This window comes from Bos javanicus, chromosome 16 (genome assembly GCF_032452875.1).
Source record: "Bos javanicus breed banteng chromosome 16, ARS-OSU_banteng_1.0, whole genome shotgun sequence".
In the NCBI taxonomy this organism is placed as follows: domain Eukaryota; kingdom Metazoa; phylum Chordata; class Mammalia; order Artiodactyla; family Bovidae; genus Bos; species Bos javanicus.
This window is the reverse complement of record NC_083883.1, coordinates 5,893,344-5,965,432: the sequence shown is the minus strand read 5'-3', so window position 1 is coordinate 5,965,432 and position 72,089 is coordinate 5,893,344. Positions and strand designations below refer to the sequence as shown.

The following is a 72,089-nucleotide window of genomic DNA, read 5'->3' as shown; positions in this document are numbered from 1 at the left end:
AGAATCGAGCCTCAGGAGTCCCCCTGGAAATTCTCGAGCATCTACCCTCAAAACCAGAGTCTGCCTACTTTACTGCTTTGTGCTCTCACCTACACCTCTGACTTAACGGGGGGCTGTCCCCCACCACCTCTCTGAAAAAGAGTTAACTTACAGCTCCAGTTAATAAAGTTCCTGGGCGTGACAAGAGTGTTTCAACCTACAAACTCCTTTGGAAGTCCTCTAGCCTGCCTGAACAGGTTCTTCCGGCCACATGTGATTGTTCACAGCCTCCCAACCGTGAGAGGCATGAGATGTTCTAAATTGTCTAACTACAGATTCCTTTGAGCAGTTAAAAGATTGATTAGAAATTGTATTGGTGAAGGGTTTTTCATTTGTTGGGCCAATGTTTGCTGCTAAGTTTCTATATCCCTTACCTACTGTGTCCCTGGCAGTGTATTGATTAATATAATTGGTGTATAGGAATGTAAGTAGTAGCTTTAATGTTTGTAACCTTGGACCCTTGAGTTAATTCTTTTCTTGTTATAGCCCACCACACCTTTGCCCTATAGGAATGCAACTTTATCTAATGCTTTTGGAGGATGGTACCTGACTTTAGAATAATCACCTTTAAAGAAAAATAAGTTTTCTGAAGAAAGGGTCATAAAATGTTAACAGGCCTCCTGGCCAGAAGATGATGTAAATCACCTAAACTTTTGCATATGATAAGTTTGCAGGAAGAAAGCCTGGTTTACTGCTGACTCTACCCCTTCCCCCTTTATCCTCTATGCATAACTTAAGGTATAAAAACTACTTTGGAAAATAAAGTGCGGGCCTTGTTCAGCGAAGCTTGGTCTCCCCATGTCGTTCTTTCTCTCACCTTCTGGCTGAATTCCCATCTGGAGCATGGAGGCTTGTCAAGCCTACTAATTATGCCTGGGCTTCTAAGATCTGACCAGGGAGGCCTTAGCGTCTCCTCTCCTTCGGCAGAATAGGAGGACACCTGTGGCCTATGTAGGTGACGCAAATTCCTTGTGTTGGAATTTTATTAGCTTTCCATGTAAACCAAGTTATTCAGCCTCTTTTCTTCACTAAATTTCTTCACTGAGCTATCCCTATTTAACCACTCTTTATATCTTTAATTCTATTGTATCCTGATCGCCAAAGCTGTCTCCCCTTCGAATTCCCTGGATCCACCGGGGCTGGATCCTGGTATGTGGTAGTTTGAGCATTCTTTGTCATTGCCTTTCTTTGGGATTGGAATGAAAACTGACCTTTTCCAGTCCTGTGGCCACTGCTGAGTTTTCCAAATTTGCTGGCATATTGAGTGCAGCACTTTCACAGCATCGTCCTTTAGGATTTGAAATAGCTCTATTGGAATTCCACCACCTCCACTAGCTTTGTTTGTAGTGAGGCTCCCTAAGGCCCACTTGACTTCACATTGCAGGATGTCTGTCTCTAGGTGAGTGATCACACCTTCGTTTGTTATCAGGGTCATTCAGATCTTTTTTCTACAGTTCTTCTGTGTATTCTTGCCACCTCTTCTTAATATCTTTTGCTTCTGTTATGTCCATACCATTTCTGTTCTTTATTGTGCCCACTTTGCATGAAGTGTTCTGTTGGTATCTCTAATTTTCTTGAAGAGACCTCTAGTCTTTCCCATTATATTATTGTCCTTTATTTCTTTGCATTGACCACTGAGGAAGGCTTTCTCATCTCATCTTGCTATTCTTTGGAATTCTGCATTCAGATGGGTATATCTTTCCTTTTCTTCTTTGCCTTTAGTGTCTCTTCTTTTCTCAGCTATTTGTAAGGCCTCCTCAGGCAACTTTTTGCATTTACCTTCCCCAGTAGTTGTTAGCAATTTAGTAGCCACTGAATTATATGCCACCGCTTTCCAATAGTGAGTGGATCCTATATATTTAGCTGATCCATCAGTGAACAATGCATACAATTTTTCCTGTATAGTTCAAGTGTCAAAGCACTTTCCCCATTTTACAAGGGACACAGTTATCACTAGTTTAAGTATAACCTCTTGCTTGAGTCGTTCAGTTGAAATTTCAGAAATCTTTTCATATAAGGCAGTGAACTCATATGGCCATGGTTTGGCTTAGTGCTGAATATACCATTTCAATTTTATTATGCTGGACTCCTAGGTTTGCCTAATCCTGTAGATGCTGGAAAATTTTGTACCCATTGCATGATTGGCACTTGAGGCCTTAATATTACAGTATGATCTATAGTAAATTGTTCCATATCAATCAAAGCCCAATAATAAGCCAATTACTGTTTTTCAAAGGTAGTGTAATTTCTTCTGGCCTCTGGAAATTTCCCTACTCCAGAAGCCCAAAGGTATTCTTTTGCCTTGCTGCTTTTGCCATAAACATATATAATTTTGCCAATTAACATATATAATTGTATGTTCCTTGGTTGTAGCTCATGAGGTAACTAATTTCTATCCAAAGAGAGAGAAACTATCTGGGTAGTGAATCCTAGTCAACATAGATCTCAATTAACAAAACTAGAATTTTTATTCAGTGAAGCATAAAAAATGTTTTGTGAGGGTGTTAACCTTGCTACCAGGGAAGGTTTTATCTCTTCAACTTAAAAAATGAGGTTTGGATAGCAGCTGCTATCCAAAAGTCTACAAGCAATAAATGCTGGAGAGGGTGTGGAGAAAAGGGAATTCTCTTACACTGTTGGTGGGAATGCAAACTAGTACAGCCACTATGGAGAACAGTGTGGAGATTCCTTAAAAAACTGGAAATAGAACTGCCTTATGACCCAGCAATCCCACTACTGGGCATACACACCAAGGAAACCAGAATTGAAAGAGACATGTGTACCCAATATTCATCGCAGCATTGTTTATAATATCCAGGACATGGAAGCAACCTAGATGTCTGTCGGCAGATGAATAGATGAGAAAGCTGTGGTACATATGCACAGTGGAGTATTATGCAGCCATTAAAAAGAATACATTTGAATCAGTTCTAATGAGGTGGATGAAACTGGAGCCTATTATACAGAATGAAGCAAGCCAGAAAGAAAAACACCAATACAGTATACTAACGCATATATATGGAATTTAGAAAGATGGTAACAATAACCCTGTATGCGAGATAGCAAAAGAGACACAGATGTATAGAACAGTCTTTTGGACTCTGTGGGAGAGGGAGGGGGGGATGATATGGGAGAATGGCATTGAAACATGTATAATATCATATATGAAATGAATCACCAGTCCAGGTTCGATGCATGATACAAGATGCTTGGGGCTGCACTGGGATGACCCAGAGGGATGGTACAGGGAGGGAGGTGGGAGGGGGGGTTCAGGATGGGGAACACATGAACACCCATGACGGATTCATGTTGATGTATAGCAAAACCAGTACAATATTGTAAAGTAATTAGCCCCCAATTAAAATAAATAAATTTATATTAAAAAAATTTTTTAATGAGGTTTGTCAGAGATCTGGGAAAAGCCAAGCAGCCATCCTGGACTTCCCATAACCCTAGCTGTGTGATTTACAGCTATTATTTACCCATTTTAAATTCCTTGATTTAGGAGTAGACTGTTGCCATATCTTATGGACCATCAGGATAGTGGAAGTCTGACAATGAGTGGTTAATTTTTTGTGGAAGCAGAACAAGCTTTATCTATGTGTGCCACAATCTTCATAGATCATTGTGAAATAATATTTACTTTACCAAAGTAACAAAAGATTCTAAAAACAAATGTAAATTACTTAAAGGTGAAGAAATATGCATAGTCTGTTATCAAAAGCCACATTCCAAGAAAACGTTGTTCTCTTAACAAAGAGAGAAAGCCAAATTCCAGTCTGATACCAGCTTACTGTTGATAACAGAATTTTATTTATCTAGTTAAATTTTAATTTAATCTTAAAAAGTCTTTTCTATAAATCTTGAAGAGGCAGATTTTTTTGTTAAGGCATTAGAATGAAACCATAGCTCTCTATAATGACAAAAAGGTTTAAGAAGGCATGTTTAAAGTCTGATGACAATGCAATTGACAAAGTAACTTGGTTACTGCTGTGACATGTAATACTTTAAGATAGTAACTGGAATTATGACTGATAATATTTTACCAGGACGTATCAGATCTTCATGAATTCTATATAATTTCCAGAATGTCCATATTAGTACCATTTACCATGCAATGCAACCTGAGAAGATTTATTACTTATTAACAATACTTCCCATGTACCTTTAACCTATCAAATGAACCTAATTAGCTTTATATTTTTCTTTGGGACGCCTCAGGAGCCCTCTGAAGCATCTCAAAGATAGCTAGAGGTCAAAAGAATTTCATTCGAATTTGATTTTAGGAAGTTGGTCAAAAATATTAAAGGTTTTAGAAAACTCAGTCAGATAAGACCATAGGTCACTATGAAACAATAGTTATTCACTCAGCCAAAGTAATAATAACATGTTTCAAAAGCAAATATAGGTCACTTAAGACATTGTTAGTTGTTGGTTTAGTCACTAAGTCATGTCTGACCCCAAGAACAGTAGCCTGCAAGATTCCTCTGTCAATGGGATTTCCCAGGCAAGAATACTGGAGTGGGTTGCCATTTCCTTCTCCAGGGGACCTTCCCAACCCAGGGATTGAACCCTTGTCTCCTGCATTGGCAGGTGTTTTCTTCACCGCTGAGTCACCAGGAAGGCCCCTTTTAAGAGGTAAAGAAACTTAAAATGTGTTATCAACATCCCAAGAAAAACTTGTACGATGCATAAAACTCTTTTCTCAGAGTCCACTTTTCACAAAACTTTCTTATCACTTTTTATATTCATTATTTTATGTTCCCACTCAAAAATAGACACTTATAAGTAAGACCTACTTCCTTTTCTCTTAACTAAATGCAATTTTATTCCTCATACTTTCTTTACTAAAGTATTCCTACTTCCCTTAAGCAACAATGAACTGTCCTTTATATTAGCATTCTGTAGATTGGTGAACATAAATACCAGTGATGATTTTTAAAATGTTTGCTTTCTTATAGAGAACATCTCAGGATGGTACCAAACATTCACTGACAGGTTTAATGTAAGAGGAAGCCAGTGTTCAGCAATTAGCTTCCGTATCTTATATGGGAGTGGCTTAGCTATTTAATAAACTTCCATCACTCAATTTAGCACAGCCCTAGCAATTTAAGTTACCAACATTTGCAGAAACTATTTTAGGCAGACATTCCTAAAGCATAATTATTCTTAATAGATATCTAAAAGCTCTTAGATGTTTGGATGTTTAGAAGAATTGATGCTTTTTGACTGTGGTGTTGAAGAAGATGCTTGAGAGTCCCTTGGATTGCAAGGAGATCAAACAGTCAATCTTAAAGGAAATCAGTCCTGAATATTCATTGGAAGGACTGATACTGAAGCTGAAACTCCAATAATTTGACCACCTGATGCAAAGAACAGACTCACTGGAAAAGCCCTAATGCCAGCAAAGATTGAAGGCAGGAGGAGAAGGTGACAACAGAAAACAAGATGATTGGACAGCATTACCAACTCAGTGGGCATGAGTCTGAGCAAGCTCTGGTAGATGGTGATGGACAGGGAGGCCTGGTGTGCTGCAGTACATGGGGTCTCAAAGAGTCAGACATGACTGAGTGACTGAACTGAACTGAAAAGCTCTTACTTACATTTTCTTTCCTTAAAAGATAATATTGAGTTACTTTCTAAAGTGGACTCAATACCTGGCTCAAATGTGGAATATGCTGTTGCCAGAAACCAAATAGCCCTAGAAATTTTTGAGCCTCCCTTCTTGCCTGGTAAGTTGTAAATTTCATTATATTTTGTTTAGCCTTAGGTAAAATCTCTCTATGTCCTTTAGCCCATTTTATTCCCCAAAGCTTTACAGTTTGGGCAGGTCTCTGGATTTTGGAGAGATTGATCTCCCATCCCAAGAGTTGGGGTTCCAATCTACCTCTGCTTTAGCTATTGCCAATGATTTTTCTTTCAGTTTTTTTTTTTTTTTTTCTTTTTGCTAACCTTGCCAAACTGCTTTCCATATTTAACTTGTGCAATCTTTACAGAGAGGCCTTTTTGGCTACTGACTGATGGAGACTCAGTCAGCTAAAATGCAATTTTGACTTTGTAATATGGACAATCATCCTTGCAAGTCACATAACTCTTCCTCTAATTTTAATTTATCTTCAACCAATTTTAATTTGGTTTCATATATCTTACATTAGGCAGAGAAGAGGATCCAGCCACTTGGACCCAGCAAGCTACAGTCTTGTCCTTTCTCAATTGGCATAAGCCACAACCATTCCATATAACTTAAGGTTTGGCCCACTTTAATTTGGGGTCCCAGTTCTCACACAATCCAGTGATATGTCCCTTTCAGTAGCTAACGAGCAGTAAGGCAAACCTTCTCATCTGGGAATAAAAACTTGGTTAGTCTTAACTTCTTTCTTTTTACAGAGTGGCATTTTATTAACAAATCCTGCTCATAGCACCAATTTATGTTTTGCTGAAGTTTTTACTTTCATTTTAGATTTGAAGAATTTATTAACCAAAAAAAAAAAAAATCACAAACAAAATAAATAAATTCAACATTTAATAGAGGATTCTTTAACTTAACTTCAATATACAAACACTAAAAGAAAAGAAAAATAGAAACAATAAAAAAAGAGTAACAAAACAAACATCAACAGATTGGGCTGACTAATATCCAGACTTAAACAACACCCTGGAAAGTCCCTTGTTAACAGTAATCTGGAGTTTGAGTTTGGAAAAGATCCAAGTTGGTGTGTCTACTTCATGAGTGAGACTTCAAATTACAGTTTCAGGGATTCCCACTTATAATCCCAGGCTGCAAACAGATATCATCATCAGTTTGCATGCAAAAATGCAGCTCTGGTTTTACTTTAACATTTTTACAATGGTGTAAAATTTGGTTTATCTTGTGAGTCATAGGATTTCACTAAACCCTGGGTGCAGTTGGCCAGACCTCCAGGGGCTCAAGAATTCCAAGACCCACTCCCTTTCTTATCTAAAGTGTTGCCTGACTATCTGTCCTAGTGAACAGGCACTGCTGAATCTGCAGTGTCCAGGTAGGTCAGAAACAAGATCAGAGGCCTGTTCTCCTGCTTATGAAACCCAAACAAGGTTCCCTCCATTTTAATCCCCCTAACTGTTCCGACTCATGAAAATGATATATCATTTGTTTAGATGTATAATTTCTTTCAGCAAAGTTTTATAGTTTTATTCATAGAGTTCTTTCACATTTTTGCAAAATGTATCTCTCAATACTTCATGTTTTGGATGCTACTGGAAATGGAATTGTTTTTAAATTTTCTTTTTCTGATTATTCATTACTGGTACATGAATTATAAAATTATAATTGTCTATATATTAACACTGTATCCTGTGACCTTACTAAATTCACTTATTCTAGTAAACTCTTTTCTATATACATAATCATACCATTTGCTCATGAAGACAACTTTGCTTCTATCTTTCCAATTCATTGACTTTCACTTCTTTTTATTGCCTTATGGCACTGGTTAAAACTTCATATAAAATACTGAATAGAAGTAGTAGATATCCATGCTTTCTTCCTTTCCTTAGGTAGAAAGCAGAAAGTAGGTTTGTTAAAGATGCTCTTAATTAGGTTAACAAATTTCCCTTTTCTTAGTTTTCTGAGAGATTTTATCATGAATTGACGTTGGACTTTTTCAAAATTCTTCTGCACCCATTGAACTGATCATTTTTTTTTTCATTAATATGGTGAATTATACTGATTGATTTTTGGATATTAAATCAACATTTTACTACTGGGATAAAACTGATTTGATTAAGATGCACCATATTCTTTATGTATTGTTAGGTTTGTTTTGTTAAAATTTTGTTAAGGCTATTTGTGTCTATTTTCATGAGGGATCTTGGTTCATAATTTTCTTTTCTGATGTCTTTGGCCTCATAAAATGAGTTTAGGAATAGTCTCTCTTCCTCTATTTTCTAAAATAATTTGTGTAACATTGGTCTAATTTCTTCCTTAAATGTTAGAATTTACCAGTGAAACCATCTGGGCCTAGAGTTTTCTTTTTTGGAAAGATTTCTAATTGAATTTTTTTTTAAACATAGGGCTATTCAAGTTATGTATTCTTATTGGGTCAGACTTTATATAATTTGTGTTTTCAACTAATTTATTCATTGTACCTAATTTTTTTTTGTTGAACTTATTGGTATAATGTTTAATTTATTGGCATGAAATGAGTATTATCTTATTTTTCTTTTAATGACCAGGCTCTATAGTGAGTGATACATTCTGATACTATGATACTGGTAACTCTTGTCTTCTCCTTTTATTCTTTATCAGTCAAAATGGAATTTTCTCAGTTGTACTGCTTAAGATTTAACTTTTGATTTCATTGTTTTTTCCCTATTACTTTTTGCTATTCTATCTCAAAGATTTTTGCACTTTATTATTTGCAGGGGGCAGGGAGCAGTATTTGATTTTCATGACCTAGACACTCTGGAAAGAGTACAGGCTAACTATTTTGTATAATGTTCCTTGAACTGCTTTTCTCTGATGCTTTCTCATAAATTGATCTAGATTTTTAAAAGGATTTAAAAGCATTTTTAAAAGGACTACCATGCAAATGATACTGAGCTCTTCTCAAGGTGATTTGTCAGGAGCAACTTCATGTTACTTGTCCTATTGTTGGTAATGTTACCTTTGATCAGTTGATTAACGTGGTGTCTGTCAGGTTTCTCTTTCAATCCAGGCTTTTATCCACAACAACTGTCCTGGAATAATTTTGGACAAGACCACCAATAGCCTGTGTATTGTAAACCCAAAAGTTGACTATTAGTCTTTCTTTTGCTTTCTTTGGTTCCCTAGCATATGTTCTCCAACTAATGACTCCCAAACATATCGAGCCTGAACACCTCCTCCAAGCTCCAGATTTGTATTTTTTACTATTCATACTCCAGAAAGAATGAAGGGATGGAGCCAAAGCAAAAACAATACTCAGCTGTGGATGTGACTGGTGATAGAAGCAAGGTCCAATGCTGTAAAGAGCAATATTGCATAGGAACCTGGAATGTCAGGTCCATGAATCAAGGCAAATTGGAAGTGGTCAAACAAGAGATGGCAAGAGTGAATGTTGACAGTCTAGGATCAGCAAACTAAAATGGACTGGAATGTGTGATTTTAACTCAGATGACCATTATATCTACTACTGCAGGCAGGAATTCCTCAGAAGAAATGGAGTAGCCATCATAGTCAACAAAAGAGTCCGAAATGCAGTACTTGGATGCAATCTCAAAAACAACAGAATGATCTCTGTTCGTTTCCAAGGCAAACCATTCAATATCACAGTAATCCAAGTCTATGCCCCAACCAGTAACACTGAAGAAGCTGAAGTTGAACGGTTCTATGAAGACCTACAAGATCTTTTAGAACTAACACCCCCCAAAAAATGTCCTTTTCATTATAGGGGACTGGAATGCAAAAGTAGGAAGTCAAGAAACACCTGGAGTAACAGGCAAATTTCGCCTTGGAATACAGAATGAAGCAGGGCAAAGACTAACAGAGTTTTGCCAAGAAAATACACTGGTCATAGCAAACACCCTCTTCCAACAACACAAGAGAAGACTCTACACATGGACATTACCAGATGGTTAATATCGAAATCAGATTGATTATATTCTTTGCAGCCAAAGATTGACAAGCTCTATACAGTCAACAAAAACAAGACCAGGAGCTGACTGTGGCTCAGATCATGAACTCCTTATTGCCAAATTCAGACTGAAATTGAAGAAAGTAGGGAAAACCACTAGACCATTCAGATATGACCTAAATCAAATCCCTGATGATTATACAGTGGAAATGAGAAACAGATTTAAGGGCCTAGATCTGATAGATAGACTGCCTGATGAACTATGGAATGAGGTTTGTGACACTGTACAGGAGACAGGGATCAAGACCATCCCCATGGAAAAGAAATGCAAAAAAGCAAAATGGCTGTCTAGGGAGGCCTTACAAATAGCTGTGAAAAGAAGAGGAGCAAAAAGCAAAGGAGAAAAGGAAAGATAAAAGCATCTGAATGCAGAGTTCCAAAGAATAGCAAGAAGAGATAAGAAAGCAATGCAAAGACTTTCTCAGCGATCAATAGAGGAAAACAACAGAATGGGAAAGACTAGAGATCTCTTCAAGATAATTAGAGATACCAAGGGAACATTTCATGCAAAGATGAGCTCGATAAAGGACAGAAATGGTATGGACCTAACAGAAGCAGAAGATATCAAGAAGAGGTGGCAAGAATACACAGAAGAACTGTACAAAAAAGATCTTCACGACCCAAACAATCACGATGGTGTGATCACTGACCTAGAGCCAGACATCCTGAAATGTGAAGTCAAGTGGGCCTTAGAAAGCATCACTATGGGGAAAAAAAAAAAGAAAGAAAGAAAGGAAGCATCACTACGAACAAAGCTAGTGGAGGTGATGGAATTCCAGTTGAGCTATTCCAAATCCTGAAAGATGATTCTGTGCAAGTGCTGCACTCAGTATGCCAGCAAATTTGGAAAACTCAGCAGTGGCCACGGGACTAGAAAAGGTCACTTTTCATTCTGATCCCAAAGAAAGGCAATGCCAAAGATTGCTCAAACTACTGCACAATTGCACTCATCTCACATGCTAGTAAAGTATTATTCAAAATTCTCCAAGCCAGGCATCAGCAATATGTGAACTGTGAACTTCCTGATGTTCAAGCTGGCTTTAGAAAAGGCAGAGGAACCAGAGATCAAATTGCCAACATCTGCTGGATCATGGAAAAAGCAAGAGAGTTCCAGAAATACATCTATTTCTGCTTTATTGATTATGCCAAAGCCTTTGACTGTGTGGATCCCAATAAACTGTGGAAAATTCTGAAAGAGATGGGAATACCAGATCGCCTGACCTGACTCAAGAATCTGTATGCAGGTCAGGAAGCAACAGTTAGAACTGGACATGGAACAACAGACTGGTTCCAAATAGGAAAAGGAGTACGTCAAGGCTGTATATTGTCACCCTGCTTTTTTAACTTATATGCAGAGTACATCATAAGAAACGCTGGCCTGGAATAAACACAAACTGGAATCAAGATTGCTGGGAGAAATATCAATAACCTCAGATATGCTGATGACACCACCCTTATGGCAGAAAGTGAAGAGGAACTAAAAAGCCTCTTGATGAAGGTGAAAGTGCAGAGTGAAAAAGTTGGCTTAAAGCTCAACATTCAGAAAACGAAGATCATGGCATCCGGTCCCATCACTTCATGGCAAATAGATGGGGAAACAGTAGAAACAGTGTCAGGCTTTATTTTTCTGGGCTCCAAAATCACTGCAGATGGTGATTGCAGCCATGAAATTAAAAGACGCTTACTCCTTGGAAGGAAAGTTACAACCAACCTAGATAGCATATTCAAAAGCAGAGACATTACTTTGCCAACAAAGATCCGTCTAGTCAAGGCTATGGCTTTTCCTGTGGTTATGTATGGATATGAGAGTTGGACTGAAGAAGGCTGAGCACCGAAGAATTGATGGTTTTGAACTGTGGTGTTGGAGAAGACTCTTGAGAGTCCCTTGGACTGCAAGGAGATCCAACCAGTCCATTCTGAAGGAGATCAGCCCTGGGATTTCTTTGGAAGGAATTACGCTAAAGCTGAAACTCCAGCACTTGGCCACTTCATGCGAAGAGTTGACTCATTGGAAAAGACTCTGATGCTGGGAGGGATTGGGGGCAGGAGGAGAAGGGGACAACAGAGGATGAGATGGCTGGATGGCATCACTGACCCGATGGACACGAGTCTCAGTGAACTCCGGGAGTTGGTGATGGACAGGGAGGCCTGGCGTGCTGAAATTCATGGGGTCGCAAAGAGTAGGACACGACTGAGTGACTGAACTGGACTATTCATACACGTCCACTTTGATGTCTGAAAGGCATCTCAAACTTACCATGTATAAAAACAAACTCCTAATCTGTTACAAAAATCTTTCCTTGCTCAGTAAGTGGCAACCTTCCTTTCTTTTGCTCAGGTTAATAATCTTGGTGTCATCCTTGACTCCTTTTTTTTGTTTTTTTTTTTCAACTGCACACCTAATCCTTTAAGAAATTCTGCTAACCTTAACTTCAAAATATCCAACTTCAAAAGGTTCACTTCCTGCCCCTACCTCCCCACCCCAGAAACCATCAGGATGCTTGGATTGGAAACTTTTAGATTGGTGAGCAACATCTGTCTTCTTTGCTGTTTACAAGGATCTTCTCTCTTCCTGGTTCTGATTCTACCTTCCTTCACACAACTTAGTCTATGATGCAAACACAGAATTTCAGAGAAAAAAACAAAACAAGGAAGAAAACTGTTTTTAAGCTTCTTTACATTTTCTGCTTCCATGTTGTTCCCTGTGGCAAGGAAGATTGAAATTTGGCTAGCTGTTTGAAATTGGGAGAGGAAAAACTACAGGTAAAAAAGTTAACATTTTAGTTAACTACCTAATCAGAGTAAAAAGAATAATTATTTTTTAAAGAATATATGGGAGACCTTAGATGGAAGTAGTGGCAAGGGGAAGCAAGGAAAACACCACGACCTCTGAACACTGAAGCATCTGCAATCTGAAGATAAACCAGCCACCACTGCAGTGGGCTGCAAAGGACTCACCAACCTTAGGGAAGAGGCAGTTTTTAACTTAGGCAAGGGGGTGAAGGGAACACTCAAAGTGGGTGTGTGGAAAATAAGGCATGTCTACTTTGGGCATTGACTAAAAAACAGTGCCAAGGTGTGATAAGACAAAAATAATTAATGTTCAAATGTTCCAAGAAATTTGATAACAATTGTGGGTTAAATACTATAAAACACAACTTTCTTGTGGTGAGCAAGTATAATTTCCTACAACAAATAAGCACCAGTCTCAAGAGTAAAAGCAATAATACAATCTTGGCAATTAAAGTATAATATTATAGAAGAGCTTACCTTGGGAAAATATAAAACTATTCACCTTCATGATTACAGGATACAAATTATAAGTCATACAGGAAAATCCCATTATACTTAACATACTTATTTCTATTATTATTTTCTTCGTGTAACTTGTTGTTAGATATTTTTCAGCTTATACCTTTATCTAAGTAATAAGATGTAAAGACTAACTCAGTATAATTTATTGTCAAAGTTTAATGTTTCCCAGTATCTAAAACTCTTGCTACAAACTTGTGACCATTGATTCCAACTTTTAATTTAATCACATCAAAATAAACTAGCCAGAATTTATTATTTTACACTAAACATATGACACACCATAGTCCTCTCTCTAAGCCTTTCCTACTTTGAGCTTGCTACACTGTTTGCAGTCCCCAATCCTGCCATGTGAATCTCATCTATTTGTCCTTTCTCAGTTTGCACAGTCTTGAATGATCCCAGCCCACCACCTAGCAAAAATAGCTTAGGCACTCCTTATCTTCTGTACAAGTGTAACACTTATAACTTTACATTCTTTCTCTCAATAAGTGTATGGTTTTGGTCTTCTTTTAAGTAGATAAGTCGGTAGATACTGCACAGTCATTTGGTAGCTGCAGCACCTCGCACATGATAACCTGCATGGAGTAGGCTCTTAGGTATTTTTCTGAGTAACTAAATCAGCATTATCCTTGCTACTACCCCAGGAAGCACAGACTGTCACAGCAGGTAGAGTAGGTTCTCCTATTTAACAAATGAATGAATTAGTAGATAGACATTGGCCTATTTGCAGAACTTCTAAGGAAGTTAAAAGAATTTCCTAATACTAGAAACTATTAGGAAATTACCATTAATCTTGTTAGTTGTGATGATGTGGCTAGTTAGGGAAAAAGTCCTCATTGTTGGAAATACATATTTAAATATTTATAGTGAAATGTCATGATGCTTATGGAATTTATTTTAAAACACTTTAACAACAAATAGATGGGGAAACAATGAAAACAGTAACAAACTTTATTTTCTGGGCTCCAAAATCACTGCAGAAGGTGATTGCAGCCATGAAATTAAAAGACGCTTATTCCTTGGAAGGAAAGTTATGACCAGCCTAGACAGCATATTGAAAAGTAGAGACATTACTTTGGTCAACAAAGGACCATCTAGTCAAGGCTATTGTTTTTCCAGTGGTCATGTATGGATGTGAGAGTTAGACTATAAAGAAAGCTGAGCACAGAAGAATTGATGCTTTTGAATTGTGGTGTTGGAGAAGACTCTTAAGAGTCCCTTGGACTGTAGGAGATCCAACCAGTCCATCCAAAAGGAGATCAGTCCTGGGTTTTCATTGGAAGGACTGATGTTGAAGCTAAAACTCCAATACTTTGGCAACCTCATGCAAAGAGCTGACTCATTTGAAAAGACCCTGATGCTGGGAAAGATTGAGGGCAGGAGGAGAAGGGGACAATAGAGGATGAGATGGTTGGATGGCATCACCAACTCAGTGGACATGGGTTTGGGTGAACTCCAGGAGTTGATGATGAACAGGGAGGCTTGGCGTGCTGCGGTTCATGGGGTCACAAAGAGTCAGACACGACTGAGCGACTGAACTGAACTGAACAACAAAGTCAATGAAGCAATGTGACAATATAATTATTGTGAAATTTATTTATGTATATATTCTAGTCTATTCCAACACTTAACATGTAAGTGGCAAGATGACAAGAACATATTAAGAATCTGGAAACTGATGTGATTGCCTTTAGTTAAATCAACAACAAGTAACACATTAAAAGTGATTCTCACTAGGCCAAAGGGCAGCATTCTAAACTCCTATGAAAGGCAGGAAGGGGCTCCCTTATTTATAAATAATTTACACAAGAAAATAAATGTCAAATAATACATGAGACAAAAATGTGGTTATTTCTACTTAGGGAAAATAAATTTTGCTTTACATATCTCCTTGAACTTTTTCTGATATACATGTAAAACATAAATAAATATAAATTAAACTTAATATTACAAAAGAATAAGATTTACAATTTGAATATGAATATCTCACTTCAGAAATATAGCATCTTTTCTTATACTAATATTACAATATCTCTACAGAGTTTTAAAGACATTAAGTCAATCTAAGACAACTTTCACTCTTTCATGGGGGCATTTTTTTAAATAGAAAAAATTGTTCTAACTATCTTACAAATAAGGGGCTAATTCACTATCTGCAATTAATGAAAAAGGAAGAATTATTCCTTCATTATGTATTCTTCCTTTGTCACCAACTAACCCAAGAAACTCAACACTCTTGGATCATCATCATGTTTTTCCTTTAAAAAAATTTGCCAACTAATTCAGGCTCATTTTAGTAGAATAAGAAAAGTAGAAAATGCCCTTTAGTCAAGGAAAATTATTGTATAATGTGTTTTATCTTTTTGACAGTTTTCCTTATAAGAGACTGGTTCATTTGTTTTCAATATCCAATTGTTTTAATTTTTTTGTCTTTTATAAATAAAAATAACATTACATATTTGATGAAAAAAAATTCTTTTTTTTCTTCTTTCTCACATTCTAAACATGAACAAATCTCTCCACTTTCCCACACTTTTATGAAAGTAATCACTCTTAATCTTATGAATTGTTCTATTTTCAAGGGTCTTAGGAGTGTTGAGAATGTGATTCCAGGACAGATTCATCTTTCCTTGCTTCGTGGACATTCCTATGCATCTTAAAAACAAGATAATATGCAAAACACTTTCTTCTCAACTTCTTTGGCTCAGTTAGCCATGGTTTCTAGCATTATAAGCAAAATTGTCAATGTTATACACATATGTCCTGAAAGTAAGAAAAAAAAAAGTTAAAACCAAAATTACTTACTGGTTATATATATTCATTTTTTAATTACTATGTGATAAATCATGAACTAGAATAGTTGGTTAATTTGAGGTACAAAAAAAATGCAAAGTTAGTAAGTTATAGAGCATGGACAATCCCACCCAGTATAGTTCCCTGGTGGCTCAGTGGTAAAGAATCTGCCTGCAGTGCAGGAGACCTGGGTTTGATCCCTGGGTTGGAAAGATCCCCTGGAGAACAGCATGGCAACCCAGTCCAGTATTCTTGCCTGGAGAATTTCATGGGCAGAGGAGCCTGGTGGGCTACAGTCCATAGGATTGCAGAGTTGGACACGACTGAAGCAATTAGGCGGCAGCAGCAGCAGATATGAAAGTGTGTTAGTCACTCAGTCATATCCATCTCTTTGTGACCCCATGGACTATAGTCTGCCAGGCTCCTCTGTCCATGTAATTTTCCAGGCAAGAATACTGGAGTGGGTAGCCATTCCCTTCTCCAGGGGTTCTTCCCAACTCAGGGATCAAACCCAGGTCTCCTGTATTGCAGGTGGATTCTTTAAGCAACACCAACTAAAATACGACACTTGAGTTTTTATTTTCTTGTGATTAATTTCCAAGTTAAATTCAACTAAGATACTTTCAGATTAAAAATCAATGAAAAGTCCCTAGAATAGAAGAAAGTTTAATCAAAAGAAGAAGATACCTAGAAAGTTTCACACATACATATTAAGTCAGTTTTGTTTGATAATTTTGACTCAACATAATAGAGATAAGATCTATAAACATGACTTATAAAAGACTCTTTAAAATAGATTTTATATTTCTTAAATATTACAAATGGGAGAAACAAATACAGTATGAGCCAACCATCTCATGACGCACGTAGTCACAATGAAAACATTCCCATTTGTAAGCCCTAATGTATCAATCTTTTGCTTTTTCCAGATTATTTGCAGGATTGTGAACATCCAAACATTTCAATCAACTGAGTAAAAAACACAGAATGAGATAATAGGTAAATTGCTGAAGAGTGGAAGGCTGAAGACATGTCACATTAACAAAGATCAATGTGTTAGTCAATCATTCAACAAAGAAAAACAATTCTAACAATAATAGAGGTTTAAACCTCTATTGTCCTTTAATAGTCACAGATAGATACCAAGCCAGTTGTGTTAATGGACATTTTCCAAGACACAGAAATGTAATTTTACTGAACCATATACCTTTTGTAAATTACCAGAGGTCTTACTTCTGCAGCATCACCAGTTACAGTGAATCATGAAACTTAAGTGCTGTGGTGTTCTCATGTGTGTAGTAAGAGCTGAATAGTAGAGAAGGAAAATAGTGATTGGATTATGAAAGTTTAAAGCTCAATTAAAAAGCAACATGGGCATTTGTTTATAATCACATTCTTTTTATAAGCTAAAATGTATCATATATACCAACACTTCTAAAAGATGTAAATAAATCCTTGGACAGGCAAACACAAAAGATCAACAGGTAAGGTACGAGACACCTTCACACGTACTTGCTCTTTCCCCTGTCTCGTTGAAAATTAAATTTTATTAAATCAGCATAAAATTGAGAGAATAACAAAGAATGTATAAAGTTAGCTCTTACTCTCAACAGCTTATACTTTCAAAATAAGGCAAGTGGAGTGTTTTTAAGTGGACATTAAAAAAAAAAGGCAAATTCTTTCTTAGGGGTTTGCATGAATTTTCTCTCATTCAGAAATACAAAAATTAGGTTTACAGCAAAATCCCAATAAAACATAAATATTCCCTCCTTCTACATTTCAGCACTTTTCGTTCTATTAAAAATATCATGGTCAATTATTTTACCAAAATATCTGAAGAAACTGATGATAGCCAAGAGAAAGCCCCCAGAAAACTCATTCCATTCCTTCCCCCTCAACCTAACAAGCCCTGGAATATTGGCTTGAGAATTATATTGATAATGCTCCAATTCAAAAGCAGAACTGGACTAAATGTAAGGAAGTACAGAAAATACATGCTTTATTCTTTTTTCCAAAATAGTCTTGAGGAGGCATCTGTATCAACTTAACTCACTTTATATGACTTAGAATTCTGTTATTTATACTGAGCTATAAAGCACATTCTTTAAAAGTTTCAGAAAAATCTGAAGAAGAAGTCATATTTTACTACATTTGCTCTTAAAACATCTATTTTATCGACAGTAAGCAAATATCTATAAAACCTGCCAAAAAAAACAGGACCTAGTGGCCAAATGCTTTTAGCAAAAGACTGAACTGCTTAATGATTTAAAGAATGTTTTCATACTTTAGCTTATAATAGGCTTAAATAATATTGTTCACTTAAAGACAAGGGAAAGAGCCATGAAGGCTAAAAAGGAGATACATCATCCAAAGAATTGAAAAGGCAATTGAGTAACAGCATTAAAATATAATTGTTCTTAAGCAATGAAAAAATAGACAGGCTTTAGGGCACTTCAGAAAGAATTCAGTTTCTGTGAACTCCACAGTTAGTTTTCTGAATGATAAAATCTACGAAACAGAAGGTCAATTTAAATAGTACTCTGTTTACAGGATATATCAGAGCCAACCGTGACTTGATATTTAACACATGTATATTCAATGCAGATCAGACGTTTCAAGTACTGATTTTTTTTTCTTTCTGTGTTGTTTTATCACCTGAGTGCTTACTGTGTGCCAAGTAAGATCCTAACCCCTTTACAGGTGGTGATTCATTTTATCCTACAAATCAGATACTACAATCCCATGAAGTGGGTACTATTATTTCCCCCATTTTACAAATGGGAAAACTGAGGCATAGAGAGGTGAAGCTCCTCACAGTCAAATGGCATGTAAACAGTAGACCCTGAATTGGAATCAAGCAGCTAGGGTCTGGAACCTGCCCTCTTAACCACTGGGCTGACTTTGGCTAGACTGGCATCTATTAATAAATCCGATTTATTCATAGGCCTAATCATATGCAATTTAGCAATACATTAGAGTTTCTTTTTCTAGACATTTTCACTTCTGTACAACACACAGATACTCATAAATTTTACTATGTAGAGAAAAAAGATGAGTTGATCAACAGGTTGTGATGAGATTTTGGCTTTCAAATCACTTAATGTTCTTGTATATACTGAGATAACTAAATTTTTTTAAAAAGACAGGCTATTCATCAAAGATAGTAAATACAGACAAAAGGAATAAAGATATAGCATGTCAAAAGATACAATTAAGCTTAGAAAGTTATCTACTGTTATAGTGTCAAGTTTTACTGGAAAAAAGGTAAGAACAAATTTTTAAAAATCATCAGAATTTTTGCTCACCCTGATTTTCCACCGTCCCAGAAAATTTTGACTAGAATTATGATACCAATTATTACAGTAACGGCAACACATCCTTGAGGGGGAAAAAATGGTAAGTTAACCAATATAGAAATGAGCAATTACATATACAGTGTAATTCACAATGACAAACATACTGATTATCAGGTAAGTTAAAGAAAAAACAGGAGACTTGAATTATATTTTGCTTGTTTGCTTATGTCACAAGTTTGACAGTAAGATCTACATGTTCTTTATCCTGTTTTATTTCAAGGGAAAATGAAATATTTAAAATGAAGATCACAATGCTCAAATAAAATCTTACAGATTCGAGAGGATTCTAAAATGTTTCAACCCCACCATGCTTAATTTTAAATTATTTGATCACTGATTATTTAAACATTGTCTGTACTATGTACCATTTCAGCACTAGAAGATGTCTTGGAGTTCACATTCATTTTGTAGATAATTAAATTGAGTCTGAGAAAGGTGAAGCTTCCACATGCGGTTAATGGCAAGGCCATTTACTCAGTTCATAGTAAAGGTAACAGAGATGTAGGCCTTTCTCCATCATAGGAAAGGCATCAGTATCTGGGCATGGAGAGTAAAACGACAGAAATGCTTTCCAGTGTTTAGTCTATTGCAGATAAAATTTCATTTAGGGAAACTGGTATTTACTTTCAATATTAAATGCACTATTTTGAGTGGAACAACAACAAATAATTGATGAAATAATGTAATCAACAGTAAAAAAAAAAAAAAATTTTATACCTTGATTTTTACACATAAACTTTCTTCTTAAAACCAGTCACTGCCCTTTCTCCTCACCACCTGAGTATCCCTTTTCCTCCCTACTGCTGCTGCTGCTGCTGCTGCTGCTGCGTCTACATCCTCCCAAATCCTTGAACTCTATTTTATTGATCTGTACTACAAAGTATAATGATACTAGAAAAGCAACTGAAGCTAATGTGACTAACAAGTGTGTCCAGTTTCAAATCAGCAAAATACGATAAATGTCGCATAATTGAGCTGCCACGTGGATACATAATTTTAAAAACAGCTGTTTCTACCACAGAATTTACAGTATTTTACCCAATTTCTTTAATTGATTCCTTAGCACCATAGCATTAGTTTGAAAGATTACACTAATAAAATAAGTCATGGCTCCTTTAAAATTTGGGGTTTCTTTTTGTTTTACCACTTCCCATTAATCCCACCATTTTCAAATGTTGCAGAAAAATCCCATTTTCAATTTGAATGATAAATGAAGATGGAAAAATTTTAAAGTGATCCCAAATGTTTGGATGACAAAAGTGGGAATATTCTTAGAACACTGGTCAGCACATATATGTGATTCTAAAAGAAAGTGTGAACATTTATGTTTTAACAGAAAACCAATGCAAACTACAGAAATATGAGAAGTATGCTGCTGCTGCTGCTGCTAAGTCACTTCAGTCGTGTCCGACTCTGTGCAACCCCACAGACGGCAGCCCACCAGGCTCCACCATCCCTGGGATTCTCCAGGCAAGAACACTGGAGTGGGGTGCCATCACCTTCTCCGTGAGAGAAGTATAATTCTAAATAAATAATTTCTCAATTAATAATTAATGAGAATACTATTTTGCAAATTAAAACAAAGAAAACTTTATAAAGGCAATAGTTTATGATCTAAAATTCACCCAAAGGTGAATCAGTACTAATTTAAGACTAAAACAATTTAGGCCAACTTGGTTAGACAGCATTACTGACTAAATAAAGGTGAACTTGAGCAAACCAAACTTCAGGAGATAGTGGACAGGGAAGCCTGGCGTGCTACAGTCCATGGAACAGCAAAGAGTAGGAGCGACTGAACAACAACAACAACCTGAGATAAATGAAACTATAATATTATAAATGAAGTTAAGATTATGATTCCAGTGTCATTAAGGAGCATTTGGGTAGGAAAATCACAGAATTTTAGAAATGTTTTTCTCTAAGTAAAAGGAGTATTTTAGTAATGTTCCCCACTAGGTAGAAATATATTTACCTAGTCCTTAAAACAGTGCAGAGCAGTTTGTCACATATTAGCACATTATCTCCAATAACTGGCATGGTACTTGTCAATAGTAAAAATCCATGATTTTAACTGTTCATAATCTTCTCCATAAAAATACCTGAGATTACTCAAACTAAATTTGTATTAGATGGGTATTACATTAATAGAGTATTATCTCCATTCCTGAACAACCCAAATCAGAATGAAGCTGCCTCCTTTCCTGAAGAAATGTGGATTCATCCAAGTCATTTCAAAAGGTCTCACTTACACACATGCCATAAAGTGGAAATGCACTCTCTGTACTGTGAAAAACTAAGAAAGCTGTGAATAGGTTTTGTTCTTCCTTATAATCCTATTTAACATAAAAGCATAAGTAAATAAGCATGTGATATTTAAAAGAAAAAGTACTTTAGATACTTCACTGAGCATTCTCTTAATTTTTTTTTCTTTACTATTACTAATTCCTACAAGCAGCTTATGAGTGTCACAACATAGGATTTCAGCAATGAAGGGAAAAAAAGCAACACTTATAAAGAATCAGGACTAAATTGTTAAATTTGAGTTGTACAGATCTAGGAAAAGAATTTTTCTACCCTTTCAAGCACTGAGTGCTAAAGAAACTAATCATCTCCCTCTATTCAAGTGCCTAATAGCAGTGTGACCTTGGGCAAGTTAAGAATCTTGCACAGCCACAGTTCCTCTCAGCTACAAGGTGGGATACAGCTACATTACAGGACTGCTGTGAGAAGTAAATGAAATAATACACAGGCATGTTTCAATGCAGTCCTTACCACCGACTCAAGATGCACATGTCACTCTAATAAAGGGCTATCTGATTCTTTGGTGTGGCCAGAGGGAACGATAAAATTGTCAGAAATCCATCTCAGAAGGATAATAGTGAAAAATAATAAAGAATTATTAAAGCTGAGATTTACCCAATTTTTAGCACTATACCAATAGTTTTCACAACCCATATTTCATTAAGCTTCCAAGACTTTAAATAAGAATCATGATCACCATCTCATAAATGAAAAAATTGAGACTCAGAGAGATTAAGTAAACCACTTGGGTTGAGTAATTATTAAATGGAAAAAAAAAAGTCCAAAACAAGATTGAAACCAAGATCTGACTGACTCCAAAGCACAAGTCATCCTTCTGTAAAATACTGTCATCAAAAACAAACAGAAAACCCCACAACTATATACAGCATGTATTCTCAGTGGGGTTGGTATCATCCCTAAAGGGGAAAAAGTTTGTTTTTGTTTTTTTTACTTTTTACATATAAAGTACAGATGTGCATACAGTACACAAATAGATTTATATTATATCTATAATATTAATATTTTATAGGGATGATTAGGAAAAAATGCCTTACAAGATCCTTGAGGGGGAGAGGGTAATAAAAAAAAAAAAAACATTGTTTTTGGAAAATACACTAATACACAGCAGAGAATAACTTTAAAAATCACCTTGCAGGGATATCACTGGAGGTCCAGTGGTTAAGAATATGCCTTCCAATGCAGGGGATGCAGATTTGATCCCTAGACAGGGAACTAAATGTCCCACATGCTTTGGGGCAACTAGGCCTCAATCAGACAGCCCATGGACAGCAAACTATAAAGCCCTTGCACCACAAAGATCTCACATGTGGCAACTGAGACCCAAGACAGTCAAAAATAAATAAATAAAATGTTTTAAAGAAAATCACAAGGCAGGCTTCACTTACACAGCAGATCAAGTTCTGAGATGAGCAGTCAGTGTCTATTTCTTGGCAAAATTAAACAGGAAAAAATTCAAAGTTTTTGCATTCAAATGCAAAGTTCTAGTATCATTTGTGTCACTCATGTGCATTGCAGTGGAATCAATAAAAGCAATTTCCTTGTTGTAGAGGTTATCTTTAAAATGAGAAAAGTGACCTCATTCACAGAATACATTTTAAGAAGTAAAGATAATTTTCAGGTTTATGTTTTATAAGTTTAAGATCCCAAAGAAAAATATTACCATATGTCTGATATAAGAGGGAAGGAATTCCTCTTTATTTTTGAGCACAGGTTGGAATTACAACTAACCCTAAGGGAAAGTTTCTGGAAAATCACACAATATATACTTAAAGAATTTCAGGGAAAATAATAAGCACCTCAAATCTTCACTGAATGCCATTGAGCTGGTAAGAAAAAGTGTATCTATTAAATTTTAACTTCATCTATTAAAAATGTCATTAAGCCATTAGATCATGAGATTTTTCACTTAGAATACATTTATTTTTATTTAAAATATAGAATGGACAAAATGAATTGCAACTGTTGGAATCTTTCAAAATAAATCTTTTAGCTTAAAAAAGTTTTGCCTAAAACACAAAAACTATAATAAGTAACAATGAAAATAATAAAAGCAAGTACTACTTTCAGTTTCATAGTCACATGGCTAATTCATGCATGCATAAGATGAGCTTTCAGCTTATAAACACATAAATCAAAGTGTTTTTTACAAATTTTTATGTGTATTTTCCATTAGACATTACTTATCAATATGCCAATTTAGCTGTATAGCTTCTTAACAGACATTTCTCTTACCATCTTATTATTCTTGTTAATACATAACATCAGATGATATATTTACAAACAAAAAAGGACTGGACCAAATGATAGAAGAAACTGCAACAGGTATGTTTTTGGTCTCATGCCTACAGCAACAGAGCATTTTCTGGAGAAACTTTACTTTAAACCACTGACAGGGAAGGGAAAGGGAAGAAGATATAGCCAAAAGTAACATTCTTTGTTTTACTTGGGACAGGACAAATCTAGAAATAGTCAATGAGTAGTTTCCATTTAATTATAAAACACTTGAAGATAGCAACTGTATTGATAACTCTCTCCTCTTGTGATTCTTAGGCACTAAAATGAGATGCAGTGAGCCACTAGGCATGCAATAATACTTGATTGATTGGCCAAATGACTTGAAGTTCTCCTAAAATTACCCTGGAACAAGAACATAGTGGGAAATGTTCTTAACATAGTGAGTACTCTAACATACTGAGTACCTAATGGTGCCCACAAACATGTCGATAAGATGCCTTTACCTGTTTTCTCTTTGGCACCCACACATACTGTATTCTGATAGTATCCCTAAGACAGTATCACCAACTCAATGGACATGAATTTGACCAAACTCTGGGAGATAGTGGAGGACAGAGGAGCTTGACATGCTACAGTCCATGGGATCACAAAGAGTTGGTCACGACTTAGTGACTGAACAGCAACAACAAAGACAGTAAAAAAACAATATTCTTTTCCAGGAATTATATATCCGAATGCGATGACAAATTCTGCGAACTCTCAGAGAGTCACACTTACCCGATGCAACGGTGCTAGCAACTAAAGAAGGAAAAAAGGAAAGAATTACAAAAGTAAAACTGTTTTAAAGTCATTGATTTGCTAGCAATTTAATAAATATATAAGTTTATCAATCAACTGTACTTAAAAAGAAACAATTATAAATAAATTAATGAAAGCAATCATATTACTAACAATCAAGTAACACACATTAGTATCTCTCTCTATTAAATAAGGGCTTCCCTGGTAGCTCAGATGGTAAAGTGTCTGCCTACAATGCAGGAGACCCAGGTGCAATCCCTGGGTTGGGAAGATCCCCTGGAGAAGGAAATGGCAACCCCCTCCAGTACTCTTGCCTGCAAAATCCCATGGACTGAGGATCCTGGTAGGCTACAGTCCATGGTGTCACAAAGAGTTGGACATGACTGTTCACTTTCTTTCTTTTTTTTCTATTAAACAAAGTCAGTCAACAATAGAAACATAAAATGTGATTAAAGGGTTATTGAATAGTGAAAAAAATACTATGTAAATTTGGTTATATGACTTTATGGCAAGTCAAGGTTACTGTAAGGACTAACAATGACAAATGGAAGGTGCATGGTACATGCACTATGGATTACACTCAGTAGTAGCTACTACTATTTTTTCAATAAAAGCAGAAAAGGCATACAATATTTAAAGGATAAATTAATTGTATATAAGAGAGAAATTTGATCCCAAATATTCACTGTATTTTTATCATAATTTATCAATTTAAAATAATTGAAAAGTTTGTTAAATTTGTTAAATTATCATATTCATGAAGAAAAAAGTATTTCAACACAGTTAGCTGTATAACAAATTTATACTAAGTGAACTTGTTTCTCTTCACCTTGCCCTATTAAACCTATATATTCAACCTAAAATTTTTAGGGCCAGAGATGTTGTAAAATTTTAAGAAGTCAGTAACCACATATAAATGTTAAAATTAATGAACTGAATCTAATTGGATCAATATAAGCCACAAAGCAATGTTGAGTGCAAAAAGTCAAGTTAGGTAATGAAACATATGACATACTGTTTACGCAAATTATAAAAAAAAAAAAAACATGCAAAGCTATAATATGTACTACTTATGGTGACATACGTGTAGCATAAGAATAAAAGCACAGAGAGGGAGCTTGCACAATGAGATACCATCTCACATCGGTCAGAATGGCCAAGATCAAAAAGTTTACATACAATAAATGCTGGAGAGGACGTAGAGAAAAGGGAACCATTCTAAACTGTTGGTGGGAATGTAAACTGGTACACCCACTATGGAGAACAGTATGGAGAGTCCTTAAAAAACTTAGTGTTGCTGTGTGTGTGTGCTTAGTCAGTCAGTCGTGCCCCACTCTTTGCAAACCCATGGACTCCCACCAGGCTGCTCTGTCCACGGGGACTCTCCAGACAAGATTACTGGCACGGGTTGCCATGCCCTTCTCCAAGTAATCTTCCCAACCCAGGGATCGAACCCAGGTCTCCTGCACTGTAGGCAGATTCTTTACCACCTGAACCACCAGGGAAGCCCAAGAATACTGGAGTAGGTAGCCTAGCCCTTCTCCAGGGGATCTTCCTGACCCAGAAATCAAACCAGGGTCTCCTGCATTGCAGGCAGATTCTTTACCAGCTGAGCTACCAAGATAGTCCAGTTGCCACATGATCTAATACTCTTGAATATAGATCCAGAAAAGACAAAAATTCTAATATGAAAAGATATATGCACCCCAATGTTCACTGCAGCACTGTTCACAATAGACAAGACACGGAGGCAGCCTAAATGTCCATCAACAGAGAAATGGGTAAGGAAGATGCAGTACATATATACAATGGAGTATCACTCAGCCATAGAAAGAATGAAACAATACCATGTGCAGCAACATAGATTGTCACACTGAGTGAAGTAAGTCAGACAAAGACAAACATCATGTGATATCATGTATTATGAAATCTAAAAAGAAAAAAATGATACAAATGAATTTAGTTACAAAACAGAAACAGACTCACAGACTCAGAACACAAAATTTATGGTTACCAATGGGAAAAGGTTGGAGGGAGAGATAAATTAGAAGGTTGGGATTTATAGATATAAGCTGAGTCACTTTGCTGTATGAAAGAAAATTTTTTTAAATAAGCAGGAAAAAAAAGCAGGCAGGAATTGAGGTTCCCTTTTTTTAAAAGGGAACTAATTGGAGTGAGATTTTATGTATTTGACCTTTTACCTAAAGGAATAAAGAAACATACAAAGGAAATTTCCACAATAATATCTGTAATGTTTTAAGTTCTTAAAGATTCTGGGTAATGGCCAAATGAGCTTGAGCATGGAAATTTATGAAATTTGTACAATGTACTGAAAAAACAACAATGATAACTATTTGAAGACATGGAAGAACAAACTAACTCAGGCAGAAATAAATCAAAGCTGAGAGAGCTCAGGCAGCAGATGAGCTGCAGGGAGTGCGATTTGCCTGCGCACAGCAGGGAGAAATCCCTAGGCCACTTGGCACAGAGAGCAGAAAGCCACAGTTTCACTGGCTGGAGAAGTCAGGGAACAGAGTTCAGAATCACAGAGCATCTGGAAGGTGAGCGGCTGATGCTGCTCTATTTCTTGACATATGTGGTAGTTCATTGATATTTGCTTTAGAAAAGTTATTAAGCCTTATATGTATATTTTGTACAATTTTCTGTGTGTTGATATCAATGAAAAGTTAAAATAATTTTAAAAATTACCTCTTGGCTTAGTCGTATTGAGATTTAAAAAAAAGATAAAAACAAACGGATAAAAACAACCAAAAATCCACATATCTCTATTAAAGAACAAGAGTGTCTATAAAAATGACTATTCATTAAGCAAGTTGTAAAATAAGAAGACATCCTGGTAGTCTGAAAAAGCATTAATTAGATGGGTTTCATTCACTCAGTAGGTTTTCCTGAAATCTAAAGCATATGTTACTCTGCTTTCATAAAAACTATGAAAAGTCATTTAAAGAGTTAACCTGAAAGCTTTCAAAGAACTCTGTGTTTTTAATTACTTAGAAGACACTATTAAGGTACTTAACCAAATCAGCAACTCTAGGGAATCTGGAGAGGTCCTTCAGCATGCTTGAGGGATGAGTCTCTGTCATTGAATCAGACCTAGAAATCAACCTAAAGGATTATACACACTTGGTTCTTTGAGGGATCATGAGGAATTCAGTGGCTCCCTAAAGCTAACAAGAAAAGCAGCATTTTTTTACTGACGTTAATTTAGAATTGCTTTTATGACACCACAACCTTTTTCTATATCATTGCAAAAATATTTCTTTCTTAAAGGTATGCTCTAGCACAATCCAAAGTTAGCCTCTGAAGAAAGTCAGAACATTGCTATGAAGAAACTCTGCCTACAATAAACCAGAGACTACTTAATTTTTTAACCCTGATGAATTTGAAATTTCTACCATGGCACATAAAATCTATATGTGGAAACCTGGACTGAGTCAACTGACCTGAAGGAGCGCTTCCTCTTCCTTGAGGTGTGCCTGTTGCATGAAAACGTGGGGTTGTCCTGGGAACAGCTGTACTTTTTGCTGCTGTAACACGAGCAGAGGTCAATCTTTGTGTTATACGGAGACCCTTAGTCGTATGTACAGAAGTGGACTTTTGTGTAGTTTTAAGATTCTGTATAAGTAAAGATTTTGCTGGGGTGAATCTTTGGGTTGTTGGTGTGGTTGCAGAAGCATTTGCCATGAGGAGATTCTGAGCTGCTGTAGAGACAGTGTTTGATATTGGGGAATTCCAGGCTGTTGTGGCAGAACCATTTGCTGTGGAAGGTTTCTGAGGAGGTGATGGGACCTTTGTAGCTGGAACATTTACAGTGGTGTATGTCTGAGAAACTAGTGGGGGCTTTGTAGCTGAAGAATTTATTGTGATGAATTTCTCAGGAGTTGGTGGGGTTTCTTTAGCTGGAACATTTACAGTGGTGGGTTTCTGAGGAGTTGGTGGGGTTTCTGTAGCTGAAACATTGACAGTAGTGGGTTTCTGAGGAGTTGGTGGGGTTTCTGTAGCTGAAACATTCACTGTGGTGGGTTTCTGAGGAGTTGATAGGACTTTGGTACCTGGAACATTTACTTCAGTGGATTTTGGAACTGTTGGTGTGACATCAGTTTCTGTAGAAGAAAAATTTTATAATAAAAATAGGTAAATAATGCTGTCCAAGTTAAGATTTAGGAACCAATTGTTTGCTCTGACTCTTCTCTTTCCCCACAAAAATCTATGACTTTTAGGAAACCAAGTATTCTCATGTCTTTCCCAAGGAACTGAAACGCTATATATTATCTTTGCTTTGAAATAAGTTGCACCTATAGGCAACTAAAGTGGATCTACACCAAAGTAATATTGAGATTCCTAAAACTGTTTTCTATTGGAAAAAGGAAATCAAAGTCAGAACTGGCAGTGATCTCATTCTTAATACCCCTCAAATAAAGAGTTTTTCTCATAAAGTGTCCTCTTTCCCTCATGCCAAGACCAAAGAAGAACAGGATGCAACCTTGAAGCAACAAAGATAAGCACAACAGAGTCACTTTTTCCAAAGTGGTCAGGACATGTTAGTGACCTTGGGAACTTGTTTTGTTTCACTTCTCTTTTAAAGCAATAAATTCAATCAGACTACAGTAAATCCCTTTTCTCCTCTTGTGTTGGTTACCAACCTTAAACAGAAAAAAGTTTAGTTCCTCTTTGGATTTTAGGTGAGATAACAAATATCTGAAGTGCAGATTATTCTGAGAGTCACCAATCTAACATTAAAATTTTAGGTCTGTTTGACTTTGGGTTGCTGATCCAATCTCCCTCATAAGGCAGTACTGAGTAGTGTGTAAGCCTGTTTGACCAGATATTAGAGATTGCTGTCCACTTCTCTAAGCTTCAGTTTTCTCATCTGTAAAATGAATGAGTTTCCAAAAAGTTTTACTAATGAGGTGCCTGGAGATAGTTTTATTTTTATTCTGCTTAGAGTCCTGAAAGTTTTTGGAATCTCTTGGTTGAAAAATTTCATCACTTTGGGAAATTTTTCAGTCATTATCTCTTAGTATATTTCTTATGCTTCTCTCCCTCTCTCTCTTTCTCTCCTCTATTTTTTTAATCATAATTAGAACAGTCATATCTCAAAAGTCTCTTAAATTTGGTCTGTATTTTACTTTCATTTTTCTCCTTGTTCTTCAGTTTTAAATAACCTTTCTTCCAGTTCCCAATACCATCTCCTGCTATGTCCGAATTGCTGTTAAACCTGTCTACTGTACTGCTCAGATACTATATTTTCCCATTGAGGAATGTCTATTTTACTCCATTTTATAGACTCCAAATCTCTGTTGAAGTTCTCTATCTTTTCCATTAGTATCTTGAATATATTAATCACTTAAAATCCTTGTCTGCTAACTCAATTATCTAGATTTTTCTTATTTGCTTTTCATTTCTCCTAATTTGGTTATAATTTCTTGCATCTCTCCATATCTAATAATTTTTTATTGTATGCAATACATTGTATAAAATTCAGATGATATGATCTTCCAAAGGGAGGGTATCCTTTTCTGATAGGCAGATTGGTTTGCGGTGATCACATCCTCAGCCTATGAGGACTGAGCTGGGTTACAGTTTCCATATGACTCAGTCTACTTTTGCTGCTTGGAAGTGCATCTTTTTTCCTCAGCCCTGAGAGACTGTGGGAGATCCAAGTCTATTCTTCAGCAGTGCCCTCTCTCTCCACAAAGCTTCAAAATGAGCTTAAATGTTGTAAGAAGGACACTGACTGTATGTTTGATACAAGCCTGTTTTTGTGATGGGTTTGTTGTCCAAATACCATAAGCTTCAGGAAGATCTCATTTTGTACTTTGGCAGCTTGGGGTCTAGCTCCCCAGTCTCACCTGCATTCCTAGAAATCAGCAAATGGCTCTTAGGAAAAACTGGGTCAGCATTTGAGGATTTCCATTTTCCAGTGTGTTATCCTAGCTAACCACAACTGCTGAGATCAATGGTCTTTTATCTGGTTCAAGATGGATCCTCAGGCTAGGTGCACATCAGAATCATTTGCCTTCATTCAGAATTTTAGTTCATTCAGCCCTAGTTATTCCCCTGAGGGAACAATTTTTGCCTTTAAAATATGGTTTAAAAAAATCTACCCAGGTTTTGTAGTTATTGTCATGCCAGCATTGGCCTGCCATGACATCCTTGAGCATTACCATAGAGTTGTAAATTCTAAATAGCTGATTATTTAATAAAATAGGGGAGATAAATATGAATTGATCATATGGCTAAAATCTAAAATATCAAAATTTACTCACTTTAAATGAATTCAAACCATTAAATGAAATTTACACCTATCACATCTTTACATCATAATAACCATTATCATTAATGGTACAGAGAACAAATGTGCAATATTACTAGGACAGTAAATTGGTACAGTTTCTTTTGAAACAATATTGGTAACATCTATCAAAAGTTTAAATGTATATATCTTTGATATTGTAATTACACTTCAAGGAATTTATTGCAAATAATGTATTTGCACAGATACAAGGAACACAATAATATTTACTGTAGAACTTTTTTTAAAATATTTTTTTAAAAAACTATAACAGATACTAAATTCCCTTCAATAGGAGACTGGTTAAGTAAATAATGTATCCATATCATTAATATGATTTTTAAAAGAAATATGTGTATGTATATTTATTTCTTAGAATAAAATACAAAAATTTGTAAACAGTGGCTACTTCTGAGGATAGGACTAGAAGAGACTTTTGCTTTTCATTTTATATAATCATCAACATGGTTTTAACATTGTGTTGTGCTTAGTCACTCAGTTGTGTCCAACTCTCTGTGACCCCATGGACTGTAGCCCGCCAAGATCCTCTGTCCATGGGGATTCACCAGACAAGAATACTGGAGTGGGTTGCTATGCCCTCCTCCACAGGATCTTCCCAATCCATGGATCAAATCCAGGTCTTCTGCATTGCAGGTGGATTCCTTACTGTCTGAGCTACCAGGGAAGCCCAAGAATACTGGAGTGGGTAGCCCATCACTTCTCCAGGGGAACTTCCCAACCCAAGAATCAAACTGAGGTCTTCCGCATTGCAGGTGGATTCTTCACCAACTGAGCCACCTGGGAAGCCTGGTTTTAACATTACTTCATAATATTCATGTATACCACTTATATGAAAAAACTACTATTAATAAGCAATGCTATTTAAAAACCATGCTAATACAATTCAAGTATAATTATAAAAGTAATTATTTGTTTGAATTATACTGGCATTTGAATATGATACTGCTTAAATAAATGCCACCTCCTAGGAAAGTTCTAGAAATGTAAACAAGAGAGCATTGTCAATAAGAGAGAAATTCTGGAGGCAGAAAACAATACAATTCAATGAAGTCAACAGGTGGGCAAGAGTTTCTCTTTGTTGTCACAACATATAAGATCATTATTTAGATCTCTCAGTTCAATCTAAGATTTCCTCTCAATTAAATAAACCACTTTATACACTTTTTTTAAAAACAAGAATATATCTATATTAACTTATTGAAAGTAACATGGTAAGAAACAGCAAATATAAGCTAATTCACTAAAAACATGAGACATATATGTGTGCATATATATATATATATATAATTATACACCTCCATCCTACTCTGCAGTTCAAGCCGTAAAGAGTCCATCTGCAATGCAGGAGACACAGGAGACATGGGTTTGATCCTTGGGTGAGGACAATCCCAAGGAAATGGCAACCCACTTCCTTGCCTAGAAAATACCATGGACAGAGGAGCCTGGTGGCCTGTAATCCATAGGGTCGCAAAGAGTCAGACATGACTGAGTACACACATACTTGCACTATTATATATGTACAGATATTCACAGAGGTCATGTGTGTATTATTTGTATTTTACCATATGGTGGCTCAGCAGTAAAAGAATCTGCCTGTAATGCAGGAGAAGTAGAAACTCGAGTTTGATTCTTGAGTTGGGAAGATCCCCTGGAGAAGCAAATGGCAACCCATTCCAGTATCCTTGCCTGGGGAATCCCATAGACAGAGGAGTCTGGCAGGCTACAGTCCATGGGGTTGCAAAGAGTAAGATACAGCTAAGCAACTAAGCAACAGCAGCAATAACATGTTCTCCACATCAGTGCTTCTTCCTTTTTGGAAGTCATAGACCCCCTCGTAGAGTCTATTCCCCAGAAAAATGCAAATATGCTTAAGTACAACACTTTACATTCATTTCTCAGGGAGTCTGTATACTCTCTGAAGCCCATATACAGACCCAAGGGTAAGAACAAACAGAATTGTAACTTTGCAAATGGATTACCTCTACACTGAGGTAGGGGGCCACTCCACTCTCCTTGGTCATCTTTTACAGTACAATAGATAGAGCTCTCTCCATGTAGGGTGAAGCCTTCCATACATTTATATGTTACAGATTGTCCGTATGCATAACTGTTTTGTTTCTCTTGAATCATTCCATGGTCAACTTTTGGTGGTTCTGGACATAAAATTTCTTTTAAAACATCATAACATATGTTAAGTTAATTAAATCCCCAAGATAATTTCATAAACAAGATTAAAATATGTTAAATATTTTATTTAAAAAAATAAAAATATACCATTCTTTTAAATTAAACATTTCATCTCAGAGAAAGCAAGGCAGAGGCTTCCATTTAAGGAGTAAAAGGACTTGAGTTTAAACCTAAGATGTACCCTCCTTAGAGCAGAGAAGAGGGCTCTGCTTTTGATTCCAGGGAGAAACAATACCGAATGAAAGAGCTGGGAATGTAAGTGGCATGCATGGGAAACAGAAATTTTGGATAGAGCAAAAGATTTTAAAAGTGAAAATTAGACTTTGATTTTCAGGATAAAATTTTTAAAGCATGTGTTGACTCGGCCTTTTATTTGAAGTAAATCTTACTGAGCAGCGGAATCTGTAAAACAAATACAAGCAAAGTATTGATTGTTATATTATAAAAAGAGGCCTCTCCCTGGCAGCTCCCCTGATTCAGTGGTTCCACATTCTCTAGAGACATGAACCTGTTTTTCTTGTCTTTTTTTTTTTTAAGCAAGAAAGCAATGTGATCACATGGGGACGTCAAATTACATCAAATACTCTTAAGTACCCAGACAATACTAGCTATTTATGAATTACTTTTAGGCCACTGATCAAAGCAAGGGACAAAAACAAGCTAATCTGATTTACACTGGGCTGAGTGGGTATTGACAACACACATTACAGCAGTTCAGTCCCAGCAGTTTCTGAGCATCTAATACATACTGGTCATTGCTCTATAAATAGAAGTATAACCAAGTAAGATACAGTTCCTCTGTCTTAAACTATAGTGGAAAGAGACATTCAAAGAGATCATTTCCATACAAAATGGTGAGGATTATCATAGAAGCACGCGCAGTGGTGTGGAAAGAACGAACAGTTACAGTCAGGGAAAGCTTCGAGGAGAAATTCGCGAGCAAACTCTTAAAAAATAAAATAAAAGGGGTAGGGGGCGCTGAAGGGATTTCCTGGCAAAGGCAGTATCATAAGAAATGATGCAGGGACATGAAGAAGTCTGAGGTATCCAGACAACCTCAGCAGTTTGTGAAGGAAGAGGGTGAGACGTAAAGTGTGGAGAATTGGATAGACCGTGGCTAGACTTGTACACTGTATGCAGGGGTTTAGACCTGGTGCGCTGGACGTGATGAGGAGATACTACCAAGTCTCTTTCAAGAAGGGAAGAGACCAGTCACATTTGTGTTTCAGATGCATGACAGGGTAGAGGCTGGATAAAACACTAAAGGGGTGTGAGAATGGAGGCTGGAGGCCACTGCAGTCAGCATCACTTGAGCAAGTGGAGCTCCTGCCTAGCTCCCACATGGAAAGGCCACGCTCTTGCCCTCCTCTGGGTGTGCCTCTCTCTATTAGATGGGGAATCTGCAGGGCTGAGATAGTATGCTCAACGACAGCTCCTCCCCACCCCATTCTAAATCACGCTCCAGGAACCGGTGCCCAGAACTCCCTGGGCCAACACTCCTTTCAGGGCTTCTCCCTGTCCATATTCTTGACAATAGTCTATACTGCTGATGTGTCCACCTTTAGGCCAGAATTCAATGGAGTGGGGCTAAGGGTTATAGGGGATATGATTTGGGTGTGTAGATTGAGCTATCCATTTACAGGCATCAGAGACCCCTCACAGTGCAAGAAGGGGGCACCAACTTGAGAATGGATGAATCTTAGATTAGGGACCTCCATTTATACTCTTGTCCTATGCCCTGAAAATGTTAGAAATAGCTCTTATTGCAAAGTCTAAATGAAAGCTAGTAAACCATATTAAAAGTGTTATATATAGAAGATAATACAGGTTTGAGAAATATATTAAGGAGATAAAGGAAAAAATATTTGGTGATTATAAGTGAGAGGTTAAGATAAAGAGAGGGGACTGGAATGACAGATATTATAGAGCAGCAACTGATTCTAGGCTAGTGTGTACTAGCAGTCAACTAAAATTATTTTTGAAAAGAAAATATTGGCAGAGAGATAGGAAAACAGGTGTTTCTGACATTGAGGCTTTCTTCAGAGGTGAACAAGTATCACCTGTGATTGGCGTATGACCGAGGAAAAGTTCTGAATAAGTCCATTGTTCCTTCCTTCTTTAGATCCACACCTCCATATCCACATTCACAAAGGGACATCAATGCTGCCTCATGTGCTGATAAAAGCCCAGAGTGCATACTTGAGATATGCTGTGTGCTCAGTTGAGGTCAAAAACCTCATTGCTTAAGAATTTATACTTTCTACTTGAAGTCTTTGGTGGAAAGTCTACATTAGGAGAAGCAGGGCTTTAATAGGGATAGTTGAAGACATGGGGTTGCTGAATGAAAAGGGCTCTTTCCCACAGAATACAGATGTCAGTGATTGCAGAGTTGCAGAGCCAGGTAAGAGAGTCAGAGTGAAAAATATGAACATCAGGAGTTTTACCACAGAATTGAAGATATTAGACAGAGAGCAGGACCTGGACTAGCTGTAAGCAAACACAAAGAGAAACTGGGTTTGCAGCACAAAAGCTCTTCTGTGCTGGAATGCATGCTTGGTGTACACATTTCTGTGAAATTCATGACAGCAGTTGCTTGTAAATATGTTGGCCTCAACTGGGAGACTGCTTGTCCAGACTTTGTGACAAGTTGTTGCCTCTGTCAGAAAAAAAGATACTGTCTAGCTCCTGCTTGCTTTCCATATTCGCTTTAGTATCAGTTACAGCATTCCTAACTGGATGACATAGGAAAGGTGATGGTAGGTAGTAAGGATGGATATTTGAAAATAATAATGAAAAAAAGGAAGAAATAGTAGATATAGGAGGTGGGGCCCAAGGTGGGTGTGGCAAGAGCAAACTCCTTGTTGGCAAGGCTTCATTTCATTTGTCTTGTTATCAGTTGACCCCACACATTCCCTACCAGAGAGCATGACGCTTGTTAAATTACACTACCTCTACTCAAGTTTCCTGCTCTTAATAACACCAAAACTTGAAATGAGCAATAATTTCAGTGAGGATGAGAGAAATAAAGCCTACTTTTTAAAACACTGCACATATATACTCCTCTGTTTTCAGGAGACATATGTCTCTAATGCACATATATTTAACTTGATATACCCTTTTAGGAAACTAGCCTCTGTGCCCTCTTCCCTCTTGAGAAGACAGAATTTTCAAGTGCAGATATTTCTTCATTACGATATATGCTTATTTCTCTAAAGATAAAAGTATTTCATGGTTTAAAACATTTCAACATAATTAGCTCAGTTAACAATCCTTAAAGGAATCTAGTGTAAGGTAACACTAGGTCTTAGAAGAATGATGGGCTTGAAATCAAGAGGTCTGGGTTAAGTGCCTACTTTGGCCACTTATTTTGGCATATAGGGTCAAGTCGTACAGACCTTTTAATGAATAGTATTTTAACCACCAAAAAATTAAAAATTATGAAGGAGGGGAAAAAAATCCCAAATCTATTTTATTTGACTGTTAGAAGGAATGATAAGATAATAAATGACCAAGCACAATATAAACCTTAGTTAACTTTTAATCCTTTATCCTCATGGTTAATAAATTAAGACGTATTACTAATAGAGTTATATAAACTAGGCAAAACATTCACACATTGGAAGGTGAGGGTACTACAAACATATACTGACGGTAATTCTAAAGAGCAAAAAGCAATTTATCATTGATTATTCAGTCCCACAGCAGAGTGCTTAGATTTTTTCAGTCTTACCTTGGCATTCTGGAAATTCATTAGTCCACCCAACAGTATTTCCCACAGGAGCACAGAAACTAAAAGTTGCACCAACTAATTTGTATCTAAAATGAGGGAAGAAAAAAAACATTAAGTTTCACTCACACATATTTGACTTCCCTTAAATCCTTCAGAATAGCGCCTTACAATATTTGTTACACCAGTAGATAGAGACAAAACAATAGTTGATAAAAGCTCATTTGGCAGTTTAAAGGAAAAGAAAAAATTATATCTAAAAGGGTGACATCAAAGATAAAAAAGTGTAAGATAAGCAAAATATTTTTTATTTGGGTAAGGCATATGTTAGAAAATATTAAAATATTTTAAAACATTTTTAAAGAATACAGATGCTTAAATCTTTTCTATTTCTGAGTTATAAAAGATCAATACAGATTCCATAGAATAGTAGAATGTACTTATATTTAAAGGGTTCAAAGTATCCCCAGATTTGTTATTAATGATCCAAATATCTGTGTTTAGTACAGGAGACAAATGATACTGGTAGCTTTATAAATAACAGGGACACACACACAGAATAAAATATCATAGTCCAATTTACAGATATTAAATGAGAAAATGAATATAAAGCTTTTAGCAGCACTTGAAACACTGATAATCCTCAATGATAATACTCCTTTCCCATATATAGAGGACTCACAAAAGATCTTAGGTCAGAATGATATTTTTACACTAGGAATGATTGTTTTTAACCCTTGATATCTTATAACGGATTGTTCGCGTACAAAGAAAACAAACAAATGCAAACTCATTATTTAGGTAAAGACTGGTTTCAACACTGAAAAGATTTAATTTCTCCAAGGATCATCAACTTATCACAAGTTTTTTCATCTACAAGTCACAGTTAAAACTTTATAATGAAATCTAGTGATTGAGAGAATTTTGGTGGTATTATAAGAAATATTCCTTTCTTGCCCCATTTTACTAACTTTAACTGCAATGAATTCATCATTGAGCAGAGGGTGGTTTTATTGCTTGTCACAAATCTAAAAGTTTCTATCTTAAATTCTAATTTGTCTTTCCAGTTGTTAAATATAGTGTTTCATATGCTCAGACTTACCCTGCGTTACATGAAAAATAGATGGTTGCACCAAGTAGTATGTCAGTTGTTATATTGACATGACCATTTTCTATTTCTCTAGGCTTAGGACATGATTTTTCTAGGAAAGAATATAAATTTATTTTTTTCATTAAATTATCAGGCACGTCTATGCAAATTCACCATCTGAACCATTGCTATTACTTATCCAACTATTTAAATTGTACCTTCATTTTATCAGTTTCAAGAAAGCAAGGTATTAGTCCATGGGGTCACAAAGAGTCAAACACAACTGAGCAACTTTCACTTTCTTTAAAATATACACTTAAGTCATTTTGCGCTATGTTAAATCACTTCAGTCACATCCAACTCTGTGCGACCCTGTGGACTGTAGCCTGCCAGGCTCCTCAGTCCATGGGATTCTCCAGGTAAGAATACTGGAGTGGGCCATTTCCTTCTCCAGGGTATCTACCCAACCCAGGGATCGAACTCACGTCTTTTAAGTCTCCTGCATTGGCAGGAGAGTTCTTTACCAATATTGCATTTTTAGGTAACCTTAAACTAAATTTAATCATAGGTTAAAGGTTTTTCCAGTGGTCATGTATGGATGTGAGAGTTGGACTATAAAGAAAACTGAGCACTGAAGACTTGATGCTTTTGAACTGTGGTGTTGGAGAAGATTCTTGAGAGTCCCTTGGACTGCAAGGAGATCCAACCAGTCCATTCTAAAGGAGATCAGTCCTGGGTGTTCATTGGAAGGACTGATGTTGGAAACTCCAACACTTTGGCCACCTGATGCGAAGAGCTGACTCATTGGAAAAGACCCTGATGCTGGGAAAGATTGAGGGCAGGAGGAGAAGGGAATGACAGAGGATTAGATGGTTGGATGGCATCACCGACTCAATGGACATGGGTTTGGGTGGACTCCGGGAGTTGGTGATGGACAGGGAGGCCTGGGGTGCTGCGGTTCACAGGGTCGCAAAGAGTCAGACACGACTGAGCGACTGAACTGAACTGAAACCTTAAATGTGAAATCAGTGAGCAAAGTAATATTTCTGGCTCACAAGTATTTAGTTTGCCTAATTTAAAACAAATTGGTTCTAATGGTTCATTTAAGAAACATTCTAAATAATAATATGTACACATAGACTTCTGCTATGAGTGAAGGAAGAAACATCATTTTCCCCAAACACCATATGATTAAGATTACTCTTTAAAACCATACTCACTTTTACAAAATCTATCAGGTTTGGACCACACAAAATTCTGAAGACAAGTTATGCTTCCTGAAAGAGAAGGGTCCCTTATGTAGCCCTGACGGCACTCATATTCCACAGTGGTACCTTCTGGGAAATAATTCTGTTGGCTATAAGACTTTTTGAGAGATGCAAAAAGTAGCCTGGTTGGAACATCACAGCTACCTAAAAGTATTAACAAAACAACAACAACAACAAATGAGTATCACTTGCTGTTATAATCGATGTCTAATTATCTGGTCCTTAGATCACTCTTTATCTGTATTTCTTTGTACATAGTATTCATATTAATGTCACTATGGCATTGATAGTGTATCAGCATATTCACATAGAAATTTTCATTCCCTAATTACTAGAGCCCTGTGAAGTAGATTTGGTACACCAAAGTCACTATGTCCACAATTCAGAAAATGTAACTTATTTCAGTCGCCTGGCATCATTCTGGCATTGACTCAATGAAGGCCAATTCCCTTACCCTGTCCCATGTATCATAGGGATAGATAAGAACCAGCATTTCCAGATCCCTGGGCTAGTGTCCTGGACAATAATAATAGTTAACAATGATAGCTAACATTTATTGAGTACTTGTAAATGTATTACACATGTAAACTCATTTAATCCTCAGGACAACCTATGGAGGCAAGGATCAGATGAGCCAATGGAGCACATGAAGTATTTAAAAACTGGAATCATCTAGACAAATGCAAATTTATAGTGGCATCATATAGTGTAAGGGGCATTAGATCTATGATCAACAGACTCACTGGCTCTTCTGCATAAGGAGCTCCTGATCCCAAGGAAATTGTTTAACTGGGAGTTGCTTTCTCAACTGTAAAGTGTGGATAAGTCCTTAACTAACCTCAGGGAGTTGTTTGAAGAATTAGACAAAGTAGTCTATGCAGAATAACTCTATTCAGTTGTAAACACTAAAGCGTGATACATGTGTAGAGACATGTCCTTCAACCTCCTGCCTTGGGATCATGGATAAATAAAAACAAAACGTTAACACTGATTTCACACCTGATTTCAAAAAGTACTTGTGGCAGTTTCTATGTTCACTGTAGTTTCTATTGCTCCAAGTTGTTCAAACACAGGAATTAAATTTTTATTTTTACTTGTACATGTCAAGGCTAAACTAGGGCAATGACTATAAAGATAGATTTATATTTAAAGATTGAGAATTTTTAAAAATATCACCACAGAGTTGTACTGGGCAAATCCTACAGAGGACTCTCTTATGTGTCTCAAGGTAACTACCAAACATAGTTATAGATAATTTACTCCCTAAACAGTACCTATTGTTTATTTTCGCTATTAATCAGTTCAAGAGTTACACTGTTAGGAAAAAAAAATAAACCTGTTAATGAAGAGCAGGACCTATTCCAGGAAGTAATGCCATCAATTAGCTAGATTGTGAATTGCCAACAGGTATGCCCAGGTGATTAATAATGCTAGAAAACTATCAATTACCAGTCATTCCAAAGAGGGATAAAATTAAACTTAAGAAACATTCCATTCCCATAACTTTTCTAAAATGAAATGAAGAACTTACGATTACAAAATTCTGCAAGCTCTGACCATTTATTATTCTCACAGATCACTGAGTCTGCCTTGCCAGGAACTTTTACAAAGCCTCTGTTACATTTGTAGGTTACTGTTCTTTTTTCAGGAAAACTTGTAAGACCTCCCAAAGCTGCTTGGGCATTAGGCACATCTGGGGGAAGGCTGCAGTCACCTAGGAAGGAATAAACAAAACTGAAGGAAATACCACTTTTCAATTCATAGCAACATTCTTTTCCAAGACAAATAAGGGAGGCAGCAAAGGCTTTTGATGCCTACATATTTCCATCCAGTGCTGAGCTGACACATCAAGAACTTGCAAGGCTTCCTGTCTGTCAATTAACTCAAAACTAAAAGAAATTCCTGCCCCTCGTTATCATATACATAGAGAGAGAGAGCTTTAGAGTTTCACAGAGATACTGTTTCGAGGCACACAATACAGACAGACGCCCCCTTGGAACGTTACACCTGGAGGAGACGACGCACAAACTTGTAGTGCCAAGTCTGTGCACGACTGGACCCTGTGGTGGTCAACGATCTGGCTTCCCAACCTTAAGGAGACGCGAGGATTCACTCTCTTCGACCTCTGCCTGTCTTTTTGGCTTCTCCATGTTTGCCCCCTCTCCCCGCGAAGGCTCACTCCTAAAACCCTGCCAGCTGGGGTCCAGCATAGTAAACCTCCTAGTGGCAGGTGAGCAGCGAAGAGCCTCTTTCCGTTCCCAGGGATCGTGCCAGTAGGAGGGCTGACCCTTACAGGTGGAGGATTCCAGGAACCATTAGGGATGCCCACGTGGCTCACCCGCCGCGTTCCGCGGACTCCTCGGCTGTCGTGCCGACGACCTCCACCCCCTCCACCCTGCCCGAAGGTTGAGCCGCAGGGCTGGGCTTTCGGCCCTGGACCCCCACTCACCCGACGCAGCCGGAGGACGCAGGAGTAGCAGCAGCAGCTGCGGGCCCAGCCCGCCCAGGAGGCTCAGCACCGCGCGGGCGCGCGGGCGCACGGGACTCATGGCGCGCGGGGACGGGGACCCGGCGTGGGCCTCCGCGGTGAAGACACAGCGGGCTGAAAACCCGAGCTGAAGTCGGGGCAGCGCTCTGAAGTTAAGCAATAACAGTTAGATTAGCGCCCTGGGCGGGGCCGGGGCTCTGACTCACCAAAGGACTGAGAACGAGATGAGTGGGCGAGGGCTTTTCTCACACCAGGTGCTGGGCGGAGTAAGGGCGGGAGCCCCATCTTCACGGGCCCTTGGGATCCGAAAAAGAGGAAAAAGAGGGGCCCCGGGCAGGGAAAGCAGCTCGTCGGCGCCGGACGCTGGGACCCTTGCTTTCTCTTTGCTAGGGTGGGGCCTGCTATGAGCCGCCGAGTGGAAATGTAAATATCTGCTTTCTTACGTAAACAAAATAATGGGGGGAAAGGAGGCCAGAGGAATGGTTAAGCGGCGTAGGTAGGCGTTCCTCCTCCCGGAATCTGGATTAGTTTAAGTGTTAATGAAGCGCCTTTGAGTGCGGCAAAGCTGAGCGGTAGGTGCGGCAGGCTTGGAGTTTTCCCCGGGAGCTGAGAAACAGGACCCACCCAGGGACCTGGCGTCTTCAACTTGGAGGTCTGTCAAGTGGCAACAAGAAGATGAGAGCGAAGAACCACCGCGTTCTGTCTCCTTGAACATTCTGTAATCTGAAAACAGCAAACGGGAAACCATCCGAGAAAACAGATCGAGAAACAGCAGGGAGTGAACAGTGTTCTTAGCATGTCTGCATGAGAATCGCTTTCATCGCCAGGGGTATTCCTTATAAACCAAGGACACCTCTTGGATTCTACTTAGGGACTGCTGTAGTGTGACTGCAAGTAGAAAGTCACCGTCCTGTGCTGTAAGCATGTGTCGGCTGGGAGAAAGTTGTAAAAGCAAAAACGGAGCGCTCGAAAGCTAAATAGTAAGAGGGTGGATTTTAAGAGGAAACTGTTAGAAAAACCTTAAGTATATGCCAGAGATTTGCCAGGGTGGCCACACCTTAAAATGACATGGGGATGTTTTTAAAATCCAAATGTTCAAGTTACACCTGAAGTTAAAATCCCTGGAGATGGGACCGGGAGGACATCAGGATTGTTTAAAGCGCTCTTCGTAGTTCTACTTTGCAGCCAGGTTGAGAACCACAGAGCTATGACAGTGCTGGTCAAAAACACCAAAGGACATTGATGAAAGGGTCAGTTATTCAACCTTCCTGGGAACAACTCAGAACATATTTCCCTTCAATAGTTTAACTGAGCTGGTTAGCAGAATCCTAGCCTGGGTTTCCTATCCCCCCAGACCCTTTACCTGATTAAATGAAATCCCCAACTTGAAATTATGCCTTGGTCCGCCGACCAGCTGTGGAGTCCATGCCTCTTATCCTTTCCTAAATGCTTTCTGACCATTCTTTATTGGTTAGTGTGAGCTTTACAAGGAGGAAAACAACAGTTTCAACAACAGTATTTTCTCTGACTCATGCTTACTGTACTGAACACAACTCTGTGTCACCCAGTGCTAGGACCATTCCAGGAAAGGAACTCCTATAGGCTTTCACTGAAGCCAATTAGTATTAAAACACCTTAGAGTTTTAAGAGTTTAAAACACCCTTTCCCCTTCACCTTAGAAAGGGAAGGGAGTGCTTTTAAAACCAACTAATGTGATCCTCAAACTTGATATCAAAATACCTTATTTTTACTTCCATATTTGGCATAAAATCACAAAGTGTATAAGGGCTCAGAGTGTTTTAGAAGTTATACCAGATCTTCATTTATTTTTCCAAGAGCCTCCCTTGACTTTAACTACCACTCCCTTTTGCTACACCATCATAGGCAGGTAGTGTACATTCCTGCTTGAGCTCATAGAAGTGGTGTGAAAGGCAAGGTGGCATCATAAAAAATAGTTGGAGATCAAGGCCAGTTATGGAGTTGCTAGAAGACTTAACTATGAGGCCTGTTAGAACTGTTTATTAAGTGAATGTGATAACTTTTTATTCAAAGAAAACATTGAAGTCTGCAAATGTAGGGGAAAAAATGTCTATCACCCAGCTTAACCACACTAAATGCTCTAAGCATTTACCTTCCAAACTACTTAGTTGATAATTCATCTTTTTTTAAAGGAACTTTTATGAGAAGTAACTGAGTGGAATCTAGTAATACTTTCAGTAACAACACTCCCAAATTTCAACATTTCCTCAGAATGTTGAAAAAAAAAAAAAATTCCACTTATTCAACTTAGAAAAAGGTTCTATGATAAAAATCTATGCATGATTAAGAAAAATTAAATATTCATATTTGTTATTTACTGAAGATTATTTTGGCCTCAATTTGTTGTGTTCCAATATAGACATTATACACTGTTTTGCCGTGACAACTTCTTAAAGTGGAGATAACTGTCCACATTTCATAGATGAGGAAGCAAGCTGAGAAGGTAAGCAATTTACCCAAATCTGTGCAGCTAGTAAGTGACCAGGCCAGAATCTAAATCCAGTTTGTCTTATTCCCAAACCTCTACTTACCTACCCTACTCTACCACACTATATTCTTTTTGTCGGAATTAATCAGCAAAGTTTTCTTCTATGTGAAAGACTCTGAATTAGGCAATTTGGGGAGATTATTTGAGACCCAGCTACATCTGATGACAGCAGTGGTCCTGAGCCTTCATACTTGATCCATAAAAAACCATCTGTATATTCTCAGGGACTCAGGTACCCATTGATCAAGAAAGATTTGGGACAAAAATAGGCTCTACAGAGCTTTGCAATTCCAAAGCAATGTTTATATAATTAGGTTGAAAAACATTTAACAAAATAGAAAATAGTTCTATGATTTTCTCAGAGGTTAGAAAACATGGCTTCCACCACTGTCCCAGGCACCATCCAATGACTACATCAAAGGTTTTCAATACACTGAGGGCCACTTAGTACTCCGAAGCACACTAAGAAAGTGGTGATACTTGTGTTCCAGAATCTGTAACCTAAGAGAGAGGTTTTATGTGATAAATGCCATGAGCATGCCACAATCAATGTGCTATGACGGTTCAGAGAAGACAGAAAGGAACATGGCTGTTGGGCACAGAGGAGGCTGACATCCTAGTGATTCAACTAAATACGACAAATGAATATCAGTGTAATAGAGAAAATATGAAAATAGATAAGAATGGTATGAGCAGAGATTTGGGGTCAGGAAAAGCACAGTTTATTCCAAGAGGAGTAAGGAGTTTCATTTAAGGAGAGCTTGTAGAACTGAATTGGAACAATAAAAGGTTGAAACATAGACTGGCAACAGATTTGAGGGACCCTTAAATGCAAGGCTTTTCCACATTTAGTGCTGCTCAGATGCACTGGAGGACTGTTGAGGATTTTAAGCAGGAAGTTGAGTGAATTTCACAGTTGTGTGTAGGATGTTGCAATGGGGTGACTGAGCAAAGACTCAATTTTACAGCTAACTGCGCAATGGTTGAGCCACTTAAGATTGGAGAACAGAAATGTCTTTAATTTTAGATTCATAAATGTATGTTAAGGAAACAATCTTGTTACTCTAAAAAACCCTTGACATGATTATTATAGCCATTTGAGTTTTTATGATTGTTCTTACCAAACATGTTTCAATGGAAGAACTTACAATTTGGTGACTCATAGATAAGGAAACAAGGTGGGGGAAGTGTTAAAGCTGACTCAGCGCCTTGGTGTTTGAGCCTAGAGGTCCTATTTGAAAGAACTGTTTCAAAGTCAAGAGGTAATTTAGGGAAGAAATAAAAATTCGGTGCACTTATTAAAAGTAAAATGCCTTGGCAGGGTGTCCACATGGAGGTCTATAGCATAAGATGAAAATGTAGATAAGAACTGAGCTGGAGCTTAGATGATATGGCTGAAGGCATGGTAACCAAGGGAGAGAATGTAGACAGAAACTCGAAGAGGCCTGAGGTGTAAGCCTTGCTCCATCAATCCCTTGCCTCCACAATACAGTACAAATAATAAAGGGGAAGGAGGGAACAGAGGGAAGAAAAGAAGTGCCATTTCCTGGAAGCCTAGAGACACAAAACCTTAAGCCAGATATTATCACTCTATCTGTCAGGGAGGCAGTTGGTGTTTACAGAGGTTAAGTGCCTCCAGATCACTTTGCAGTGAAGGGTGGAGCTGGGGCTTAGGACCTTAACCCCTCTGTTACACTGCTCAGCATCACCCGCTCTGCAAAACCCCCTGCTCACAAAGTCAGACCCAGTACCAAAGGACCACCACCTTTCAGTATCTTTCAGTTCCTCAATTCTAAATCAGTCTATTTCATATTTGCATTCATAACTCAGCCTAGAATTATCCCATCAATCTTAAAGTCGCCAGTGAAAATCAAAACTTTTTTCTGAGATATTTTGTCACACAGTTGCAAACCAGGGCAGCTGTGCTGCACAGAATAAGTGTATTTGTAAAAAGTAAATGAAAACTGAAGAGCAGACTCCTGCTTCTTTTAAGGGGAGTTTATTCTTCAGGAATTCACTAATCAAGATATCAGTGTACTGCATCAAATTTAGTTGTTTTTTTTTTTTTCCACTAGGGGCAGGTTTAGCAGTACCCCATAAAAATGACTTAATATCATGTGATGTTTGCCCTTGGCATGGTGGCATCCTGCCCTGCCTCTGGCTTCCTTGTGTGTGAGGAAAGGCTCAGAGGCCAAATGGAAACATGATGCTTGACTCACATGAGCAAATGTTTCTAGCCAAGCCCTGATTTTGTAAGACGACAGTGAATTTTTGCCAAAGTAGAGGTGGTGGCAGGAACCAGAAACTTGTGTGGTATGTGTGTGTATGTATCTGTGTGTTTGACTCTGTGTCTATATACATGTGTGTATGTGTATTAATGTGTGTGTGGCTGTGCTTCTGAATGTATGTGAACGTGTATGTGTGTGTATGCGTGCGTATGTATGTTCATGTGTGTGTGTGAGTATATGTGTGTTAGTGTATATGTGTGAGTGTGTGATGGGAAGCAACACAGCACAAAGGCTGAGTGGGAAGTTTGGGAGTCATATTGTCTTAATTTCACATACTGACTCTATTGCTCCCTCACTTTCTATGTGGCATGGTAGCCAACCACTGTGACACAAATCACTTATTTGTAACTCAAGTAATGTGATAATGTTGCCTACCTCATAGGGTTTTTGTGAAAGATAAGTAAGGTAATGTATGTAAAACACTTGGTACTTTGTGTGACTCACAGTAAATACTCAATGACTATTACCAACAATCGATGACAATGACAGGCATGAATGAGCACTTCATATACCAGGACATGCCCACTTTTCATGTAATGTATTTTAAAAAAATCATGACCGAGAATCTGAAAAATCTATAACAGAAATATCAAGGAGATGCTAATAGTGTTGAAACCATTCCACTATTCCCCTTCTTCTTTCCTTACCCAGTAGAATTTCACCATTGGCAAAATTAGGTCATTTACAAAGATTCAGATTTGTTTAACATTGTCCCCCTCCCTACTTCCCCTGTAATCCCATCTGCGTTTTGTTTGCCTTGATTTATGATCTTGCAAATTAAAAAGCAAAATTACAATCTGAGCTCATTAGAATTGCACAAGGGTAAGGAGAGAAAAAAGAAATGTGTACTTAAGGATCACATCACGTATGCTACTCTTAGTTTGAGGACTAACCTCACTGCTTAGCCATCATGGCAATGCCACAAGCAAACGACTAGTACATCCATTTTCACACAAAACAAATGCTCAAAGGAGAAAATGATTGGATCAAGAGATACATATAGCAAAACCAAGATTTGAATCCAGGTCTCAGTAGCTTTAAAATTGTGCTCTGTCCACTACGCATTACTTTATATTTGTTGATACATAATTAAAGATAACTGTTCCTTGATATTTCTCAGAAGGATTCATTAGTGGGTAAATATTTTCTTACTACTTCACTTTTAGTTGTCAAATAAAAGCCAATTACCTAAAGATGAGCATTTCCCTGGAATAAATTGTACTTTTTCATGTAAACCCAAATAGTCTGCTATACAGAAGGTGATTCAAACAAACATTGACTGCAATCACTGGTGAAAATGCTCTTTCCTCGAGGTCTCCATTTTTTACCACCTCCTCTAATACTTCTGTAGTATCCTTTCTTCTTCCTCCTACATATTAATCCTTGTGCTTCAAAGCCCTTTGCCTCTCCTTGATGATTCTTTTTTAGTACATTCTGCCACATATGGGCTCACTGAAGGATAACTCTAAATTGCAAGAAGGTTTGAACTTCTTTATGGCAATTACAAGATCTAATTTATCATTTTGTCTTTTATTCCCTAGTGCAATTTCATGCACAGAGTAAGTATTGAATACATGGTTGTTATATTTACCAGTCTATCTTCCTTATGACCCTAGAATTTATTGACTTGTTTAATAAACACAGCAGATACACTAAGATAAGGACTGAAAGCATTAATTCAACTTTGGCCATTTCTCTCTCATAATCCATAATTTAGATAAATCTTCCATGACCTCTGTATCTGATTAGAACCCCAATAGGTAGAAAAGAGAGTAAAGAATTTTCCAGGATAAAAGATAAGATGATTTTGAATTTATTTGAGAAATACATGAAAGTGAGCTTCTTTTAACTTTCAGCCACCCCTCTCTCTACTTCAAATCTGCTGTATTCAAAGAATGGTATCATTATCCATTCAGATCTAGGTACCTCCCCATCTCTTGCTCCTATTACTTGAAGACATTTTATGGAAAAAAAATATTCGAATGGCCAAAACAAGCATGGGGCGGGGGCGGGGGGGTGGAGTTCAACATCATTATTCATCAAGGAAATGAAAATCAAAAGCAGTAGGTTACTACTAACTCCCCACTAGAGAGACTAAAATTTTAAAAGACCTTTTATTAGTGAGGATAAGAACACCTGGAATTCTTGTACATTGCTAGTGAGAATGTAAAATAGTACAACCACTTTGGGAAACATTTGGTCACTTCTTAAAAAGTTAAATGGATACCTTGTATGTTAGTCATTCAGTTGTGTCTGACTCTTTGTGACCCCATGACCTAGCAATTCCAATTCTAAGTATTGACCCAGGGAAAAGAAAGACATATCTACAAAAGACTTGCACATAAATGCTCCTAGCAGCTTTATTCATCATAGCCACACGTAGAAACACTTCAAATGTCCATCAACAGCTGAATGGATTAAAAAAACCGTAGTGCATGCATACACTTGTACTTTCATATGCGCTCAGTATTCAAAAGGAACAGATTAGTGATACCATGGGAGAAGGCAATGGCAACCCACTCCAATACTCTTACCTGGAAAATCCCATGGACGGAGGAGCCTGGTAGGCTGAAGTCCATGGGGTCGCAAAGAGTCGGACACGACTGAGCGACTTCCTTTCACTTTTCATTTTCATACACTGGAGAAGGAAATGACAACCCACTCCAGTGTTCTTGCCTGGACAATCCCAGGGACGGTGGAGCCTGGTGGGCTGCCATCTATGGGGTCACACAGAGTCAGACATGACTGATATGACTTAAGCAGCAGCAGCAGTAGCAGTGATTACCGTCAACAGTATGAATGAATCTGAAAAACATGCTTGGCCAAGAGAACCTAGACACATAAGAGTATATACTATATGATTTCATTTGTGTGAGATTCTAGAACAAGCAAAATATTTACTATGATAGAAATATAATTAATGACCATCTAAAGTGGGCATGCCAAAGAGGTAAGAGGACTGATTGCAAAAGGGCAACAGGGAAATTCTGAGGGCGACAAAAAAAGCTTTGTATAACATCCATTGGGGTGGTGGTTTTGTGTGTATGCATTTGTCAAAATTCATCACACAGAATACTGTAAATGATGCCATTTAGCATATGTAAATAGCACCCCCATAAAGTTGATAAAAAATGAGATCAGAGTTTTCAGCTCTGGAGTTGGTGGGCTTTAGCAGCAAAGAACCAAATAAGTCATTATATCAAGAACAGCACAATCAAATGTGTTGTTGTTTAGTCTCAAAGTGTGTCTGGCTCTTTTGTGACTCCATGCACTGTAGCCTGCCAGGCTCTTGCGTCCATGGGATTTCTCAGGCCAGAATACTGGAGTGGGTTGCCATTTTCTTCTCCAGGGGATCTTCCTGACCCAGGGATCAAACCTGAGTCTCCTGTATTGCAGGCGGGTTCTTTACCGCTGAGCCACCATAGAAGTCCTATAATCAAAAGTATCTTTTTCCTTTTTGCCCCCTTATCTGATAGATCAGATTTAATTAAGTAGTGTTAACCTTACTTGTGCTATAATTTCAGCCTGTCCAGTAATCTTAGCCTATAAGGAACAACAGTAGTGACCTTTGCTGACTTCCAAAAAACTGTGTTTTATATATGTGAGAAAACTGACAACATGACAGACACTTATAAGCATGTTGGATAAACCTTTTGATTTGGATAGTATAACCCTTGTTGTTTACTATATTCTGAGAGGCACATGGTCAAATCAGAGGGCTCATTATTACCAGTACATCCATGGGAAGTTCCAAGTGTGACTTCCCATTAAGTGAAAACCTAGGGGATTCCATCATCCATCCAATTTTGACCCCAACTTATTCTCATTGCTCCATCTGAGGAGCTAGTAATGTTTTCTCAGAGTTAGTGAGGAGGATTTCTGGCTGTCCTCCAGTGACCTATCCTATGAGTTCCCACTAAATCTTGTGCTAGTATGATATGGAGGTAATTCAGATGCTCTGGTGTGTTCATCACCGATATCTCAGTTAGTCTTCCATCCACTCCTTGACAAGAGTGTATTGATCCTCCCCTAAGTGATTTCAAGGATTACCTAACCAGCGCAAAGTTATACAAAAGTGATGACCAGATTTTGCACTTGATCCATCAAGTGTACTAAATATTTTGCACGTGATCCATCACACCACTCACACGTCACAATATACAGTCTTGCAGAATGAAACAACTGCAGACACCACAGAGTGCTGTATATTTGGTCTGCTTGCTCTAAACACGCTGTTTTCACTCATAAGTGTCAGTGGGTTATGAACTGGCTCAGATATCACTTTTCCATAAACTTTACCATTTCCATGAACTCAGGGTTTTTAAACAACAATATGATGAATTGGGCAGTCCATTCTAAATGAGATCAGTCCTGGGTGTTCTTTGGAAGGAATGATGCTAAAGCTGAAATTCCAGTACTTTGGCCACCTCATGCGAAGAGTTGACTCATCGGAAAAGACTCTGATGGTGGGAGGGATTGGCGGCAGGAGGAGAAGGGGACGACAGAGGATGAGATGGCTGGATGGCATCACTGACTGATGGACGTGAGTCTGAGTGAACTCGGGGAGTTGGTGATGGACAGGGAGGCCTGGCATACTGCGATTCATGGGGTCACAAAGAGTCAGATAGGACTGAGTGACTGAACTGAACTGAGGATGAATTGGGGGATAACTGTACCCATACTTAAGAATGTACTATGTCCTTCTTCCCAGTTAACTTAACCAATATATATCAGTTCAGTTCAGTTGTTCATGTCCTACTCTTTGCAACCCCATGGACTGCAGCACACCAGGCTTCCCTGTCCATCACCAACTCCCAGAGCTTGCTCAAAATCACGTCCATTAAGTTGGTGATGCCATCCAATCATCTCATCCTCTGTTTTCCCCTTCTCCTCCTGCCTTCAATCTTTCTCAGCATCAGCGTCTTTTCGAGTGAGTCAGTTCTTCTCATCATGTGGCCAAAGTATTGGAGTTTCAGCTTCAGCATCAGTCCTTCTAAGGAATATCCAGGACTGATTTCCTTTAGGATGGACTGATTGGATCTCCTTGCAGTCCAAGAAACCCTCAAATACATATAAATAAATGTAAATGCAATATGAAAACACACAAATATAGACCTAACTAGAGTGTGCTTCTGCAGTTAATTATCAAACCCTAGTTGTGTCTCCGTGGATGTTTTCTACATGCTATTTCCCATGTGTCTTTATCAGTTGTCCTTCAGGGGCAGCAGTGTGGTTAAAACAAACGGTCATTTTGTTGTCTCACTAAGGTTTTGCAGTTTAACTTTCATCCCTGACTAAATAGAAATTATGTTTAAACTGGCTGCTCTTTTCATACTCTCCTGTTTTTTTCCAAAAAGCTTTATCTGGAATACTAGTCTATAGACACAGTTCACAATTCAGAAAAGAGTAAATAAAAGGATACTACACTTATGTAAAAAGAAATTTTTTTAGAAAGTGTTTAAATATCCAACTATATTTGGTTAAATATATTTTAGTATGTATACCTACATTACTGAACGTTATATAATGATTAAGAATTATATATACAAATAAATTTGTAACAGAATATGGAATGTTTTATTACAATGTTATTCGAGCAAGATAAAAATGATAAGTTCTATATATAATAGCATCATCCATTCGACTATTTATCAACATGAAAAAAAGTTATAAATAAAAGAAAAAAGTAACCCAAAATGTCATCTAAGTATATACCTGTGGAGTAAGCTTACTGATTTTTTCTTCTTTCTGTTTTTATTTTCTCTATTGAGCATACATTACTATTAATTCTAGAAAATTTTCTCTTATTTTAAAAGAAATCCTATCATCTGCTTCAAGATCATAATTGCTCAATATTTGATTGGATCGCTCTCGGTTGTAACTTGTTTGAATCTAGTGATTTGAATTTATTCTACTTGAACTTCGTGCAATTTAATTCCATTTTCATCATATCAGTTGCATCCTTTCTAGTTTGAAAAAATTTCTCCTTGGTAGAAAAGACAAATTCCAGCATTTTTTGGCATGTCAAATTCTTCCCATCCAGGATGCAGCCCTTTATTTGCATTCTCATTAACCACTCTCTGATCTCGAACACTCTCATCCAGACTGTCACAATAAACCCTTCCCTGTTTTTGTCACCTCCTCTTCATTACTTATGGGTACAATGTCCAGATTAAACTATCATCTGCTCAACAATGACTTCCCATTTGCAGAGGATCAAGTCCAGTCTTCTTAGCCTGACACCAACAAGTCCCTTTGTAATTTGACATTAGGTCCTCCTTGCTTTGTTCTCATGAGTCTCATGTATGAATGAACAAAATTTGCAATGCCCTGGTGAAACTTCTTTCCTTGCTGATCTCTGGCATCCAGTTCCTACCTCTACATCCTGACTTTCTCTCAAAGAATGCCCTCCCTGCCCAGGTTGGTCCAAGAAAAGTCTTCCTTGACCATCAGCCGGAAAGATTCTCCATCTCTTCTGAATCCTACAGTAATACACTTATTTTCCCAAAAGTATGCTTGCGTGCATTTGAGACATCTCTTCCGACATTATGTTGGACTCTTTTAGATCTTATAAGGTTGTTCAGTTCTGTTTGTTCTTTTCCTCAACTAGGTTATAAAGCAGTGTGACACAATGGGTAATAGCACTGGCTCTCAAGCCTTCTGCTTGGGTTTGAATCCTGACCCCATCTCTTACAAGTCCTGTGACCTGGATAAGTTACTTCATTTTACTGGGCCTCATCTATAAAATGGAGATAATAACAGTATCCATCTCACAGAATTAAGTGAGATAATTTAAAGTACTTGGAATAATGCTTGGTATACATTTTACACCAATTAAATATTAGCTGTCATGGCTGTTAGTTTAGTGTAAGGAGTATATTTCATATTTCTTATCATCCACAACTCTTAGTAAAAAATGTTTTACTAGGGAATGAAGAGTAAAAATGTTTATGTATTTGCTGATTTTTCTGATAATGAGACAACCTTTATATTAGCAACTAGTAAACCTTTTTAGGAATTTATTAATAATCTTTGTGTATCAACAGTATATTATATGCTATAACATTTTATTAAATAGTCACAATAAATCTTCTCTCCTACATTGCTTCATATGTGACTTTTTATTCAAATTTTAGGTTATGAGTGTGTGTATGCAATTGAAAAATCCAAACAGTACTCCTTAAGGATATGAAACAGTAGTCAACTGACCTATTGTCCCTCTAAAAGGTAGCAATTTTCAATGTCTTTAATGTATCTTCTGGTATATACCTCTGTACTCTATTCTTCATGTCTTACTATTTCTTTATCAATTTTAGACCTTATCTGTTGACTTCCTATTATGGAAGATTAGAATTTAAGTCTCTTACACCCCAACCTCCCATACTTACTTCTTTTCTCTCCCTCAGCCTCTCAATATAGTTATATAATAATCTTTACTTGAATTAATATTCAATATTTATATATTATTACTATAACATTAACAGATTGGTATATAGTACATTATTAATTTTTGCATTAATTTTTAAAACATTTCTTTCCAGTGATAATTGTCTCATTCTGCTGTTTGCTCAGTTTTCCTATGTACCTTTCACTAACTGCTCAGTACCGTAAAACTCCCATGGAGAAGGAAATGGAAACCCATTCCAGCATCCTTTTCTGGACAATCCCATAGACAGAGGAGCCTGGTGGGCTTCAGTTCATGGGGTTACAAAGAGTCAGACACGACTGAGCAACTGAGTATAAAATTCCCTAAAATATGGTCAAACATTAAGTAAAACTATGGGTTCCACTTTTTCTTCCTCTTGGAGTACAAACTTTTGTAGTCCTTCATTATTTTCTGCCAATCTGTACTTCTGTCATCTTGAGACTTCCTTTTGCCAGAAGAGAGAATTAACTCTGTCTCTTATGTTATTATTGTTATTGGATTTCCTTCTTCCTGTACCTGTGTCTTCTTGTCTTGTGTTTCTCCTCATTTTGCTAACTTCCTGAAATGCGGGACAAGGAGGAGGGGATAGGACATAGTTTTTTTCTTAATTTTTTAATGTCTGAGAAGATCTTGGTTTTACCTACAAGCTTGACAGAAAGTTTGTCTACATTTTTTTAAATCTAAATTGAAATTTATTTCCCTTAGAATTTTGAAAGGCATCTCTATTTTCAAGATTACTAATTTCCAGAATTTAGATATCATTCTGACTCCAAACTCTTTATGTCTGATCCAGTTTTATTCTCTATAAAGTTATACTTTCTTTTCTTTGAACTTGGATCTCCAAAATTTTATCTCAATATGCCTTGTATTATACTTTTTCATTCGCTCTGCTGGACAGATCAACCTAGAAACTCATGTCCTCCAGTTTTGGGAAGTATTCTCACATTATTATTTTGATAACTTTTTTTCTGTATTCTTTTTTCTTGAACTTCCATTAGTTAGATCATTAGTCCTGAGATTCCTGTTAGTTCTCTAAACTTTTTATCTTTTATCTCTTTTCTTTTTGTTATATTTTCTTAAAGATGGCCTTAGTTATATCATTTAGTTCTTCTATTGAACTTGTATTACTGCTATGGCTTTTCAATTACCATCATCTCTTAATTATTCTCTGAATACTTTTTTGCCTTTACCAGCATCCTTTTCTAATTTCATAGATATATTAATTATGTAAATTTTATTTTGGTTTGATGGTGGAAAGCATTCTGCTATTTGCATTGTCTGAATGTGTCTTCTGAGTTTGAATTTTTGTGTGTTTGTTTTTTTTTTTCCTTTCTGCTTTTTTAGTTTTGGCCTCTGTTTCTCATGCTGGAGTCTTTTCTCAACTCTCTTATAACTTGTAATTTTCCTTTAATATCAAAGAGTAAGACTCCAAAAAGTTGGTATAATTTTCTGTGTGTGTGTGTGTGGTTCTGGTTGATTTCCTGAATGGATGGCTTGACTGTAGGGTTATTGTGCGGAGGAAGTAGCTCTATATGTTATTGTCTGAAAATAATTTCTTGCAGGTCCATTTGTTTCTCTGGAAAGAAATCCTCCAAAGCCTTGCCTGGATGGAACAGAGAGACATAAGCCTGGCTACTAATATCCTGGGATCTTAATATTTGCCTTTCCTACTCCTCTTCTTTCACTTTGAAGTATCTTAAAGTAGAAAATTACTGTGAGTTAATTTTTCCACTTAATACCCACTTCCTACTGACAAGATAAGTCACCTGTATACTCTGTATATAAGAAGAATCCATGTATAATTCATATATGTTTGGAACATACTCTCTGTTTTCAGTCCAAGCACTCACTCCCATGAGTTGAGAGGTTCTTGGTGCCTCCAGTTCTCAGCTTTTCTAAGGTTCTTCATAAACATACTGGCTTCTGTCTCAGAAGGGAGTTAGGTTCCTACTCTCAGCTAAATCAGTTACTATTGGGACACCTGTGTGCCTCTGCTCACCCATTGTGAATCTTTTGTGTTTTTCTAACTTGTAAAAAAATTCCTTTCTTGTCACTTTAGTGGCATTTTGAGAAAGAGTAAAAATAAACATGAATATTCAATTTTCATCATTATAAATCAAAAGTCATTATGTATATATATGTTGTTGTTTAGTCACTCAGTCGTGCCTGACTTTGCAACCCTGTGGACTGCAGCACACCAGGCATCACTGAGTCAGTGATGTCATCCAGCTATCTCATCCTCTGTCATCCCTTTCTTCTCCTGTCTTCAATAGTTCCACCATCAGGGTCTTTTCTAATGAATCGGATCTACGCATCAGGTGGCCAAAGTATTGGATCTTCAACTTCAGCATCAGTCCTTCCAGTGAATATTCAGTATTGATTTCCTTTAGGATGGACTGGTTAGATCTCCTTGAAAACCAAGGGATTCTCAAGAGTCTTCGCCAACACCACAGTTCAAAAGCATCAATTCTTCGATGATCAGCTTTCTTTATAGTCCAACTCACATCCATACATGTCTACTGGAAAAACCATAGCTTTGACTATATGGACCTTTGTCAGCAAAGCAATGTCTCTGCTTTTTAATATGCTCTCTAGGTTGATCATAGCTTTTCTTCAAAAGAGCAAGCATCTTTTAATTTCATGACTGCAGTCATCATCTATTGTGATTTTGGAGACCAAGAAAATAAAGTCAATCACTGTTTCCTTTTGTTCCCGCAATCTATTTACCATGAAATGATGGGACCAAATGCCATGATTGTAGTTTTTTTTAATGTTGAGCTTGAAGCCAGCTTTTTCACTCTCCTCTTTAACTTTCATCAAGAGGCTCTTTAGTTTCTCTTCAATTTCTGCCATAAGGGTGGTGTCATCTGAGGTTATTGATATTTCTCCCAGCAATCTTGATTCCAGCTTGTGTTTCATCCAGTCCAGCATTTCTCATGATGTACTCTGCATATAAGTTAAATAAGCAGGGTGACAATATACAGCCTTGACATACTCCTTTGCTAATTTGGAACCAGTCTATTGTTCCATGTCCAGTTCTAGCTATTGCTCCTTGACCTGCATACAGATTTCTCAGGAGGCAGGTCAGGTGGTCTGGTATTCCCATTTCTTTAAGAATTTTCCACAGTGTGCTGTGATCCACAAAGTCAAAGGCTTTAGCATAGTCCTTGAAGCAGAATTAGATGTTTTTTATGGAATCCTTTTGTTTTTTTTCTATGACCCAACAGATTTTCGCAATTTGATTTCTGGTTCCTCTGCCTTTTCTTTATCCAGTTCGAACATCTGAAAGTTCATGATTCATGTTCTGTTGAAGCCTAGCATGGAGACTTTTGAGCATTATTTTCCTAGCATGTAAAATGAGTGTAATTGTGCAGAAATTTGAACATTCTTTAGCATTGCCTCTCTTTGGGATTGGAATTTAAAACTGACCTTTGGCAGTCCTGTAGCCACCCCTGAGTTTTCCAAATTTGCTGCCATATTGACTGCAGCACTTAACAGCACCATCTTTTAGGATTTAAAATAACTCAACTGGAATTCCATCATCTCCACTAGCTTTGTTCATAGTGATGCTTTCTAAGGCCCACTTGACTTCAGACTGCAAGACATCTGGCTCTAGGGACATGATAATACCATTATCATTATCTGGGTCATTAAGATCTTTTTTGTATAGCTCTTCTGTGTGTTCTTGCCACCTCTTTTTAAATATCTTCTGCTTCTGTTAGGTCCATATGTTTCTGTCTTTTATTGAGCCCATCTTTGCATGAAATGTTCCCTTGGTGTCTCTAATTTTTTTTTTTAAGAAATCTCTAGTCTTTCCCATTCTATTATTTGTCTCTATTTCTTTTCATTGTTGATTTTGGACAGCTTTCTTATCTTTCTGTATTATTCTTTGGCAGTCTGTATTTAGATGGATATATCTTTCCTTTTCTCCTTTGCCTTTTGTTTCTCTTCTTTTCTCAGCTATTTTTAAAGCCTCCTCAGACAAACATTTTGCCTTTCTGCATTTTTTTTTCTTGGGGATGGTTTTGATCACTTCCTCCTGTACAATGTTACGAACCTCTGTCCATAGTTCTTTAGGCACTCTATCAGATCTAATCCCTTAAATCTATTTGTCACTTCCTCTATATAACTGTTAGGGATTTGGTTTAGGTCATACCTGAATAGCCTAGAGGTTTTCCTTCAATTTAAGTTTGAATTTTGCATAAGGAGTTCATGATCTGAGCCACAGTCAGCTCCTGGTCTTGTTTCTGCTGATTGTATAGAGTTTCTCCATCTTTGACTGCAAAGAATATAATCAATCGGATTTCAGTATTGACCATCTGGTGATATCCTTGTATTGTTGGAAGAATGTGTTTGCTATGAACAATGTGTTCTCTTGACAAAACTCTGTTAGCCTTTGCCCTGCTTCATTTTGTATTCCAAAACCAAATTTTCATGTTACTCCAGGTATTTCTCAACTCCCTATTTTTGCATTCCAGTCCCCTATGATGAAAAGGGCATCTTTTTTTGATGTTAGTTCTAGAAGGTCTTGTAAGGCTTCTTAGAATCATTCAACTTCAGCTGCTTTGGCATTAGTGGTTGAGGCATAGACTTGGATTATTGTGATATTGAATGATTTGCCTTGGAAATGAACAGAGATCATTGTGTTGTTTTTGAGATTGCACCCAAGTACTGCATTTTGGACTCTTTTGATGACTATGAGGGCTATTCCATTTCTTCTAAGGAATTCTTGCCTATCATAGTAGATATAATGGTCATCTGAATTAAATTCACCCATCCTGGTTCATTGTAGTTCACTGATTCCTAAAATGTCAATGTTCACTCTTACCATCTCCTATTTGACATTGGCATCCAGGTAGGAACTTTAAGAAAACTGGATGTGTCAATAAAATTAAAGAGGCATAAATTGAAAATTCTTTGTTCTTAGGACAGAAAGATCCAGCAAGTAAGGCAACTGTGGATTAGCTAATTCCTTTTAAATGGCTTAGAAGGTAGGCTCTTCTTATCCAAATGTTACCTCAGATGTGACAAAGTGCATCAATATGTGCCCCCCAAAGCTAATTTTCTTGTGCATTATTAAAGAAAGTCTTCAGGCTCTAGTCACATTTCTTAATAAGATCACTTGACAAAATGATCATTCAAAGTCCAGAGTCTAATGGAGATAGCAGTACTTCAGATATCAGACAGAAATCAGTTTTATTCATTAATTTAGCAACTGTCCATCATGCCCCCATTTTGTGCCAGGAAGTAGGCCTATTGACCCTTTGACACCAGTACCTCCCATGGATGAAACAGCATGGCATGCTGGCCCGAGGGGAGCCTTCCCTCTCTAAAGGGGCCAATCCAGAAGGGCTGCCAAGGGCCCCAGATGCTCAGTCTGTGCACAGAGCGCTATTGTGTTTACTTTTAGGTGAAGTATTACTTGACAAATATAGTTTTCATCATTTCAGATAAGTGACAAGTTCAAGCTTCCAAGAGGGGCTCCCAAATTAATCATTTGTTCTGTGATGATATCAGCATGCACTTAAAAGACAAATCAGATTCTTTGAGATGTCAGTAGTTTTAGGCTAGGAGCTGAAATGGTATGGCTATCTATTTCTCATGGCTAAGGCCAAACTGTTAAAAAGAGATGTAAGCTTCTATTGTGGATAGTGAAATTTGAAATCAACTCAGGTTTTATTTCTTCATTCCAAACCCAAATCCAGCTGACCACTTTCAGAGTATATGATTCCCTCAAAGCTCCACCAATTATGGGCAGCAAATTTAGCTTGGCAATGTTTACACTGAGTAAGATCTGAATATTGATGTTTCCAAAGGAGGACTTTTCTACTGTGAAGGACCCACAATGTCCAGTATATTTTCAGGATAAGCAAAGGTTGCAGAGGTTGCAAACCAGTGGCTTGCATGCTGGACCCAGAACTCGATATGCATTGTCTGTCTAGACTCCAAGCCTCCACTCGGGCCCCAGGTCCTAGCCTTACCTCTCCTACTCTAGGATATTCTTCCAGCAAATGTCTCCCCTTTTGCATGTATTATCAGCTTTCTTCTCTCAATTGGATCTTTCCTACAAACATATACACATACTGTTATTACTCTGATCTTTAGATAGAAAGAAGTCCTCTCTCCTCCCTTCAGCCACTGCCCCATTTTTTATTTTCTTTCAGTTCAATTCAGTTCAGTCACTCAGTCGTGTCCGACTCTTTGCGACCCCATGAATCGCAGCATGCCAGGCCTCCCTGTGCATCACCAACACCTGGAGTTCACCCAAACTCACGTGCATCGAGTCAGTGATGCCATCCAGTCATCTCATCCACTGTCGTCCCCTTCTCCTCCTGCCCCCAATCCCTCCCAGCATCAGAGTCTTCCAATGAGTCAACTCTTCGCATGAGGTGGCCAAAGTCTTACATAGAATCTATCAGCGAATTCCATTGTCTCTACTTCCAAAGTACATCCCAAGTCTTTCTCCATCTCCCCACCTCCACTCATCCCAGTCTTGTCCAAGCAGCCTTCATTTCTGATTTGGGTGACTGCAGTAGCTTCCTCCCAGATCTCCTGGTCTGTCCTGACTCTGGAGAAGTAGGCTCTCAATGTAGCAACCAGTGGCTTCTTGTCTCCACCAGGATAAAAGCCCAAACTCTGACGATGGCCAACCAGACCCTGTAGGATCCTGTTCTTTCTTACTGCTCTGACCTCATCTCTCCCCAGACTCTTTCTAGGTCTCACTGCTTCAGCTGCATTGGACCCTTTGTACTCACTAAGCAAGGAATTTACTCATTTCTTTTGTTTATGGTATATGTCTCCACACTTAAAGGTAAACTTTATCCAGAAAAAAAGATTGCTGTCTTCTTTATTCACTGAGAAGTCGCCAGATCCTAGAATCATGCCTGGAATACAGTAGGTGCTCAACATATATTTGTTAAATAAATGAATTCATGCACAAAGTTTTTTTGAATCAGAATATTTCTTATAAAATATCATATTTCATGTTCTCCTTGAAAAGTCAGACTAGGCCCCACCGGGTCTGTGTCTCCCCAGGCTTACACTCTCCCAGGGTGGAGTAGAGACTATTTCCTTTGGCTGCTGAATGCTCTCCACACTCCCAATGTCCTTCATCCAGTTATGACTGTAGGTTGTCAGACTCTACAGTAGCACCTACTTCTATCCTATTTGTGTTGTCAGGGGAACAATACTTTCTTTACAACAAAGATAATTTTCAAAGTAGCAGGAAAGGAATTAAAAGAAAAAACAGTTTTGTGTGTATCTGTTTCATGGGTGCCCCAACGTGCATCTCAGGCCTCTCAGGCTAAGTGCTCTCTGCCTACTTTCTAGGGTCTACTTTCATTATCTTGGTGAAAATCCAGACCCTGAGATCCAAACTGCCCTTTCAATATGAACTTTCTCCTGAGTTCCAGACTCACATAACCAACTGCTTTGTAAAGAGACCATTAATGGGAATTTTTTAGAGCTGTCTCAAATCCACCCTGTAAAAATGATAGTTTCATGCCCCTGTCCAACCAGCAACTCTAACCTCTTCTTCAACCAAACTTTCATTTCCTCTAGTGTTTCTAATCATAATTAATGGCACAATAAGATACCAGTATGTCTGGGCCAGACTCCAACAGTCATTCTAGAATTTTTTTTTCTTTTTTTCTTTCATTTTCAACATGTTATATCATTCACCAAGTCCTATGAATTCAACCTCCTAAACATCTATTTTTTTTTTCCTTTTCTCTTTTACCATACCAGTTTTTTTCTTTTGTAATAATTTGTTATGTTATCTTCTGGCATTGAGTTAACCCTACCCTCACCCCGACTCTATTTTCAATCTGTGCTACAAGTGTTTCCACCTTAAAGAAATTTATTTAAAATCCTACATAGCCTTAACTTTTCATAGACTAGAATTCCAACTCCTGAACATAACATTCAACCCACTTCATGATCTGCTCCCTCTCTACCTTCCCCTTGATATCACTTGCCTTTTTCCTCACTCACCTGATGCTAAAGCCTAGTTGAATTATGTGCTCTTTCCTCTGTGCTGTACTCTTTTTAACCTCAACCGCTAGGCTCTTTACCTAAGATTCTCTTATTTCAAGATGCAGGTAAGCTGTGGTTTGTTTGTGATCTTCCCACCCAGACATTCATAATGCTTTGTTCAGTATTCTATTACAGCACTTAACTGATCTGTACTTACAGTTGACCTTTGAACAATAAATAATTTGTTCCAGGAACCACTGAAAATACCCAAATCTGTGGAAATTCAAGTCTCGTAGTTCGCCCTCCACATCCATGGTTTACAGATTCAACCATTTCGAGATTCAACCATCATCTAGTACAGTAGTATTTACTGGAAACAAATCTCATATAAGTGGGCCCACAAGGTTCAAACCTATCTTATTCAATGGCCAGCTCTATTTGCTAATGCCACCAGACTGTGGCCTCTCAAGAATAAGGATTAGGAACAAATCATCTTTATGTTTCTAGAAACTAACTTTGTGTTTGTCTAGTGGTTTATGACATATGATACATTCAACAAACATGTAAATAAATGGGCAAATGAGTGAAGCTGCCAAGGACCAGAGATTTGATTAAATTCTCTTTCCTTTCATTAGCTCTCTTTGTCAAGGGCTGTGCATATAGCAGCCACCTTTCATGGTCTTGTAATAATAAACTATCAGATCACTTACCTGCAAATGAGTGGTTAAATATCTCTCAACCTTTTCCAGTAGTTTTTCCAGTAGTCATGTACGGATGTAAGAGCTGGACAATAAAAAAGGCTGAGCACTGAAGAATTGATGTCTTTGAACTGTGGTGCTGGAGAAAACTCTTGAGAGTCCTTTGGACAGAAAAGAGATCAAACCAGCCAATCCAAAAGGAAATCAACCCTGAATACTCATTGGAAGGACTGATGCTGAAGCTGAAGCGCCAATACTTTGGCCACCGGATGCAAAGAGCCAACTTATTGGGAAAGACCCTGATGCTGGGAAATATTGAAGACAGGAGGAGAAAGGGGCAACAGAGCATGAAATTGTTGGATGGCATCACCAACTCAATAGACATGAGTTTGAGCAAGCTTCAGGAAATGATGAACAGGGAAGTTACAGAGATCTGGGTGTGGTACATAATATGCTCTGTCACAATATACCACATGGCTGAACAAACAAGTAAACTCTTCTACCAGGCACAGAGCAGAACAGATCAGTTTTAAGACAGATGAAAACTAGGATAAACTTAAGAGGCAGAAAACATGACAAAGAAAATATACAAGCTAGAGAACAAACTGCATGTCATTTACATGATGCTAATTTATTTTCTATTTAAAATTTTCTAAAAGGAAAAGATAAAAATACCAACTCATCCTTGCCAATTCCATGGTTTATATTAGTAAATAATTTGCTTATTCCACATTGTCAATTTCATATTCTTTCTCTTCCACTGTTTGAAAAGTAACCTGCCTCTATGGAAACAGTTCTACCAAACAATATCATTCCATGCCTTCTGCTTGCTGTCAGCTCCTGACCTCCCTTCACCACTGCTCTTGATTCATTGAAGGCTTTGGCATCCTCACAGTCTTCTCCTCCACCCAATATCCACTCATTTTCAGGATGATATCATATCCACATTTAACATCCTAGACACTTATTTCCATGTATTCATTTCCAGTGAAATTTCAGCTACCCATTTCCATAGGCACACCCTAGAACTTTTCATCTAGAATTGTTCCAGCTCCAAAAATATTTGTTTAGACAGCAAACTCTGAACATAAACCTTTGATCAATTACTCTCAGTCTACCATTGTTTGTCCTCTTCAATTCATAGATTCCTTTACTTTTTCTTTCTCTCTCAGCTCCTGTTTTTCTTCCCTGGTGGCTCAGACAGTAAAGCATCTGTCTACAATGAGGGAGACCCGGGTTCTATCCCTGGGTCAGGGAGATCCCCTGGAGAAGGAAATGGCAGCCCACTCCAGTATTCTTGCCTGGAAAATCCCATGAATGGAGGAACCTGGTAGGCTATAGTCCATGGGGTGGCAAAGAGTCGGACACGACTGAGTGACTCCACTTTCTTTCAGCTCCTGTTTACAATCCTTCCTTTTCTGATTGAGATTCTCTGACCTCTCACTTCCTTTTCGTTTCCAGTGCCCAGTTCTCCCATTGTATTGTACCTTCCTGATCAAATACCAAGGGGGTGAACCCCTTGCAGCCCATTTCTAAATGGGTGATCTACTAGAGAAATAAGACAACCCAGTGGATACTAAACCATCTGAACTGTGTTTCTCCATCACATCTCTCTGCCATCCTCTATCTCACCGTTTTCATACTTTTTCCACTTTTCTCAAATATCTGCCCTCCACTCAACACATTTCTAACTCTCAGTAGAGGATTTTCCCTAATTTTGGAAACACACTTTAAAGTTCACTTCACCAGTGTGAAGAAGGAACACTTTGGCTCTTGAGCCCTTGGAAGCTGCCTCACTGCACCATCTGCTTCTCCTTATCTTTCCTAACCCCACCAGGAGAAAACCTCTCTTTGCTGCCAGTCACCACTTGGAGCACATGGGCATATGTGTTCAAAGTCATGCTGGATTTCAGCAGAGGGAAACAGTTCTACTGAACTGTTTATCCCCACAGAGGGATAAATGTAGGGCAGGCCACACTTAGAAAAGTTCTCCTCCATTTATTCTTTGCAACGTTATCATGCCAAGCTATTCTGATATGTCAAATTTTCTGAGAAGCTGGTGGTAGATAAAAGGATCCTAGTGGGTAAGAGGAAATTTAAAAGATAAGCAAATGAAAACAAAACAATAACAACCCAAACTCTTGGCTAACCATAACTGTAACCTGTAGGGCTGCAAGTCAGTCCTCTCCCTACTTTTGGGCTTTGGTCTGGCCATGGGATTCAGTCCCCTGCTTCCAGGCAATATGTATGTGGAAATGATGAGAAGAAGCAAATGTCAGGCCTAGGAAAGAAGTGGCCATGTCTGTCTCACTTGCTGTTGAAATCTAAGACCTACTATAGAACACGAGGGATAATAAAATTTCAATAAATATGTGAGGCAATAGAGGAAAGAAAAGAAGATGTAAATGAAAACCATCTTCATATTGGCTTTGCCTAAGCTGTGTATTGGGTAGTTTTGTATTTTCTTCTGACAAACTCAGGCAATCTCTGACTTCATTGCCTTTTCTTTAGTCTCTCATATAGTCCCTTTGGCATTCTAGTTGATTTTCTATAATGTCCACTTATTCTTGGACTTAAAATTCTTGGTCTAATTATGACTAGCAGAATAAGTCTGGATTATGTCATGTATCTAACATTACAATCAGTTCAGTCGGTTCAGTCACTCAGTTGTGTCCAACTCTTTGCCTCCCCACAGGGTCGCAAAGCACACCAGGCCTCCCTGTCCATCACCAACTCCCGGAGTTTACTCAAACTCATGTCCATTGAGTCTATGAGGCCATCCAACCAGCTCATCCTCTGTCGTCCCCTTCTCCTCCCACCTTCTTTCCCAGCATCAGGGTCTTTTCCAATGAGTCAGTTCTTCACATCAGGTGGCTAAAGTATTGGAGCTTCAGCTTCAGCATCAGTCCTTCCAATTAATATTCAGGACTGATTTCCTTTAGGATGGACTGGTTGGATCTCCTTGCAGTCAAAGGGACTCTCAAGAGTCTTCTTCAACACCACAGTTCAAAGCATCAATTCTTTGGCACTCAGCTTTCTTTGTAGTCCAACTCTCACATCCATACATGACTACTGGGAAAACCATAGCTTTGACTAGATGGACCTTTGTTGGCAAAGTAATGTCTCTGCTTTTTAATATGCTAACATCACAATAGAGTGCTGTATTCCTGATATTCACCCACAAACATATATTTAATACCAAATTAATACATATTTTAGCAACAGGAGTCAAATTATTGTTAACATTCCTCATAACTTCTCTGTGTTACTCCCTCCCAATTGTCATATAGAAATATATCTTCGTTAAAGAAACTTAAAATTTTGAGAGGCAGCAATTCTTGCCTATCTCTTACCAAGCTAGCTGAGGGAGAGAAGGGGTTGATAACATCTTCATAAATTATAACAGAAATCAGAGCTTCTGACTCCTGACTGCTTGCTATAACTAAAAGACCAGAAATCCTCAGTGCAGCCTACTAGGACCTGTGTAAGAATAAACAACTTTTCAGCTCGAAAGAACTAGCTGAGCCCAGCTCTGTTAGAGACACCAATGACCAGAGAGCCATTTTCTTTGAAGAAGGTTTTCTCTTCAGGACTTTGGGTTTTCAGCACCTCTATTTTCTGATTATCTTACTCTCTCATACCTCAGTTTCTCTGAAGTTTCAGGGGACTGCCCTCCATCTTAAAGACCTCAATTCCACATGTGACCCTGGTGTATTTTACTGTATGTTGTAATATTTGATTTGGCACTCTTTCCACATTAGCAGTGGGTGGGGGGTTTTTTAATTTCGTAAATAATTATGTAAAATTATCAAATAATTTGTGAATGTTATTATGAAAGTGTGCTGTTGGATTTATTGGGAAACACACAGACTATCATAACTTGAATTGAGGAGTTTCTTGAGCCAGAATGTCAGTCCCTCAGTTGCTATCAATCTGAAAAATTTGTTTTCCAATCAAATACAAGAAACATTTTTCAATATCAAAACCTGAATCCTTGTGTAAATAGTAGCTTTGCTTTTTTAGTGTCCTTGATTAAAAGTATATACAATTATTTTTTAAAAGCTATCATGAATTCAGAAGTATTTTTGTTTTTTTAAATAATTTAATATTGGAGTATAGTTGATTTACGATGTTGTGTTAGTTTCAGGTGTACAGCAGAGTGGTTCAGCTATACATATATATATTTTTTTCAGATTCTTTTCTCATATAGGTTATTACAGACTATCGAGCAGAGTTCCCTGTGTAATACAACAGGCTCTTGTTGTAGTGGAATCCATCAGTTCCACTACTATTTCATATATAGTAGTGTATATATGTTAATCCCACGCTCTGAATTTGCACCTTCCTCCTCGTCCCCTCTGGTAACAATAGGCTTGTTTTTCAAGTCTGTGAGTCTGTTTCTGTTTTGTAAATAAGTGCACTTGAATCACTTTTCACATTTGGCATATAAGTGATATCATTTATTTGTCTTTTTTTCAAGTAGAAACAGAAATGCTTTTAAATTAGTTTTAGTTCATTAATTAATAGCATCTATATATTTATTTTCTATAGAAAATGATTCCATGAAGCATAGAGATTCAAAGACCTCCTTAGCAAAGTTTTTAACTTTTAAAAGAAACTAGGTCCCAAACACATCTTCAAGGCCTCTTGTTTTTCAACTGTATAATAAGTGTTATGTTGCACTTAATATTTATGTGGATCATACAACATGTAACATCCTTTCTCTACCAATTTCTATTTTACATCCTCGATGAGGACAGTGAGAACAAGTTTCACATTTCAAGATGCTTAATTTTGTAAGAGAGGTATAGCACACCCAAAAGCAATTTTTACCTTTAATGTGAATGTAATTTATTCATTGAAAAAATCATATATATTTCCCTTTATCCACACAGTAGGGAGGCACTACATACATCCTTGTTGACACACTCATTGAGTAAAAGCAGTCAGAACCAAATTATAGAGATGCTATAATTATTTCAAATTCAGTGTCTGCTAAAACCTTGCCAGGAATATCTTGGCCTCTGTGGAAGTCTCTGTAACCAAGCAAACATGATATTGCTATGGCATTGTCTCTTGGAACAAAATAATGCCCTAAGGCCTTTGGGGAGTTGAGGCCACTTTGGACTTTAGATTAAATTGGAATCTAAAGAAGTCAACCATAAAGTACATTAGAAGCATAGTATACTTTCATACACACTGATGCACCCTCTCAATAGAAGTGCTGGATTCCCACTGTTAGTATTCTAACTATGTAGTTGTTTCTTCTGTTGGTGTGTCTATTTTGTCTTTTGACAGAAGAATAGAACTTCAATGTAAATATTTATTTTGGAAAGAAAGATTGACATTTTTAGTAACTAAAAAGAAAGGAAGGGAGACCAAAGGTGGAGAACTTTGTTTCTTTTGGCACAGGGAAAGCTCCAGCGTGGAGGAGTTTGAAAGAGAACAGAACATCAATAAGCGTGTAGGAAGAATGTATGATTACAACAGAGTGACAGTACTTTGATGTCTGAAGATGGAAACTGTTATTCAGGCATGATCACACTTAAACACACATAGCCAGAGCCATTGTATTGAGATTTTAAGCCTATATGAAAATAATGTCAATAGAAAAGGAAAATGGACACTTCTGCCCAGGTGGAATTTTAATTTTCCTTTGAAGCAAAATTCTCCTACTTACTTCTGACTTAGGCACAAAGTCCTGGGCTTAGAAACAAGAAATGTGAGTGCTAGTATCAAATCTCATAGTAATGAGCAGTCTTAATTTAGGAAAGGCAAAGAATAATAGAAATGCAGCCTGGGAAGAAACCGGAATTTTCTTAATCCATCAATTCATTACAAAGTGGCTGAAATGGAGCCGAGACTTGCTTGTGCTTCAATTTTCCATTTAGACAAATGTATTCATCCCTTCCCTGCCTCCAAAACAGAGCTGCACTGAGGGTCAAATGAAATGAGAGGTTTGAGAATGGCTCATCCCTATCATCTCCTTCTCCCTTGGATCCTCATGCTATACACTGCTATCTTTTTTTTGTTTTTCAATTGCCCAGGCTTGTTCATTGCATTGCATTTGCCTACGTTTGATGTTAACTTGATTTTGAAAGCAAGGACCTATATGTTAAGTATATATCATATAGTAAGTAAATATAGAGCTTGAACTATACTGTTTGTTGAGCAGATAGTAACAACTGAAATTCACTGTGTGGTTACTATGGCACCGGCACTGGGTTATTGTACAGTTCTTTGAATATGGTAGTATTTATCCTCCTTATCCACCCAAGAAGACTGAAAACCGGAAAGGTTAAGTGAATTCCCAAGAACACACAATTAGGAGGTAGTGGAGGGGCCTGATCTTTCTGGCCCCAAAGCCTATATTCTTTTCGTGCAAACAGACTTGATTAAGTTAAAAGTGACGTGAACCAACGGTGAAAAAAGTTGGAAACTATCATGCTTGTTATATTTCCAGGGATACTATACTGGAAATTTCAGTCGGCCTTATATTCTACCTCTTTCTTCAGCCTAGCTACTGGTTTGCCATATGTTCTACTGTTCTCTTCATGTCCAAATGAGACATACATGTTTCAACAATTAGATTTCTTACATTTGATAACTATCCAAATGCCTTCCATTTTATACTTTGCAGATCCTCTTTTCTGTCTCTGGCAGAGCAGTGCCCTGGGCTCAGAATGGAGGCTGACTCTCAAGGTTTGAGTCCATAATGAGCGGAAAGCTACAGCCACGCCCTCAGGGAGCGCTTGAACCCTGCTCTCTGCAGCTTCTGTGCTTTCGCGAGGTACCGGCCACCAAGGACAGCGGCACTAAAAACAACTGCGGTTTTACATGGCAAGTCCTCCAGGAAAAGACTGTTTATACCTTTCTCAGGCTTTTCTACAATTTTAACTTCTTTTTAACTGCTGCTCTTTAAATTACATATTGTTAGAAAAAAGGCAAACTGCACCTGAAGAAAACCCTAAAGAACAACTAGTCTGAGTAGGTGAAATATGAACACTCTATACATTTTTGTTCATATCATATTGATTTAAAAAATTATGTTTGCTTTCAGGAGAAATTGTATTTATTGTGTTTTTTAACTTCTTTTTTAATTGAAGTATAGCCAATTAGCAACGTTGTGATAGTTTCAGTTGTACAGCGGAGGGACTCAGCCATACTACGTATTCATGTATCCATTCTCCCCTGAACTCCCCTCCCATCCTGGCCACATAGCACTGAGCAGAGTTCCATGTGCTAGACAGTAGGTTCTTATTGGTTATCCACTTAAAATACAGCAGTGTGTACATATCAATCCCAAACTCCCTAACCATCTCTTTCCCACATCCTTCCCCTTCCTGGTTGGCCATGAGTTCATTATTTAAGTCTGTGAGTCTATTTTGTAAATAAGTCCATTTGTATTATTTTCCGATTCCATGCATGAGTGATATAATACAAAATTTCTTCTTCTCTGTCTGACTTACTTCACTCAGAATGACAATCTCTAAGTCTATCCATGTTGTTGAAAGTGGCACTATTTCATTTCTTTTAATGGCTGAGTAATATTCCATTATATAAATAAACCACGTCTTCTTCATCCATTCCCATGGATGGGACGTTTCGGTTGCTTCCATGTCTTGGCTATTGGAAACAGTACTACAATGGACACTGGGTGCATGGGTCCTTTCAGAAGATGTTTTTCTCCAAATATATGCCCAGGAATGGGATTACAGGGTTATACAGTAGCTCTATGTTTAGTTTTTTAAGAAAACTTCATTCTGTTCTCCGTAGTGGCTGTACCAATTTACAGTGCCATCAACAGTGTGGTTGAAACTCCTACACTTTTAATTAGTTCAATACTTGCTTGTCTACTATGTGCAAAGCTTTGTGCAGTGAACTTTGAATTGGTGGGAATTCAGATTTCCAAATACATTGCCAGAGCTACAATATCACCTGCACAACTACATCTGGACTTTGCAAAACTTCGCTTTCTCCCACTTGCTGTTCTCTTTTTCTTCTGCTGTACATCTTACACAAATACTGACCACTTAAAAAAGATATACTGGCCAGAAAACAAAGTTTTGCTCTAAAAAGATATGAAAGTGAAAGTGTTAGCCACTCAGTTTTGTCCGAATTTTTTCAACCCTATGAACTGTAACCCACCAAGCTCCTCTTCCCATGGAATGCTCCGGGCAATAATACTAAACTGGGTTGCCATGCCCTTCTCCAGGGGATCTTCCTGACCCAGGGATTGAACCCAGGTCTCCTGCATTGCAAGCAGATTCTTTACTGACTGAGCCATAAGGGAAGCCCAAGAATACTGGTGTGGGTAGCCTATTCCTTCTCCAGGAGATCTTCCTGACCTAGGAATCAAACCAGGGTCTCCTGCATTGCAGGTGGATTTTTTACCAGCTGAGCTACCAGGGAAGCCTGAAGTGATCTTATGACACACAGAACAATAATGAAGAGGACAGGAGAAAACTTTTGGAGGTGATGGATGTGTTTATGGCATAGACTGTGTTGGTGATGGTTTCATGGGTTTATGCCATTCTATCTTCAAACTCATCAGGTTGTATATATTAAATGTATAGAGCTTTTCGTATGTCAATCACACCTCAATAAAGTGGTTTTAAAATGATTTTGGGGAGAATGAGTCTCAAATACAAAATTATAACATCAAAGTCTTCTAATAGAAATTTATACTGCTTTCCAAAAGAATTATACCAACTCCCCACCCAAAGAGAAAAAAGGAAAATCAATGCACATACAAAAAAAATGCGACTATGTATGGTGATGGGTATCAACCAGACTTATTTTGGTTATCATTTCACAATATATACAAACCTCAGATCATTATTTCGTACACTTGAAACTAATATAATGTTATATGTCAATTTTATCTCAATAAAATGGTGATATCCAAAATTAAATATGTCTTTAAAAATTTATTTACCACACCCTCAAAGTTATATTCAATTATAATATATGCATTAATAATTGGGAGGCACTCTGAGTTCCCATAACTCTCTGACAATAGGCTTACTGTCAAAGTTAAGATTTTGCCTTATCCCATGTCATGTTTCAGAAAGTTAGTTTTTATAGAACCTGAGTTATCTACACAAAATATTTCTGAATGAACTGACAGACGTTTCCTGAGTACCCACTCTGTGTGAAGAACTGTGCCTGGTGCTATGGAAATACAATCCTTGCCTGCAAAGCACTTACTCTTCAGTAGGCAGGGTAAGATTATGATGTCTGTCTTACATGGCATCCACTTCTTGCTGTTGCACAACTGATACATAACAGAAAGTAATAAGAGACACAGAAGAGATACAAATAATTTAAGGAGAAGACAGAACAGAGAAACACATTTTTTGAGTTGGGTAGATCTAAAATCAATTTCTTTGAGCTTTGTCCTTTTTGCATTAAGAAGAATAAAATGCTAGAGGTAGAGCTTTGGGGCTAAGATCCTTTTATAGAAGGCTCTGGCAGAAATGGGACTTTATTTAGAAATTTTGGATTTCCTTAAAGTATGTTCTATGACGGAATGAAGAAGTCCTATGATTATACTTCTCATTATTTC

General features: G+C 37.6%; 1 protein-coding gene across 15 annotated transcripts; it reads right to left on the bottom strand.

Moving 5' to 3' along the window:
* Positions 1-14,577: 14,577 nt before the first annotated feature.
* CD55 (CD55 molecule (Cromer blood group)) lies at positions 14,578-62,868 on the bottom strand. 15 transcript variants are annotated; one of them, XM_061382109.1, is made up of 12 exons: positions 48,958-48,986; positions 41,570-41,754; positions 40,652-40,834; positions 39,073-39,264; positions 37,865-37,964; positions 36,766-36,851; positions 32,828-33,016; positions 27,976-28,635; positions 24,491-24,511; positions 19,106-19,178; positions 17,008-17,105; positions 14,578-15,770 (listed from the first exon to the last, which is right to left on the bottom strand). In XM_061382109.1, exons 1-11 carry the CDS (start codon positions 48,969-48,971, stop codon positions 17,051-17,053), a joined length of 1,758 nt encoding a protein of 585 aa, XP_061238093.1. In that variant the 5' UTR covers positions 48,972-48,986; the 3' UTR covers positions 14,578-15,770; positions 17,008-17,050. The 15 variants fall into 15 exon arrangements, with proteins under 15 accessions (XP_061238093.1, XP_061238094.1, XP_061238095.1 ...); XM_061382120.1 differs by lacking the exons at positions 14,578-15,770; positions 17,008-17,105 and adding an exon at positions 22,864-23,032 and having other exon boundaries at positions 19,116-19,178; positions 27,976-28,059; positions 28,585-28,635; XM_061382110.1 differs by lacking the exon at positions 24,491-24,511.
* Positions 62,869-72,089: the final 9,221 nt, after the last annotated feature.

Bases quoted from the DNA above. Each gene is read 5' to 3' on its own strand.
- CD55 (XM_061382108.1), bottom strand. From the start codon at position 43,069: ATGGTCAGAAAGCATTTAGGAAAGGATAAGAGGCATGGACTCCACAGC. The intron at 37,965-39,072 runs GTGAGTATGGTT...ATTCTTTCCTAG, and splicing joins ACCTGATAGATTTTGTAAAA to AAAAATCATGTCCTAAGCCT. The intron at 23,033-24,490 runs GTAAGTGTGACT...CTCATTTTAAAG, and splicing joins TGCTAGCACCGTTGCATCGG to ATAACCTCTACAACAAGGAA.